The sequence below is a fragment of the Rattus norvegicus genome, chromosome 11, assembly GCF_021556685.1.
Source record: "Rattus norvegicus strain SHRSP/BbbUtx chromosome 11, alternate assembly SHRSP_T2T, whole genome shotgun sequence".
NCBI lineage: Eukaryota > Metazoa > Chordata > Mammalia > Rodentia > Muridae > Rattus > Rattus norvegicus.
Genome location: NC_141544.1, coordinates 1,113,348 through 1,185,436, shown reverse-complemented (window position 1 = coordinate 1,185,436; position 72,089 = coordinate 1,113,348). Strand labels below are relative to the sequence as shown.

The 72,089-nt window shown below is 41.1% G+C and overlaps 1 long non-coding RNA gene and 2 pseudogenes across 1 annotated transcript; 1 reads left to right on the top strand and 2 right to left on the bottom strand.

Annotated features, from left to right (window-relative positions):
- Nucleotides 1-12,307: 12,307 nt before the first annotated feature.
- Nucleotides 12,308-13,099, bottom strand: LOC148002401 (Y-linked testis-specific protein 1-like; annotated as a pseudogene).
- Nucleotides 25,905-26,342, top strand: Olr1821-ps (olfactory receptor pseudogene 1821; annotated as a pseudogene).
- On the bottom strand, nt 41,979-48,041 carry LOC148002400 (uncharacterized). Its single transcript, XR_015633707.1, has 2 exons — nt 47,875-48,041; nt 41,979-42,268 (listed from the first exon to the last, which is right to left on the bottom strand). It is a non-coding gene; the product is annotated as an uncharacterized LOC148002400 (long non-coding RNA).
- Nucleotides 48,042-72,089: the final 24,048 nt, after the last annotated feature.

The following is a 72,089-nucleotide window of genomic DNA, read 5'->3' as shown; positions in this document are numbered from 1 at the left end:
GTGAGAGTTGCTGCCACAGTGAACAAGACAGACAAGACATTAAGGATATTTCCTGAGTGTACCTTGGTCTTCCACATGTGTGTGCATGCACATGTGTTAACTGGGTGACTAATTATTTCTCTCTCTCTCTCTCTCTCTCTCTCTCTCTCTCTCTCTCTCTCTGTCACACACTCACAGAGTCTCTCTTACACACACACACACACACACACACACACACACACACACACACACACACACACACACACTGAACAAAAAAGTTAAGATCTGGATGCCCAGACTGGATGGATAAAATCAGAAATAACAAATTGTGTTGGAACTCGCTGTGAAGGAAGAGGGGGACCAGAGGGAGAGTTGTGAGTGTGGCTGTCTGCTTGTGTCAAAGTGTAAGGCCATATAAACCCAGTGCCACCTCCTCCAGGATCTCAAAGCCACAGCTCTAGCTGAGTAATAGTTAGTCAGTGATGCCCGCTGTGTGTGTGTGTGTGTGTGTGTGTGTGTGTGTGTGTGTGTATGTGGCCACTTTTGGGGTGAATGCGACCACAAGCCCATGCTCATCAGATCTCGATCCTGAAAGTGCTTTGGCCCATCTTAAGTCATCACAGCTCTCAGTGCCTGAGGTTAACTGACTTCCAGAAAGCATCTTAGTGGGGCTGACTAATGTTTCATTACATCACAAGGACATTTTCTACTGTAGATAAAAGAAACACATATACTTTAGAATAGACAGAGACTTGAAAAATGGAAGTGGAAAAAATATCACTACCGACTTTGCATTAAAAAACACATTTATTTAGAAATCTCTAGGATAGTTGAAGTTTTCCATATATCCTACACATGATTTCCATATATTAGCATCTTACATAATCATATGAAAATAATTAGGAGAAAATAGCCTTTGGAAAAAAAAGTACTTTTTTCCTTCCCAGCTCCCGCTCCCACAATGACAACTATGAAACTGATTATTTATTAACAAATTCCTGAGCCACAAACATTGGCTCATTCCCGGACTAACTTATTTAACCCATTCAAACTATTCTGTGTCTTCTACATGGTTATTTTCAGCTCTTTCATCCCCTTTCTTAGCATCTTTCTCAACATCTCCTTTAGCATCTGCCGCAGCGTCCCTCCCTGGGTCTCCTTTTATACACTATGTCCCAGAATCCTCTCTTCCTGCCAGTGTCCCCCCTTCTATTTCCTGCCTCAGCTCACAGGTCACAGACTTTTTTTTATTGACAGGTGACGCTTAGAAGAGATTCTCTCTACAAACCTTGGTGCATTAACATCAACTAAATGACTTATTTTAAGTTCACGTTTTTACTTTTGTTCGTGGGTCTTTTTTGTGTTCTGTCATGTGACTGCAGTACCTGCAAAGGCCAGAAGAGGGAGGCAGATCTCCAGAGCCAGAGTCAGCTGTGAGGATGCTAAGGGTTCTGAGTAGCTGAGCCATCTCTCCAGCCCCTAAATGACACAATTTTGTCACAGCAAGGGGAAAACTGGACACTACTACTCCTATGCCTTTTCAAACTGTAGATTCCAATCCACACTGTATTTAGAAGCTAAGTGTCCTGTTAATGTATTAAAGTTTTTTTTATTCCCACTTCGGTGGGTACCTATCCCTGCGTTTCCCCTAGTCTTTGAAGGTTGTAAAGGTATGAATGACCCGTTTTCAAGGCTCTTTCTTATGATCCACCTGTCTGGTCTACTGAGCCTCCGTAACGTATCCTGTAGGTCCTCGATCTCTGATGATCCCCTCACCCTTGTGGATTCACACTTTTGAACACTGATTTACAATTTTTCTTGTGCAGCCGTAGGGAGGTTTGGCACCAACTGATTTCGTTCAGCCTCTGCTATTTAACAGATAAAGATCCGCTGAACTTTAAAATATTCATTTGAATAATTTAATTTTATATAGATAGTATTACGATCTGGTGTGGAATTCAAATATTTCGCCACCAAGGAACTGAATTTAGGACGTTTTGTAACCTTTTAAAAACCATTCTCTGGTTTTTAATTTTGGTGTGTGTGTGTGTGTGTGTGTGTGTGTGTGTGTGTGTGTGTGTTCATGTGTTTCACAGTGTCCAGCATCCCATCTACAAAATCTGCACAGATACATCCCAGAATAGACGGGTGGAGACTCTGAAGCTCCTCTACCCCAACTGAGGAACTACTGGGAACTGATGACTGCAGGGCAGAGGGCCCGTTTTCTTCATGAATTTGGCACCTGACGGCTGTCCATGCTCCCCTGGATGTTTGTACCGACCCCACACATCTAGTCAGAACTAAATGGACTCAGCAGTTTCTATTAAAATGCAGATGGAATTAGGAGGGAGGAAAGGGGAGGGACTACTTGCGGGCAGGGGATGGGGATGGATTTGCTCAAACACATTATGTGTATGTACCAAGTTCTTGAGGAAAAAAAATAAAAACAAAGTAAATAAATAAATAAATAAATAAAATAATAAATAAATAATAAATAAATAATAAATAATAAATAAATAAATAAAATAATAAATAAAAAATAAAACTAAGTAAATAAATCTGCACATGTGTGCACATGTGCACGGGATTATGTGTGTGTTTGTGGGAGGGTTACAGCACCCTGCTACAAGAGGATACCATGGAGTATCTTTCTCTATGTCTCTCTGCCATTTTCTTTTGATGCACTGTGGTGGTTTGAACACGGTTGGCCCATGGGAAGTGCCACTAGTAGGAGGTGTGGCCTTGTTGGAGAAAGTGTGTCACTGTGTAGGCCCGCTCTGAGGGCTCCTAGAGTTCAAGCTCTGCCCAATGAGGAAGATGGATGCTCTTCCTGGCTGCTTGTGGCTGCAAGTCTCTCTCTGGGCTGCCTTCGGATTTAGATATAGTACACTCTCCAGCACCATGTCTACCTGGACTCTGCCATGTTTCCAACCATGATAATAATGGACTGAACCTCTGAAACTGTAAGCCAGCCCCAATTAATTAAATGTTTCCTTTATTAAGAGTTGCCTTGGTCATGGTGTCTCCTCACAGCAATGGAGCCCTAACTAAGACAGGTGGTGTCTTTGCCTGATCCCAAACTCTCATATTTTCATCAGGGCTGGAAGCCAGCAGACCTTAGTGATTCTGTTCCCCCTTCCTGTGACCAGGGTTACAGGTTTCCCCTGCTTGTTTCATGGTGACTGGGATCTGATTTCGGGTCTGCTTAGGCAGCAAGCAGTTTCACCCTCCAATCCTCCTAAGACCCATCATGTGGTTTTTAAGGCTTACCAGACGATTACGTTCAACATGCAAAAACAAATTAGAGATGGCAAGTGCATCTTGACTTCACCTTGTTTCGGTATATTTGAGTTGTGTCAGTGTCTTGATTTCACCTTGTTTCGGTATATTTGAGTTGTTTCAGTGTCTTGATTTCACCTTGTTTTGGTATATTTGAGTTTTTTCAGTGTATTTGAATGATAGCTGAGGATTGGGGGACTTAGCCCGAGATGGGAAGGAGAAAGTGAGGATGCAAAGATCTATCGGATCCCTGCCACTTGCCCTTGCATTCAACATTTCATATTTACAAACAACAACAACCACCACCAACGACAATAGTCAACAACATGGCATGAATGCAACAGACTGGCAGAGAAGACACTAAAGAGCATTGCATACTTGTAACCTCACTTTCTCCCCTAAAGCCTCATGTATTGAGCCGATGGATTTTGTTGTCAAACCCTGATGATTAATCCCTAGATGGGAGCCCCCTAACACCGAGATGCATGACACCGTGGTCAATGGGATAGTCAGAGCTTGCGATTTTCTTTCCTTGTAAAACCAACCCAGTAGGGAACTAATAACGACAGCTCACATATGTAAATAAAAGAGCCTTTCACACTGACGATTGGAATTGTCACTATATATCCCATTTCTTTGCATTTTACTTTCATTAGTGTGTTGTTTTCAGCGCCATGCTTGCTACATAGAAAACTGTGCATTTTCTACACTATGTATCTTTTGGGGGTGCACTCTGTAAGCTAAAGACTAAATCAATCCATGTCAAAGGGTTCCTCCCTGTCCTGTTTACAGAACTGAAATTAAACGGTTTTCACAAAACATTTCGCACTTGCCTGGCTCAGTGTCGTTGGGGCTTCAGTGTGAAATTTCCCCAGGGTCCCAGCTGTGGGAACACTTTGTCTCAAGCTGATGGCACTGTCTAGGAATGTGGTGGAATCTTTCAGGCTGTGCCCTAGCAGAAGTATGTCACTGGGGCAGGAAGGAGGGAGCTGGCTGGTTCAGACTGAACTCTTGGCCGCCTGATCCACCCAAATATAAGCAGGACTCATGCAGGCTCTCAGTGACACAGATCAATACACTGTGGCCATGTAGTCATTGCCCCGACAGTCTGAACCCAATGACTGTGACTGTGTGCCCTAAACAAACCTCTATTCCTTCATATTGATTGTATCATGAATTTTAATACATTGACATAAAAATAATGTAAGTGTGCACCTGCATGTGTGAGTGTGTATGTGTGTGTGTTTGAGAGAGAGACAAAGAGAGACAAGAGATAGAAAGAGACCGAAAGAGGGAGAAAGAACATTATATTAAGTACATATAATTTGCTCCTTGAGTCATAAGGCAGTCAATTGATTTGATTTATGTTCAATATTTGAATTCTTTAGAGTCACACAGCCTTGTATTACGTAGCTAAAGCTAATAGTCTAAATTTTCTATTAAATAATAAATTGTCTTTATCCTTGAGAATTTCATACACGTATAGAATGAAACATGGCCATAACCACTTCCATTTCACCCTCTGCTCTGCCCAAATTCCCTGCCAATAACCATCCCTCAAAATTCATATCCTCTTTCCCAACCTATAAGCACTAACCCCCAATTAGCATTGGTTATGTACTTATGGGTGTGTGACAATCTACAAGCATGTGGGAATTCTACCAATGACCAAACCCTCAGAGAAGAATGATTCTTTTACCCCAGCAGCCCTCAGCACCCGAAAACCTCCTCATTAAGGGACTCTGTCTAGCTGGTGGTCCTTTATAGACCTATGCAGGTGACCACAGCTGCTGTGAGCTCATGATTGCAGCAGCCACGTCCTGTCCTGAACACAGCAAACCACAGCCCTTCTTCCCACCCTCTGGGTCTTACACTCTTCCCACCTCCTTGTCCAAGATGCTTCCCGAGTCCCAGGAGTTTAAAGAGACTGAGTGCTCATCCATAAATGGGGCATCTTTATTGCTTCCCACTCTAAACTGCCCTCTTAAGAAACTTTATTTTAGGGCTGCAGAGATGGCTCAGGGGTTAAGAGCACTGACTGCTCTTCCAAAGGGCCTGAGTTCAATTGCCAGCAACCACATGGTGGCTCACAACTATCTGTAATGGGATCTGATGCCCTCTTTTGGTGTGTCTGAAGACAGTGACAGTGTTCTCACATACATGGAATAAATAAATAAAGCTTTAAAAAAAGAGTCTTTATTTTAAATGTTTACTGGAACCAGCAACTTTTTCTTCTTATTAAACTTTATAACATTTAAACACACACACACAAAACACACAAACACACACAAACACACACACACACACACACAGAGAGAGAGAGAGAGAGAGAGAGAGAGAGAGAAAGAGAGAGAGAGAGAAATAAAATATACTCCTAAGTCAAAGATAAAGGCCAGACACTTGTCAACAGGATGATGGAGAGTTAAGGGTGGAATGACCGTGGAGCCTCCAGAAGGCAGGAACCAGAGACTGTGGCTCTACCAGGTAAGGCCTCTACTGTTTTTCAGTGACTTCATGACAAGGATTGGTGACTTGCAGACTAGCCATGTGGGTGTCAGCCTGCAAAGTGCACTTTGTATGGAGACTGAAGTGGGCTGCCCAGGCTGCCTTGGTTCCCTCTCACTTCTAGGATTCCTAGGACAGTGGGAAATGTTTCACCAGGTCCAGCGGTATTATACAAACTGCAGTCATGGGTCACTTTCTATGCTGATAACTGTCTGTGGAGTTTGGCTACAAAATTCTTCAATAACCTTGAAAGGGTTTCTGTTTAACTCTTTCTAGGCTGATCTGTCTTTGTTTTCCATAAAGGTTCTGTGAGATAGATAGTGATCTGCTCCTAGGAGTCAACCAATGTCTTGAGCTTCTGAATCTTCTGAATGGAGTCCTTGGCTGAGGTTTGTTAGAACGTCAACCTCCTCCCAACATATCTGTGCCTGGAAATGTATCCTTTATGTAGGTCTATTCTTCTGGTGTGTGTGTGTGTGTGTGTGTGTGTGTGTGTGTGTGTGTGTGTGCATGATGGAATTGCAGAGAAGGCCTTCGAATCTGCCATTTATTTTTTTACTGTGTGTGGGCTTTCCTATTGAAAATTGTTCTTCAGTTTCATAAGAGTTTCCATACAAGCTTCATTTTTAGGGAGAGGATCTTCCAAATGCTTCTTCCTCTGGTCTCAAGAGATGAGAGTGAGTCATTAGCATGGAGGGCTGAATGAGAGCTGCTGGTTGGTTCCCAGAGATGCTGTGGGTCCTAACTTTGTAAGCTTTGCTCTGTGTTCCTGCAATAACCTCTGTATTCTTTGAGCCCCTCCTTTGGAGGTGAAGTATGCATTGTTTGTACTGTTTGCCTAGCACTGAGCCTCTTTTGAAATGGTTTTCCCTGCCCTAGACACAGTGCATTGTGAAGCCTTCCACATGAAAAATGGCTGGCGACATTGATCAGGGGAGAAGGGAGATCCACAGTAAAATACAAATGAAGAAAGCAGGAGTGACAGCCATGTATGTAATACCCCGACAGCTAAGGGGGTGCGGAAACATGCAGGTGGCTGCAGAACTTGCAAAATTTGGTTGGCACTCATTCCTCCACAAAGCTCACCTAATTTAGCACCAAATATTCGGGTCCTTTGATGGGTATCTTTCTGTAAGTCCTCAATTGGGCTGTGTGTGTCTTCGTGTATATCTCTGCATGTGTGTGTCTGTGTGTATGTCTCTATGTCTGTCTCTCTTTCTGTGTCTGTCTCTGTCTCCCTCTCTCCCAGTTCCCCTCCCCTTGCCCCTCGCCCTTCCCTACTCCTCCCCTTCTCTCTCTTTCTCTCTCTCTGTCTCTCTCTCTCTCTCTCTCTCTCTCTCTCTCTCTCTCTCTCTCTCTCTCTTTCTCTCTCTCTCTTTGTGTGTGTGTGAGTGTGTGTGTGTGTGTGGAGGTTCAGAGATTTTCCACAGGGACAAGTAGCAATTTTGCTACCAGTCTTTGGCAATTTTGTTGTGATAAACTCTGAAAACGAGGACGGTCCTCCGAGCCATTCCCTGCTGCTGGCCTTTCCTGTACAAGTCTTCTGAATTCTCCATCTTGGTTTTACAGATTTCCTCTAGTTATTTTTACCATACCGCACCTCTGTGCTTTCCTTAGTTTGCTGTCGTATAGTGGTAACCTCCGAAGTTTCAAACTCACTTCTTTTGCGGCGTTCTTCCGCCTGAGAAACCACATAATCTGAAAGCTTGTGGTAAAACTGGACACTTAAAAGTTACTAGTTATTAGAAATCGTGTTTAAATTTAAAAATCATTTCCTCATTTCTGTGGGCTCACCCGAAACGTGTAGGCAGTGCTTACTGATTGATCATGGCGCCCTACACTTCCGACCTCACACAGACCCTGACGAGGATTACTTCCGGTGCTGTGTGACTTATTTCTTCTCCTTCCAATGAAGGTGCAGACTTGAGACATTTCTGGTGTCAGCACTTAAATGACGTAGTTCCGGTTTCTCACAGGCTTCCAGCATCTAGGTTGAGTCCTTGACATGGGACATCCGCCGCACGGCACAGTGTTACGTCAGGCTGAGCAAGAGGGATCTCTGGTTTGGATTGTTTTCTCTGCCCAGAGCACATGGATTAAATTCGCAGACGCCATGAGTCTATAGTGGCTTCTGTGAACTCTGTGTGTTATTGTCTTTTCAAATCCTCTTAGTTCTTGGCCGAGTGGCTGTCAGCTGCCTCGCTCTGTGAACTGGCTGCCGTCGTTCTATTACAGCGATTTGATCGATGTGTCGCCTTCATTTGTCAGCTCTCGTAGCTCCATTTTCTGAGAAAGGCCGCTTCCCTCTGTGCGCATGGCCTCAGGTGTTGGACGCTACCTCTTAGGAGGTCTCGGGCCCTTACTTTTGAAGAGTTAAAATAAAAACTTCATAAAAATTGCAAAAGAACAGGAGATAAGGGGACAGGACAGAGCAGGCCAGAGACGTGCCCGGCCAAGTCTAAAAACAAAGTTAAGGGATTGTTCAAGGAACTGACAGCCAACATCTAGACTGAGTCGGGGGCCATCCAGACAGATGACTCCCTGTTCTACAGATAAATATAAGACGCTCTCCTATATTGAGAACACTCCAGCCCGCACATACTGCTTGCAAATGAGTCCTTGTACCCATTTCCCTTGCTGATAACCACACTGAATCCCCTTGCCTTCCCCTATAAAAAGCCTTAAATTTCGAGTCTTGGCATCGATTCCTCTGCCTCCTGTGTGCGACATATTTTGACCCGATTTCTGCTTAATAAACTCTACATCTGGGGCTGGGGATTTAGCTCAGTGGTAGAGCGTTTACCTAGAAAGCGCAAGGCCCTGGGTTCGGTCCCCAGCTCCGAAAAAAAAAGAAATAAATAAATAAACGCTACATATTCCTGTTACATCAAGACCGGCTACTCAAGTTTCCTGGGGAACTCCATCCTGCGACTGGAGTGAGAGGTTCCCCAAATTTGGGGCGGCTCTTTCACTTTGAGGCCCTGCATCCCTGCAGAGAAGGAGCTAAAGTCTTTGAAACAAAATCCAGTAACTCCACGGTGGCTTTTTCATGCCTTTTGAGAAATCCGAGGACAAGTCTTTCCACTGACAGCTGTTCACATACGTTACACTCTTTTTTTTTTTTTTTTGATTCTTTTTTTCAGAGCTGGGGACCGAACCCAGGGCCTTGCGCTTCCTAGACAAGCGCTCTAACCACTGAGCTAAATCCCCAGCCCACACGTTACACTCTTAAATCGAGATATCCAACCTGCGTTTTCATCCTAATATCAACAAACACACGAGTTACCGGTAGATTTATTGAAAGAATCAAGTATGAGTTTGGACACTCATTTGTCTCTCTCTCTCTCTCTGGAACACAATTTTTCCCCTTTGAAAGCTAAAATTTCTAATTTTATTCAAGTCCATTAAAAATCCACATTGTTCTTAATTTTTTGATGGGAATGACTTTAGTTATCTACAGACTGACCTGCTCCACCCTCCTCTTTCCATGACTAAAAGGAATGCATTTTTAAAAACAGTCTGCCTAATGGAAACCTAGTTTTTTCTGTTGTCAAATATTATTTCTTGACATCTGGATTTTTTTTTAATACCAATAAGGCACCAACTGTTCTCTAGATGTCTCCCCCGCCCCCATATTACTTTATTCTTTGGTAAACATGGGGTGAGCCCCCTCTATGCTCATTATCAAATGCTTCTGATTCGATTTTTGGACAAAAGCAACCTACCGTCTGTCTTTTTCTAGTAGTGATCCTTTTCAGGGAAAGAGAAATACCAAAGCCTGCCTGAGAATTAGGATTTTTTAAAAGTCTCATCTCATTGTGGATTCCAATTTCCAAAGTCGACATTCATTAAGAGGAACGGATATGAACTTCCCATCACGGTTTGGATGTGTATTACTATTTCTTATTATAGTTATTTCCCTTTTGTGACTTGAGATGTAAGCTACCCACAGACAAAAAGAGCTATCGAACCAAGTTCCCGTCTTCCCCTCTCTGTAAGCTGAGATTTCTAAGGCTGAAGAAGAGAATAAAGCAAAATGAAGCGAGGCTGCAGATGTTGTCCACGTTCTTCCAAGAACAAGAAACAGAGAGAGAGACATGTTCCATGAACACGTGTATCAGATGGACCAACGAAACTGCAGGGGCCCTGGCTAGATCTAAAATCCCTATAAATGGTGTGTGTGTGTGTGTGTGTGTGTGTGTGTGTGTGTGTGTAAACCTAGTTGTATATGTATATGTATATATGTATGTATGTATTTATGTATGTATGTCTTAGAGTTTTACTGCTATGAAAAGAAACCATGACCAATGCAAGTCTGAAAAGGAAATTTAGTTGGGGCTGGCTTATAGGTTCATATGTTCAGTCTATTATCATCAAGGCAGGATCATGGCAGCATCTAGGCAGGCATGTGCAGGAGGAGCTGAGAGTTCTACATCTTCCTCTGAAGGCTTCTAGAAGACTGGCTTCCAGGCAGCTAGGGTTAGGGTCTTAAAGCCCATGTCACAGTGACACACCTACTCCAACAAGGCCACACCCACTCCAACAAGGCCACACCCCCTAGCAGTGCACTCCTATTTGTCACTATTTGTCTTTAAACTTGAAACTCGTTCATAAAACTGTTCAATGGACAACAGGTAACTTTTTTTATTTTTAAAGATTTATTTTATTATATATAAGTACACTGTAGCTGTCTTTAGATACACCATAAGAGGGCATCGGATCTCTTTACATATGGTTGTGAGCCACCATGTGGTTGCTGGGAATTGAACTCATGACCTCTGGAAGAGCAGTCGGGTGTTCTTAACCACTGAGCCATCTCTCCAGCCCGACAGCAGGTAACGTTAATGAAATAAATACAGAAGTATTAGAAAAATAGACAGGAAGATGTGTGCCTTAGTTACTGTTCTATTGCTGTGAAGAGACACCGTGACCAAATCAATTTATGAAAGGAAACATTTAATTGTCGTCTTACAGTTTCAGAGGGTGAGTCCGTGGACCATCGTGGTATACACCATGACAGCAGGCTGGCAGGCAGGCAGGCCTGGCTGGAGTAGATCCTGAGAGCTCATATCCTGCTCCCCAGATGAGAGAGAGAGAGAGAGTTAGAGGGAGAGGGAGAGAGAGAGAGAGAGAGAGAGAGAGAGAGAGAGAGAGAGAGAGGGAGAGGGAGAGAGAGAGAGAGAGAGAGAGAGAGAGAGGGAGAGGGAAGGAGAGGGAGAGGGAGGGAGGGAGAGGGAGAGGGAGAGAAGCCTGGTGGGCTTTTGAAATCTCAAGGCCCCACCTCCCATTGACACATCTCTTTTAACAAAAACACAACTCCCAATCCTTTCTAAACAATCCACAAACTGGAAACCAAACACATTCAAGTATTTGAACCTCTGAGGGTCACACTTATTTAAAATCCTAAAGTATGATTTTATTTTCTTTTAGAAGAGTAATGAGTGCCCATCCCATTTGTCAGTATATTTTATCGTTACATTTCATTTCTCAGAGATTAGGGTTATTTGCATAACAAGTTTACAATCAAGCCATCACTCTCCCATAAGCCAAAGGCATCATACCTTCCCCCTTTCTACTTGATTATCCACATAGGGGTTACGGAAACATATCCCTTCATCCTGATTTAGATCAAAGCATGGGGAGCTATTGATGTGCAATTAATTGATATTCATAATGGGATAAAACAGAAGCCAACGTGATTGAATCTATTGTTGCTGGGAGCTGAAGATTTCCCTTACATTTAATAAAACGTGATAAATATATTTTAAACACAAGGCTAGAAACCCCAACAAAGCCTATAGTTTATATTTTCTTTCAGTATTTCCAGATCATTCTCTGTGACACACAGGAACCTAGAGGAGGAGAACTGTGTGGAGTAACTGACAAACACTCAACCAAGGATTTGTTTGCACAATAAGGAGATATATCCTGTCCTCTGAGAGTTGACTGCAGGACACCCAATGATCTAAAAGTCCTCTGGTTCCTTGGATAAAACGACACTGCACTGGCATATAAACTCTGCAAGCCTCTTGTATACTCTAGTCATATTTATGTGTGTGTGTGTGTGTGTGTGTGTGTGTGTGTGTGTGTGTGTGTGTGTGTGCATAGAGACATGTAAGTACAGAGGCTGGGGGAGGGTAGAGCGTGTTCTGCTCCTTCACTACCTACTGTATTCCCTTGTGACATGGTCCCCTGCTGAACCTGAGGTGAGGCTCACTGTCAGGAAGCCCCGGTCATTCTCCTGTTCCCATACCAAGCCCTGGTGTTTGCATGTGTGACCACACACTTGGCATTACCCCTATCCCGTCTCCCCAGATCATCCTCTCCATGTTCCATCCACCACAGCCCATCTCCTCCACCAAAGTGTTTACACACAACACATCACATCGCACATTTTAATTTTTAGAGGAAAAACAAATTCCACTGGAAAAGATACTGGAGTTGTCAAAGGCCCTTGGGTATCTGAAACACAGAAAAACAACCATCCCCCCCCCCAATCCTATAAATTCCCCATCTATGTCCCCCTCACTTTGTGAATTTCACCTTAACGTATCTTTTCCACCAGATCATAGAAGTAGACGTGGATGTCACCATCAAACTGGATGAAGTACACGGAAGGCTTGGCTGGAACTTGGTAAATGAATTTGCCGATCTTTTTGGACCGGTCGCTTCTGGTGAACTGCACACATTGACCTGTTAAAATGTCGCTGTCAACGTCTGACTTCACCTCTGCTGAAGGAGTCTCTGGAATGATATGGAGGTTACCTTCTGTGTAATCATCCAGGATCTGGTAGATGTATAGGATGGATCTTTCTCGTAGGTGATGTAAAACCAGTCCTTCATGATCGGCACCTGGGCTAGGACCACCCCCCTCCAGTTGTCCTTAGAGCCATGTTTGCCCTCAAATTTATGCTCCACAGCTCGGCCAACCATGGAACTTTCGAGATGGGCGTCTTTCACTTGAGGAAATACTACTTTATGAGGCAAGATCTTAAGCTTTAAAATCCTCTCATTGCTGTGATGTGCCAGGCTGTAGAAACAGTCAATTCTGTCATACTTGACCAGATAGAGAGAGGGATTTGTTGGCAGTTGATCTACAGCGATGGCCTTCCATTGGGTGACGGCTCATCACCTTCCTTCCATCCGTGAGAAATTCTGCAGCCCACAATGTCCCCAGGGCATGGGGAGAAGGCCTCCTCCTCCTCTGCTTCTGGAAGGATGGTGTGCTCATCCTCCTCAGAGACATCCTCTTCTTCTTGGCTGTAGACCTAGTGTGGTAGGCCACGGCACTCCTGGTCCACTGTCTTGTGACTATCGTTCTGTTTTCAGGCTTCATACTTGCCCATGGCCTGGGTTTGAAGAGCTCGCCTGCTTAAACCTGACACAATGCTGTTCCCTCTGTCATATGAGTCCCTGCAAGAACAATGGGGGTGGGGTGGGGAGGGCGCTGGATCAAGGCTCTTGTCTAAGAGAACTTTGGAGCAGGTGAGGAAGGCGATGGTATACAGGGTTGAGCATCTGAATCTTATTCTGTTGTAATCAGAAGTTCGTAGGAGGGCTGGGCAATGGTGGAGCACACCTTTAATTCCAGCACTCAAGAGGCAGAGGGAGGCAGACCTCTGTGAGATCAAGGCCAGGCTGGTCTACAGAGTTAGTTCAAGGGTAGCCAAATCTACGCACAGAAAAAGCCTCTCTCAAAAATCAAAATCTAATGTTCAAAGGAAAATTTAAAAAAATGGTTCTCTACAGCTCAGAATAACATATTCGGACACATTTCTTCAGCCCGAGGCACTTTGGCTCTGCTGAGGAACCTCTCCTTGAATGGCTAGGTCAGTGTGGTATTAAGTATCCCTGTCCCCACTTTAAGCAAGCAGAACAGATAAAGGATAGCAAAGGAGCCAGGAGGGTGGCCACACCCCTCTTCTACCCACTAACTATGAGCTATGTGGCAACATCCACAAGTGTCTGCCCAGAGACACAGCACACCAGTCCACTGGCTTTCTGTACTGTGCAATCTGACCCAGCCCCAGGTTTATTCCGCGAAGCTGTTGCATCTTCGACCGCAACAAGAGTCTTTTGTGTAGGCAACAACAGCCATTTAGAAATAATATCCGGGGGTTGGGATTTAACTCAGTGGTAGAGCAGTTGCCTAGCAAGCACAAGGCCCTGGGTTTGGTCCTCAGCTCCGAAAAACAACAACAACAACAACAACAACATCAAAAAGAAATATTATCTCCTAAAATGCACAGGCACAGAGAGGATCTTTGGCATTTTAGTAGGATTATGAATTAGATATTGTTAGCAAAGGATAATATACTCTTAGACTGACTAGCCTAGACCATCCCCCAAGCTCTCAAACGTGGAAGACATCAGAACATACGGTTACTCGCTGTACGAGGGAATACTTTTAGCTTTCTGGGCTACAAGGGTCCCCGTTATCTTCATAAACGTATTTACCGAGAGAAAATGTCCTTGTCGTCCAGATTCTGTCTTCGGAAACTGGTCAGGCATGAAAAGCCTGTTGAACAATTGTGGGGTCCAGGAGCTGAACTGGCTTTAACACCCCGCTGCGAAGATAGTGAACCCACCTTCAAGGGAGTCTAGCGCCTCCAAGTGAAAGAGATGCGCAACCTCCGCCCAGTGCTCTGTGACATCATCCAGGCTCTGCTTACGTCATGAAGCGCTCTCAGCCCAGTTCCTTCCCTAGTAACGCTTAGAAAATTCCAGCATATAGGTTTTAGCTTCTCATGTAGCCTCCTGGAGACCCAAAATGAAGTCCCCACCCAAATATTCTGATGACTCGAGTCACACTCTGCCCAAGTAGCTCTTTTCATGCATTTTTTTTTCTGAAAAAGTCTTTGGTTTCTGAGTCACCAACATCCTTGGTGGTTATTTTCCCAGCTCCTATCTTTCCTTTGGTTATCTTTAAGCCATTCTCCGTATCAGAAATATTGCTAGGCTCTCTCTCCGAGGCAGCCCACTGGATAGCACCCCAAAATTAGCTTTATCAAAACCCACAATTAGAGGAGGGCACTTTTATTCAATCAAAGCTGTTATTTGTAAGGATTAAATACCTTGTATTGAAGTCAATGGCAATCATGAATTATGGATTCTTTGCAAAGAGCGAGGAAAAATTAGCTCCTGGACCTGCTTCCAAAGTCGGGTAAACTGATGACAAACCCGATATGGACCAGTCATATTTTAAATGTCTTTAAAGTTTACCAGCACTTCTGGTTATAAGGAATTTATTAGATCAAACGCAGCAAAAAAGGATGAAATAGATGAGGTAATTTTGTTTTTGAAATATGGGTAGACAGAATACTGGATGCAGGTAAGTGTGGAATATACCTGTAAATTACAGGACACTTTAATTGTTTGTGTCACATAGTTCTTCAGATCCTCAAAAGGATTCTTTTCAGAACCCTCCCCTGTCCACACCACACTCTGACCCTCCCTTCCCTCTTCCCAGTATTAAGAACCCAGAGGTTCCCTTCCACATTAACATTATAATTTTTATATGTACTTAGAGCTTAACAACTTATGGCAGCTTTTTAAAATCTGACCACTTTTCTAAGTGCACCATCTTCTTTTTCTCCCTTCTATCTTAGTTTTAACCACATTTTCCTTCACACTTTGAGTTTTACTCTTTCTCTTCTCTTATGACTCCTCTGCCATTATGTGACTTTGGTCCACTATGTGGCTGACCTCAATGTGGGGTTAACTCAAAGGACATGATTTTTCCCCCTTTTCTCACCTTCATCTTCCTTCTCTAGGCACATGCTGAGATATACAGCGTTGGGGATTTTTTTAAACCTGGAAAGCAAACACACACACACACACACACACACACACACACACACACACACACACACAGAAACACTCATACAACCCAAACACACAAACACACACATACATACACACACACACACACAAACACACATACGCACATACACACAGAAACACTCATACATACCAAAGCATACAAACACACACATACATACACACACAAACACACACACACATGCACACACAAACAGACACACAAACATACACATATATACACACAAACACACAAATACAGAGAGAGAGACAGAAGCAGAGACAGAGAGAGACACAGAGAGAGACAGAGAGCCCCTAAGAAAACACGTAATATCATCTTTCTAAGAACAATAAACAGAGACAACTTTAAAAAAAGGGAAGAACAGGTAGGCAACAAGAAGAACAATCACGTCATAGCCGTCAACTTGAGGAGGAAAGAGTTTGTCTCACTCTATCTTCTAGGTTCCCGTCTGTTACTGAGCAACATTGGGGCAGGAACTCAGGCAGGACTCTAGAGGCAGGAAAGGAAGCAGAGACAACTTAGAATGCTGGGTACTGGATTGCTATCCATGACCTACTCAGCTTTCTCTCCTTCTCCTACAACCCAGGGCCACCTTCATAGGGGATGACACTCCCCATAGTGGGCTAGACCCTTCCACATCAACCATCAAGAAATAATAATTCCTTACAGATGTGGCCAAAGGCCAATCTGATGGAGGCAATTCTTCAGCTGAGGCTCCTTCTTCCCGGGTTTAGTCAAACTGATAATAAAAACTAACCAGGACCCTGCACATCCATTCTGATTGCCACACTGTGTGCAATAGGCAAGTCATTGGAATAACCTTAGCTGTTGATCACTGGATGAATGGCTTAAAAAATGTGATATACATTGATGTGATTTTCATCTATGTGTAAGAGGAAAGGGTTTTGTTCTCAGAAAAATGGATGGGAGTGTAAATTACAATATGTTAACTGAAACAAGCCAGACTCAAACAGACGATTGTGATATTTAGATTTTAATAAGGGATATTAAGTGAAAGGGGGCAGATAGGGAGAGGAAGGGGAGCAGCAGTGTGTGTGTGTGTGTGTGTGTGTGTGTGTGTGTGTGTGTGTGTGTGTGCAGGTGGAAATGGAGGTGAGTTGTGAGGATGAAGATGGCTAATGTACAGTATAAACCTGTACAAGGACTCACAAGCAAGCCCACTGACTTGTACATTTGAAGCACATCGATATAAAAGAACTGAGTCTAAAACAATGTTTTGATTAAATTGTGGGTTTATAGTTTAGAGATACTTTAAAGTTTATTCATATTTTCCTTCCCACATGTGGCTCTTGCTGTTTTGAGCTTGATACTGGTGACAGGATATGGCAGTGAGCTTTGGTGTCTCTACCTCATCAATCACCCAGAATCCACGTCATTCATTGAGGCTACTGTGGGGAAGGAGGTAGTTAGAGTTCTTAAGGGTACACGACGTGGGAAGAATAATGCCCACCCCCACTATAGATATCCAAATATTCACCCTCTTCTCTTGTTTGAATGTGTTTTCCCAAAAGTAATTTTCTGAAGATTAATCCCCAGTGGTAATGTAGTTGTGAAGAATTGATTAGGTCAAGAGGGATGCGACCTACAAATAAAGATCCATTAATGATGCTATTGTGGAAAAAGGTTAAATTATGAAAGGGAGTTTGGCTCCCTATCTTGTCTTCCTAGCCCATTGGATCCTTTCTGTGGTGACAACATCCCACAAGAACTCCTTCCTCTGTCGATGGTCTCTTCATCTTGGATTTACAGGCTTCTGAAGCAGAATCATACAGAATCTGCGTCATTATAGACTAGCCAAATGGTGACATTCTGTTTGTCCATACGAGCGTGAACATGCCTCAGAATTATGAGCAACCAGGTCATATGGGAAAGCGAAGCTGGCAGAGAGTAATAGGTTGTTTGTGCTGACTGAAGACAAGATGGGTTAAGGGTTAGCGTGTGTGCTCTTCATGAAAGAAACAGGACAGAGGAAGAGTGTAGATTGGGAAGATGCAGCTTGAGAGGCACTCAGACATCTACTGTTGGCCTTGTGGGGGCAAGAAGCCATTAGGTAAGGAAAGATTGCCAGGGATAGCTTCAGCCCCTGCTTTTGACTAGCAGAACTCTTTTTATAATCCTCATCTTCGAGGATGTAAAAGAAAACTGCCTGGATTCATTGATACATCAGTAACCATCAAGAGTGTGACCACTATTACAGAGGGACCCAGGAAAAAGCATCCAGGATTCTGTCTACCCACTTGAATTGAGACCCCTTTATTTTGATTTGAATTTCCCTGATGACTAAGGATGTTGAACATTTATTTAGGTGTTTTTTGGCCACTTGATAACCTTCAGCTGAGAATGTTTTGTAACTCACTGTACCCAATTTTTAATATTGTATTTTTGCTTTCTAGAGCCTAACTTCCTAAGTTCTTTGTATATCCTGGATATTACCCACTATCAGATATAGGATTGGTAAAAATGTTTTCCCAATCTGTTGGTTGTAGTTTTGCCCTAATGACAGTGTCTTTTGCCTTACAGAACGTTGCTGATTTATGAGGTCCTATTTGTCAATTCTTGATCTTAGAGTATAAGTCATGTGTGTTTTTTTCAGGAAATTTTCTCCAGTGCCCATGTGTTCAAGACTCTTCCCCACCTTTTCTTCTATTAGTTTGAGTGCATCAGGTTTGATGTGTAGGTCTTTGATTCACTTGTACTTAAGCTTTGTACATGGTCATAAAAATGGGATAATTTGGATTCAACTACATGCTGACTTCCTGTTGAACCAGCACTATTTTTGGAAAATGCTATGTTTCTTCATTTGGATGGTTTTATGTCTTTTGCCAAATATCAAATGATAGGTGTGTGGGTTCATTTTGGGGTCTTCAATTCTATTCCACTGGTCTATCCATCTGTCTCTGTATGAATACCATGCAGTTTTTATCACTATTGCTCTGTAATTCTGCTTGAGTTCATGGGTGATGATTCCCCCTGAAGTTCTTTTATTGTTGAGGATACTTTTATCTATCCTGGTTTTTTCTTATTCCAAATGAATTTGCAAATTGCTCTTTCTATCTCTATTAAAGAAGTGAGTAGAAATTTTGATGGAGATTGCATTGAATGTGTAGATTGCTTTTGGCAAAATGGTCATCTTTAGTATATTAATCCTGTCAATCCATGAGCATGGAAGCTCTTTCTATCTTCTGAGATCTTCCTCAATTTCTTTCTTCAGAGACTTGATCTTCTTGTCATACAAACCATTCACCTGCTTGGTTAATCTCACACCAAGATATTTTATATTATTTGGGACTATTGTGAAGTGTGTGATTTCATTATTTTCTTTCTTAGCCTGTTTATCCATTGAGGAGAGGGAAGCTCCTGGTATGTTTGAGTTAATTTTATACCCTGACACTTTGCTGAAGTTGTTTATCAGGTTAAGAAGTTCTCTGGTGGAACATTTGGGATCACATATATACTATCATATCATCTGCAAATAGTGATATTTTGATATCTTCCCTTCCAATTTGTATCCCTTTAACCCCCTTTTGCTCTCTGGTTTCTCTGGCTATCACATGGAGTCCTGTTTTGAATAAGTAGGGAGAGAGTTGGGCAGCCTTGTCTAGTGCCTGATTTTAGTGGGATTGCTTCAAGTTTCTCTCCATTTAGTTTGATGTTAGCTAGAGGTTTGCTCCATGTTTCTTACACTATGTTTTGATATGAGCCTTCAATTCCTGATCTTTCCACAACTTTTATTCTGAAGTTTCACGCCCACCTCGTCCGGCAAGGAAGACACCACACGGTCGGATTCTTTTCCACAGCCTTTCTGGCAGGACCACCTCTTTGCTGATACAGGGACCTCGAGTGGCAAAAGCGCTCGCCTTATATATACAACATATACAACAGGCTGTGGCTATGCTAATTGTCCTTCAGGGATTGGCGGAGCACGAATCACCCCACTATCACCCCTGCTACTTTTCCTTCAGGGATAGGCGGAGCATGAATTCCTCATTAGCATATTACCATCCCATCGAACTGACGCCAGGTGCAAAACACGCTCATGTGCAATACTGTTGATCACCACAGGAGGGCGCCGGATCACCTCATTATCCTACAGCCGCCCTGGCAAGGGGACAAGCCTGCGCATGCGCAATAAATTGTTTACTACCAGACGAGACTGGATGTCGGCACCATTTATGTTTTACCGAGACGCTCCCTACACTGAAGGGTTGTTGAATTTTGTCAAATGATTTCTCAGCATCTAATGAAATGATCATATGTCCTTTTCTTTGAGTTTGTTTACATGTTGGATAACATTGATGGTTTTCTGTATATGAAAACATCTCTGCATTCCTGATCATGATGGATGATTGTTTTTTAGATTCAGTTCACAAGAATTTTATTGAGTATTTTTGCGTCAATATTCATAAAGGAAATTGGTCTGAAGTTTTCTTTCTTTGTTGGGTCTTTGTGCGGTTTAGGTATAAGAGTAATTGTGGCATCATAGCAGCATTTGGTAGTGCTCCATTTCTATTTTGTACACTAGTTTGCACAATATTTGTATGAAGTCTTCTATGAATGTTTAATAAAATTCTGCCCTGAACCCATCTGGAACTGGGTTCTTTTTGGTTGGGAGAGCTTTAGTAACTGCTTCTATTTCTTTAGGATTTATGGGGTGTTGAGATAGTTTATTTGATCCTGATTTAACGTTGCTACCTGGCATCTAGAAAATTGTCCATTTGCTCCAGATTTTCCAGTTTTCTGTATATAGACTTTTGTAGTGGAATCTCCTGATTTTTGGAATTTCTTCAGATTCTGTTGTTGTGGATCCCTTTTCATTTCTGATTTTGTTAATTTGGATACATTCTCTGTGACCACGGGTTAGTCTTGCTAAGGGTTTATATATCTTGTTTTTCTCAAAGATACAGCTTCTGGTGTTTTTGATTCTTTCTATGGTCCTTTTTGTTTCTACTTGGTTCATTTCAGCTCTGAGTTTGATTATTTCCTGCCTTCTACACCTCTTGGGTTCACTTATTTCTTTTTGTTCTAGAGCTTTTACGTGTGCTGACAAGCTCCTGACATATGCTCTCTCCTGTTTCTTCTCCCAAGCACTCAGAGCTATAAGTTTTGCTCTTAGCACTGCTTTCGTTGTGTCACATATGTTTGGGAATGTTGTGTCTTCATTTTCATTAAGTCCTAAGAAGTCTTTAATTTCTTTCTTTACTTCTTCCTTGACCAAGTTGTCATAGAGTAGAGCATTGTTCAACTTCTACGTATACGTGAGTTTTCTGTCATTATTGTTATTGTTGAAGACCAGTCTTAGTGTGTGGTCATCTGATAGAATGCACGGGATTATTTCTATCTTCCTGCATATGCTGAGGCCTGTTTAGTGACCGATTATATAGTTAATTTTGGAGAAGGTTCCATGAGGTTCTGAGAAAAGTGTATATCCTTTATTTGTAGGATGGAATGTTCTATAAATATCTGTTAAATCCATTTGGTTCATAATTTCTGTTAGTTTGTCTACATCTCTGTTGAATTTCTGTTTCCATGATCTCTCCAGGGATGAGAGTGAGGTGTTGAAATCTCCTACTTTTATCATCTGCAGTGCATTGCATGCTTTGAGCTTTAGTAAGGTTTCTTTTGTGAATGCAGGTACCCTTTCATTTGGAGCATAGATACATATGATTGAGAGTTCATCTTGGTGGGTTTCTCCTTGGATGAATGTGAAGTCATCATCCTCTTTACCCTCCATGTCGTTCCTTATCTTTTTTAAAGACTTTTGGTAGAAAGTCAATTTTATTTGACATTAGAATCCCACTTCAGCTTGCTTCTTCAGGCAATTCCCTTGGATATTTGTTTTCCAGCCATGTACTCTGAGGTAGTATCCGTCTTTGTCCGTGCGGTGTATTTCCTGCCTACAGAGAAATGCTCGATATTGTTTATGTATCCATTCTGTGAGTCTATGTCTTTTCGTTGGGGAATTGAGCCCATTGATGTTGAGGGACATTAAGGAATAATGATGGTCACTTCCTTTTATTTTTCTTGTTAAAGGTTGAATTATGTTTGTTCGTCTCTGTTTTGAATTTATTACAAGGAAAGTATATTCTTGCTTTCAGTATGATATATTTTCTCTCCTTGTGTTGGAGTTTTCCATCTATTATCATTTGTAGGCCTGGATTGGCTGAAAGATATTTCATAAATTTGTTTTTTTTTCATGGAATATCTTGATTTCTCTGTCTATATTAATTGAATATTTTACTGGATACAGTACCTGGTCTGGCATTAGTGCCCTCTTAGGGTCTATTTGACATCTGTCCGGGATATTCTCAATTTCATAGTCTCTAGTGAGTAGTCTGTTGTAATTCCTATAGGTCTGACTATATATGTCACTTCACCATTTTCCCTTACTGCTTTTAATATCCTCTCTTTGTTTTGTGCAGTTGGGGTTCTGACTATTATGTGATGGGAGGTATTTTGTCCTGGTTTTCCTGTATGTTTTGGGCCAGGAACTTTTTGTTTTCCATTATCTTCATCAGTTGTGTTGGTGATTTCTATGGAACCTTCTGCCCCTTAGATTCTCTCTTCTGTCTCGTGCATTCTGTTGGTGATTCTTGAATCTATCCCTCCTTGTATCTTCCTTTGTTTTTCTATCTCCATATTTGTCAATTTTGTGCTTCCTTTATTCTTTCTATGTCTATTTTCAAGTCGTCCAAGTGTTTGGACATGTTTCCTGTAATTCTTTCATGGATTATTGTGTTTCTTCTCTAAGGGATTCTACTTGTTCACTTGAGTTTTGCTGCATTCTTTTAAGGGGATTCTTTAGGTTTCTCTTAAATTCCTCCATCATTATCAACAATTGTGATTTTCAATCTAAATCTTGCTTTTCTGGGGAGTTTAAATATCCAGTATTTTCTTTGGTTGGATAACTGGACTCTGCTGATGCCAAGTAGTATTGGTTTCTGTTGCTTACGTTTCTACGCTTGCCCCTAGTCATTGGGTTGTCTCTGGTGTTTGCTTGTCTTGCTGCTTCTGAGAGTGACTTGACAATGCTGTAGTCCTCTGTGTCATCACTGTTGTAGAACTGTTTTCCTGATTGCTTTCAGCCTTTCCTGGGAACAGGTGATCTGATTTCCTGTGTGTAGGCTCTCCTATAGACCTTTCTCCAGCTCTAAGCACAGGCAGGAATCAAAGGTTACTGCCCCTGATTGCTCCTGCATGTCCTGGCCCTCTTAAGGGCAAAGTTCGCTCTGTGCGATACCCTCTTGGGTCTGTACTGTGGGGAGGTGGGTATTCTACCCTGATTTCTCAGGATTATCCACACCCCTGAGGGTCCAGCATTCTCCCCCATGGGATTCGGGTACAGGGAACTGTTTGGCCATTCAGTGCTGTCCTGGGTGCAGAGCAGAACCATGGGTACAGGTGGCTGACTGTTCCTATATCCCAGTGTCCAGAGGCACTGTTCAATTTCTCCTTGCACCCGGGATGTGAGCTGAGGTGCACAGATATATCGATCTGTCCTGCGGCCTCAGGATTAATCGCGAATCATTTTTATTGTACAAATTTAAATGTAAATATAACATTTTTGTTCTTGAGTTGATTTTCTGGAAATTTAACTGAGAGAGGCAAGGCCTTACTCTCTAAGTAGAGAGCTACATATAAATTTATTGAAACTACTAATGAAAAGGAAGTTGCTTTTAAAATATTTCAAATTTAGAAAAGTATTCATTTCCTGTTTTGTCTGTGGGAAGGTTGTTTACTTGTTTTTTGTTTGTTTGTTTTAATATGAAGAAATATTTACAGTACATCAAAATAAGTGTGAAATGAATCACAATAGAATCCTCTTCATTCCAGCAATTTTTCTACAAGAGCAGAGTCCACTGAGTGGTCAAGTATGTAAAACAGACCTCCTGCTTCCTAATTGTCAGAGCTTTAACACTGTTCTATGTTCTCTACACTTAGATTTTTATAAATTTTTCATGAATGGGTGCAGATCTAATCTAATAGATCTAATAAGCTAGTATACCTGACTATGTCGTCTGCTCCCATGAGAAAACTTTGTATTGTTTTGCTTTTCTGTTGTTGTTGTTGTTTGGGGAGCTGTGTTTTCCATTATCCCCAATAGAAAATTAATCTAGTGATCAATTAGTGAACAGAAACAAAAATTATGTATTATGGTGAGAAATCCCCCAAAACTGAGTGTACACAAAGGTAAATCTGAAATGTTTGTGTGCAGACATGCACTCATGCTCTTGTCCCATGTAGCTGACAAGCATTCAACACCAGATCAACTTAAGTGATTTGGGAAATTAACTTAATTCACACAGAAGCAAACTCATAGGGAATACATTTTTTTCTTCGCTGTATTTAAAAGTGACCAAATGGTGAAAAAGTATGTAAAGAAATACTGTTACCCTGCATTGTTGTTTATACTAAAATTTTAATTCAAGTACAATCTCCATGTCCTCTTTCTCTATTGTGTTTCTCTGTGTCTGTGTTTCTGCATGAATATATAAGCAGACATGTGTATGTGGCATATGTGTGAGTGTGTGTGCATATGTGTGTGTGCATGTGGGTGTGTGTCTTATATGGTATTTATGAACATAGGTAACATGTTTATTTATAATTTGGAAATACTGAAAATCACATTTGATTTGTGGATCAACCATGTGCTGATCTACTCACATACCTCTGACATTTCATTATATCAGGTGAATAGAGAAAGAGCCTAACAGGCTAGTGATATCTCCTTCTCTACTCTTGTCAGGAATAAGTGGTGTATTTTTGGAAAGTAAAACCAAACTTTAGCAAAGACATATACACCCCACAAAACAGGAAAGGTTATGTCATTTGAAGGGAAAAGATATCAGACTGGGAGAAAAATGAGTTTGCCACATTCCAATATTTGATGGACATGAGATTGAACTTCAGAAGATATAATGGGAAGGGACAGGCAGAATCCCCAAGGAGCCACAGTAAGCTAAACCCTGGAGCTTCTCATTACACGAGAGCTCAGAGATTGGTGAGGATGGTGAACATAATGATAAGAACTTTGCAGTCCATACTCAGTCTCCATATAAGGCTACAATGTGAACAAGATGAAAAGGAGTCACCACCACAGAGCTAACAGCTACTTTAGCAGTCACATTGTGAAAAACAGAGTGTAACTATAGACAGAAGAGAAGGATGATATTTGAAATAGACAAGGCTGAGCTGGAACTGAACAGTTTTCCATGTAAGTAACCAAGCAAGCACACAGCAGGTGCCATATGCAAAAGTGAGCAAAGAGGGATGAACTGTGTAGATACTATGTGTACAGAAATACAGGTTGGTTGGTGGAATTCTAAGATGTTGATATGAGAGGATAGGAAGGAATTTCTATCAAGCCAGGCACCATGTCTTTCTCTTAGAATACTCACATTCAAGAGACTGAGGGAGAGAAATTAGGAATTTCATGTTAGCCTGGACTACATATCCAGACAATACATCTTTTATTCTTTTTTCTTTATTTAAATCTATAGTCTGATTGATAGAATATCATGAACAATATTAAGAAAACAGACATTTAAAGCCTACACAGTAGTACTCCTGCTAAGAAAACATGCTCTATAAAGAGACAGGAATTATTAAGTTACAGATACCAGCTGTCATATTGAAGGTTGTGGCATGAAGGGGTCTGGTGTTGTTTGGTTGATCCTTCTTCACTTTCATGGCTCACTTTACAAATCTTAAAAAGCTTCTCTGACGACCTCGTTACTGTGCAGACATTGAGATGTGCCTTGCATTTAATTCTATGTATTAAAACCAGTAATCATTTATTTATCAAATGATTATTTGATTTTACTTTATCTTCAAAAATGATGAGTCCTGAGGAAATGATACCTTTATAGTGTGGGTTTGAATATTCATAATAGCAATCAGAGGATAGTCGGGGCCCAACACACACACAGGGTGGTTGGAGAGACTATACCTGTGTCATCAGGAAAGCATAGAGATGAGTGAATTGATGAGGTTTTCTGCATAACATTGATAACTAGTTAATGATAAGAATGGGTAAAAATCGAGATACACTCAAGGTTTTCTTTTCCTTCGTTTGAATGATTGCTTATGCAGCATGTGAAACTGAACTTAAACCCACGGTTAACCTTCTGCCTGAGCTTCATTAGTGCCAGGACTACATGTTTCCACCTTCTATTGTAAGTATTTGGACACTTGGCTCAATGCTTAGCACACTTTGAAAAATCCCCTGGTGTTAAGAGAGAAAGTATTAGCTATGAAATTATGTGAGAAAAAATCTTTTCTAAGCTTTGATTTTTGTGACTGCAGACAAAGACTTTGACTGATGTAACTGAGCCTCTAAAATACTAAAAAATCAATATCTCTCATCTGCAAGAATCCTACTAATGGCTTACTGCTCTGTGTTTCTGGAGATTAGTGTCAAGTGTGTCAATTGCTCTTTGTGGCAGGAAAAGGGCTTGTCTGTCACATGCTTTGCAATTGCCAAGAACTGTGAGGTCCCTGGAGAATGCTCCCTCTGTTCACCCTCATTCTGCTCTCATGGCCTTTGCTATCTGCACCCGTCCATCTCTACACACCCCCATGCACTTCTTTCTGGGGAACTTATGTATCCTGGAAATTGGTCACACTGGCTCTGTCACACCCAAGACATGGAGAGCCGTGTAAGTGAGATCTGAGGAGTCTCTCAGGAGGGATGTGCCCACAGATGTTGTTCTTCACACTTTTTGATATAACTGAGTGTTTCCTATTGGCAGTCATGGCCTTTGGCCACCATATGGCCCTGCTTCACTATGCAACCCAAATGAGTTGTGAGGTATGCGCCCATTTGGCAATTGTTTCATGGGGAATAGGTTGCCTTGTAGGGTTGGGACAAAACTACTTGAGGCCCAAATCTAACCACCCACAAGGAGTTGATAAATTCTTGGTCATCTTCCATACCACAGTGACATCCATGCTGAACCCCATCATCTATAGCTTAAGGAACCACGAAGTCAAGGCAGCACTGAGAAGGACTCTGGGTCAGAAGAAAGTTCTGATAATAAATAGGTAATTAAGGATCCCAAAGTGCTCTTTCAAAAAGGTACAAAGTCTGTGAAAGAACGAAAACAAAACCACTTTGCTCTTTCTTGCTGTCTTGAAACAAACTTAAGAAACATAACTTTGTTTTAGAGTGTTCTCTTTATTCCCCACCATGTTTAATTGCAAACAATTGTAAAGTTTGCTTGCTACTAAATTACTTTAGTAGATCAGTCCAGTACTTAAACGTTTTCATCTGGACAGAGTTTAAACAACATGCTAATGTCTCAGGGGCCTTGAAAATTCTCTGTGTCCATTCTTACCCAATCCAGAAATTCTTTGTAAATGATCTCAGCTCATTATGCTACAATTCCATATCCCTCAGTACATGTACATTCATTGCATGGACTGGAACTGCTAAGTAGTTCTCAGGTTAGTGAATTTTTAGTCTCTGCTTTGTGTACCATTTGGTCAGTCCATACGTGACAAACACACATGCACACACGCACGCACACACACGCATGCACACACACACACACACACACACACACACACACACACACACACACACACATGCCTGAATGCACACATTATACAGGAATTGAAGTGGGTTTACAAGTGACAGAATACACATAAAGTCAGCTAGTGTCAGATAATTAGATTCAGGTTGCTATTCAACAAGAAAATAAAATAACATAAAATTATAATATTGACTCTTTATGAGTATAATTAAACAAAAATAAAATTCCATTTAAGTATGCTGAAAATATGGAAGACATTAAAAAAATTACCATGACACTAAAACTACAGTAATGTTTTAGGCATGAGTCACCCAAACAGAAAGACAATAATTATATTCTCCTCGGACTCATGGTTCTGAGTCTACTTACATGCAGTAAGGACCATTCAGGTCAAAATGTTGTAAAAAAATGACCGAGATGCTGAAAACAAATACTAAAGTTTTGAAGAGACACACAGTCTTTATATAGGCTTTAAGTAATTTTCCTATTACTTCTATTACTTTAAAAGAAAATACAAAAGAAAAATACATTAAAATACTTTAACTATGAAAGGAAAATAATTTAAAATAACTTCATTGCTCCGTAATTGGGTGTTGTTAAGATGACAGGCGTCCTCCTAACTACGATAAGCAAAGCAAGAAACACGTTTTGGTATCTGTGTCAAGTACGTATAATCTCAACCTAAAAGAGAAAAACCACTGTGTATATCCAAATTCAGAGACATTACAGCAAAGTAATTATTAATCTTCAAAGGTGTTGTCACAGAATATAAAAATAGTAATGAGTTATCACAGAATAGAATGACGTAAGACATGCAATAACTAAATGTCAACTGGATTTCTGTATTGGACACGGGCTAGAAAGTGTACAGTTCTAGAAACATTGTTGTTATGATTCGGTCAACCTACTGTGTTACTTGTAACATATTTTTTTTTAATTTTCTGATTTTTTGAGAATTAGTCATTAGATTGATTAAAGTATATAAAATTCAGGAATTATGTTACGATATAACCATACTGTTTCCTATCAATTAAATCTGACTTTCCTGTATAGATTGAATTCTGCTTTATTTTTTTGTATTTATTTATTTTACTAATTCATTTATGTCTCAAATGCTGTCATCCTTCCTGTTTTCCCCACAGAGTCCCTTACCCCAAACACCATCCCTTTCTGACTTCTTCTTTCAAAACGTCAAAACATCAGTATTTATAAGGCATGTTTAGTCCCTGAATAGCTGTTCATTTGGCCGTGCATTTGAAAATCTACAACCTTGAGAGTGCAGACATCAGGGAATAGCTTCAAAAATGACATTCAAAAATTAAATATCCTCCAGTTTTCAGCAATCAGCTATCAGCTTGACAAAACTGGAGGAATCCAAGAACAAAATTATCCTTGAAATGTACGTAGAGAAAATTGATCAGACAAGAAGGAAAACAGATGGCAACCTTCCTGAATTCAACACAGGAGAGCCTACGTTCCTGTAGTGTATTCTGCATGAGTTTATAGAGTCTATGGGCTAATAACTGGAAATGAACTCCTACAAAAATCAACAACAAACTAACCACAAATTGCAATATTTATGGAAGCCAAACAAATATGTGGAAAGTATTATTTTCAGCTCTCTATGAGAATAACAAAGTTTATTAATTTGTATATTAATAAAATTTTAATTTAATGACTGCATATTTTTATTGCAAATTTTTAAATAAATAAATTTTAAGTGACTCATGTGATCATTAACGTTTAGTGGCTTTGATTGCACTATAGATCAATAAAGTGTTTATTTGACTGTGATCATCACTATGAATATTCACGAAAATCAAATTAGGTCAACCAGGAACTGCTCTTCTGTTTTTATATTTTTTGTTGTACATATGTAAGAGTTTTACCTCCTTGTTCACGTGTGCAGCACATTCATGCCTAGTGTCCAGGAGGTTGAAGAGGGTGTGAGATTCCGTGATGCTGAAATGACAGCCACTTGTGAGCTGTCACTCGGGAGCTGTGGATCGGCCCCGGGTCCTCTAGAAGAACAGATAATGCTATTAATCAATGAATCATTTCTTCATCTTCCGCAAACGCCATTTTTTGTAAGTATAGTGCCTAAGCTGTCCCGTCTTCTGCATAGACCACTGTTTTCTCAAATGTGATAATTTAATATTAAACACACACCCACCAGCTTCTTACCTTCATATATATATATAATATATATATATTATATATATATATTCACACAAACTCACATACACACAGAAAAACACACAAACTCACACACAGACACACGCACAACTGTTCTTATCTTCAAGTTTACTTACTTACAAACACACACACACCTATTCTTACCTTCAAGTTTAGTTAGTTACATAAACCAACACACACACACACACACACACACACATACACACACCTGCTTCTTACCTTCAAGTAGACTTAGTTATTTTCATAGTTATTTGTTTATTTATGCACTTTACATGCTGCACATTGCCCCCCTCCAGTCCACCCCTCTCACAATCCTTCCCTCAGCCCTTTCTCCTCTGAGCAGGAGGGGACCCCACGGGTATCTCCTCACCTTGCATATCCAGTCTCTGTGATCACACCCTCTGCTACTGAGGCCAGACACAGCAGCCTAGATGGACGGGGTGGGGAGGTAGAGGTCACATCCAGAAAGAGGCAGAGAGTTGGGGTAAGAGATGCCCATGTATCATGGGTGTTTCCTTAGCCTAGACTCACAGCCTCAGTGATATGGACCTGAAGAAGCCATCTCCTGGAACCAGAGAGCAACCAAAATGGAGTGATAGAGACACCAACTTTAGACCCAAAATTTATTCTGACCACAGGACATACAGGGGCCGTGCATAGAGCAGAGAGTGAGGAATGATCCACCAATGGTTAGTGCAGATTGAGACCCACCCCATGGATGAGAACCGATCCCTGACACTATTAATGACGCTCTGTTATGCTTGCAGACAGGAGTCTATCATGGTTTCCCTCTGAGAGACCCCACTAAGGTGCTGACTCAGACAGAAGCAGAAACCCACTATCCAAACCACGGGTGGAGCTTGGGTACTCTGATGGAAGAACAGAATGAAAGGGATTATGGCCTCTAAGGGCATAGGCCCTCCACAGGCTTTGTCTTCATGTGGGTACCGAACAACTAGAAATGGGCTTTCCCAAAACATGTTGTCTGTAGATGGGACATCTGTGTCTTTAAAATTCATTTATTTATTTACTCACTTTTCATCCCAATATCGGTCTCCATCTTCAGGGTACGCCAACACCCGTTGTCGGGGGAACCCGTAAAAAAAAAAGACAAAGCTACACATTTCCTTCCTATGTCCTGGGGGCTCAGGTTCCATCCACGTTCACTCTCTGGTTGGTTGTTCAGTCTTTGGCAAACCCCAAGAGTCCCCGTGAGTTGACTCTATAGTCTTCCTGTGGAATCCGTCAAACCATCTGGGCCTCGATTCTTCACCTGTTTTTTTTTTTTTTTGAAAGACTCCCCAAGCTCCAGCTAATGTTTGGTGGTGAATCTTTACACTTGTTTCTCTCAGCAGTTGGGTGGAGTCACTTAGAGGACAGTTATGCTACGATTCTGTCTGCAAGCACGATAGAGAATCTTTAATAGTGTCAGGGATCAGTGATTGCCCTCAGGGTAGTTCTCAATCTGCGCTAACCATTGGTTGGACGTTCCTTCCATGTCTGCTCTATCTATCTCTGTCTCTGAAGATTTTGTAGGCTGTGTTCACTTTGGATTGAAGGTTTTGTGGGTGGGATTTGTCCTTGTCACATCACTGGGAATCATGCCTGGCTACAGAAGTGGACAGTTAAGGATCTGTATCCCCACTGCTAGAGTCACCCCAATAGACACCCTGGGGATTCACCTTTCCCTGTTCTCTTGCACGTTCTAGAGATGCGCACCCAACACTTGTGATTTCCATTCCCTTTTCCCTGCTTTCCCTACAGCTGATTCCTCCAAAGTCCACTCCCTTCCCTACCTTCCCTCCCATTCAGTTTCCTCCCTCCCTCCATCCTCCTCAATATCTATTCTGCTAAATGCATTTTAAAGTCAATATTTAGGAAAAATCACTGAGTAAGTATAAGGAGTATCCCATAAGTAATTGTGGTGGAGGTTTAGGCAAGATATGCACATATTCAATTTTATAGAGGCCAGAATTACAACATATATTGTTAGAAGAGACACTGTCTTCATTACATTCAACATGAAGGAAAACCATTTATATATTCTATTAGTTATACAAGAGAATCTATTAAATGAGTTACACACATCACACAACTTTATCACTTTGAAAGCTCTCTTTATTGCAAATATTTACACAATGAAAAGTACAAAGGTTTAAACTCATGTGAGTGTACTTTGTTGTAAAGTTAAAGTTTATATATACAGGTTGATGACAACAGTCATCTCAGATTCACAGGTATAAATACATCAGGGATTCATCTATTACCTTATCTGTCTTCTCTCCTTTATTCCTGAAGAAGACTCATCTCACTTGCAGCCCTTACTGTGAGGGATGGATCAGAAAACGCCTGAGAGTCTACAACCCAGAATCCATCTATAGAAAAGATAAAAGACAACATCTCCAAATAGTACAAGCAGTCAAAACTTTCTTGTAGATCTTGAAACAAAATGCAAAGAACAAACCCACATCCTAGGATATTACCACATATAGGAAACGGTAGCTGTAGGAAGCTTTCTCAGGGGATTTTAAACTTCTGCACCTAAGAATGAAACTCCCTCCATGAAGTTGAAGATTTATTTCTTTTGCAAGAATGTCAGTTTGCCTCTTGACAGTCGTGTCGTCTGTCCATCACTAGAGCGACGGCCATGCTTTATGAATGTGAACACATAAACACATACCGGTTTTCACGTCTTCAAAGAATTTCAAGAAGAACCTGAAAGAGAATATATAATGTTCTAGAGATGAAATATGGGAATTTAAATTAGCCAGCACACACATGTTGTTAAAATTTTCTGCCTACTATTATTTAATAATTTTGACTATTCCTGCTATGAATGAAAAGATGGTTATGGAATGTCTACCAATCCCCAAAGCCCGAAACATTGTGAAAAACTGTCTTATGTCTCCCTAACTTGGGTCTTTGGTCACCAACCTTTTCATTGCTTGTCTAAATTCTGTTTCTCAAATAGATCAGAGGACTACGTGAGGGTGTCACTCTCATGTAGAAGACCAAGGAACTTTCTGTCCTTGCATGTATTTGCTCTTGGGAACATGAAAATAAAACTTTCAGTTTCAAGAACCAAAACATGGCCGTCCAATGGGACCCACATGAAACAAAATCTTTCTTCCTGCCTTCAGTGAACTTCAACACTGTTAACAATGGAGATAACAATATAATGGAATAATCCTGTAATAATAATAATAATAATAATAATAATAATAATAATAATAATAATAATAATGGAGTAATCCCCCCAAGGGATCACAGACTATGGTAAGTAAATGTTGAAATGTGTTTTTCAAGGTTTATTGTATCCATGAAAGCAATTTTCACAAAGACAGACTCCTCATACATGAAAATCACTCAACCTGTCATGACTTCACAGAGAGAGTTGAGAACCAAGGTGGTCTTTTCTTAGGACAAGAGAAAGATTCGCCAACCTTCCAGAAGAAAAGCAATCCAGACAGTCTGTGTGTGAGGATGCTTAGCTTATGCATGATTAACACACATACACACACACATGCACACACATATACACACACACACACACACAGATACACAGGAACACACACAAAGAGACCTAGACAGTTAGAGAAACAGACATACACACAGAGAGACACAGACAGACAGGCACAGACAAACACGCAGACACAGACACACATACACAAACACACAGACACACACGTATACACACACAGAGAGACACATAAACACAGAGACACATACAGACCCACACAAAGACACACTCACAAACACATACACACACATATACACAAACACAGACACACAGACGATAACCAATATACAGATACACGCAGACACAGACGAGACACACACACACAAACACACATATGCACACACACAAACACACATACACACACACACACACACACACACACACACACACATACACTCATCTCTTGTCTCCTTCCTAGAGTGTCCAGGCGCACAACAGGTGTGAATGGATGAAGAGGGACCAGGAACCAGTCGGTCAACAGAATCTTGTTCTGCCTGCAAGTGAGTTGGGGGTTGCTCCAAGGATTTCCGTGTCACAGCACTGTTAGAAGGTGTTCAGGGACATGCTATGGTTGTGTGCATATATTTTACTGAGGGTGAACGAGGGCTACACAAACCTTGGAGAGGGGGAAGGGGTTTTCTTGTGCATTTACATCGATGGAGGCTTAAGGTACCAGGAAGGCCTCATTTGCTATATCTTTATAAACTCTGTCCCAGCCTCGGGCTGCTGTTCAGGGATCTCCATGTGACCTCCTCAGAAACCGACTCCACTGAGTGTGCCCCATCCCCACCCTGAGGTCCCACTTGCTCGATTTCAAAGGATTGCATGTTCCGACTCTGCGATCTCTGTCAGATTAAATCCTCCGGAGTTTGCCCTCTAGACACCATGAACTAACCAGCGCATCCATCGTGTTTCTGCATTAACCCGTGTGTCCCCTAATTCTGGCCGGTTCTCTCTGCACCGCGCTCTCCCTCCATCGTCCCCACCGACCTTCCGCTCATGTCCTCAGTCGTCCTCACTCACCCACAGAATCTGTTCCAGTTTTCCTTTCAGAGAGGTCGATGCTTTCCCCCTCACGGGCCTTCTCCTTTCCTGTGTCCTCTCTGCATGTGTGGATCGTAGATAGAATAAGATTCATGGCCGATACCATCCATAGGTAAACGCCGCCATGTTTGCGTCTCTAGGTCTCAGCTCCCTGTCGGGCTGCTTTCTTTCTTTTAGTTTCATCTATTTTCTCTTAAGATTCATGATGTCATGCCCCCATCCCTATGATATCATTCCCCCACCGATATGATGTCATGCCCCATAACCATGATGTCCTGCCCCATCCCCATGATGTCATGCCCTTGCTAGAATGGTTGTATCTATTCACCAGGTAACACTCTGAATGCGGCCCTGTCACCACACCCCTCCAGGGTCCCACCATTTACAGTCCCTTCTCCTACCCTCCCCCCTTCTTCTCTGAGAGAGTGGAGGACCCCTCTGGGTGCACCCTCTCCCCTGGCACATCAAGTCTCTGCAGGACGAGATTCATCGTCTCCCACCAGGTCCTGAAAACGCAGCCGGGTAGGAGAACAGGATCCACAGACAGGCGATGGGTTAGTGACCCCACGTGAGGACCATTGTTCTCTTCTGGTGCTCTCAGTCCTTCCCTCAGCTCTTCAGTGAGACTCACTGAGCTCCAAACGATATTTGTCCGTGTGTCTGTGCTTCTGTGTCAGTCGGCTCTCGGTGGAGCCTGCAGAGGACAATAACGCTACCCTCCCGTCTGCAAACATGAGAAAGGACCATTAATAATGTCAGGGTTTGCCGTCTGCCCATAGGATAAGTCTCACATCCGGTCACGTATCCTTTGGCCATTCCCTCTTTTCCTCTTCCATCTCTGTCCTTGTGTCTATTATAGAAAAGGCAATATCTGGGTCAAAATTTTGGGCGTGTGTTTGTGTCCTTAACCTTCCACCTGGGGTCCTCCGTGGATACAGAAAGTGACCATTTCAGTCTCCGTATCCCCACTGCACCGAGTCTCAGCTAAAGTAACCCTCATGGATGCCAGGGCAGCCTCACCCATCGCAGACTGCAGGATAATCATAGAGATAGCGCCCACCCTGGACAGTCACTGATTTAGTCTATTCTCCTGCCCTCTGTCCCTCTTGCCTGCCTGTCCCCAGAAATGATTCTCAAACCCCATATCCCTTCCCATCCCCTCAGCCACCCAATCCTTTCCTTCCATCTGCCTCCCCTCATTATTTTATTCCTCCTTCTGGGTGAAATTCAAGCATTTTTCTTGGGTCTTTCTTCATGTTTAGCCTCTTTGGTTCTGTAGATCGTAGTGTGTGAATTCTGTACTTTACGGCTAATACCCTCTTTTAAGTGAATGTGTACATGTTATTTTGGGTCTCAGTTACCTCATTCAGGACAAGACTTTCTCATTCCATATACTTGACAGCAGCTTCTCAATGTCCTTATTTTTCATAGCTGCGTAGTATTCCATTGTGTAAATGAACCACATTGTCTGTAGCCATTGTTTGGTTGAGGGGAATCTGGGTTATTTCTATTTCCTGTTCATTATGAAGAAATCCACTAGGAACATGATGGAGTACATGTCCTTGCGGTATGGCAGGTCTTTTCAGATATAAGATCAGGTGTAGTATAGCTGGGTCTTTAGGAAGAATATTTCCCATTTTCTCAGAATCCACTGGATAGATATGGAAAGCATTATACAGATTTCCTCTTCCCCCAGGAAATGCAATTTGTAACCTGATATTTATCTGCTTCGTCAAAGGAGGTTTCCCCGGACTAGCCCTCTGTCATGGACTCTGGTGATCACATATGAACCTTCTTCCCTTTTTAACTGGTCAGTAAATGCTAGAGCCTATTACTGAGAGCCGGAGGGGAAAGTCGGTACTAGAGGTTTGACGGTGGGGTTAGGTAGAGAGTCAGAATAGGGTAAGAGGGGAAGGGAGAGGATTGAAGAAAAAGAGGAGGAAGGAATGATGGAAACAATCCATATGGCCTGGAGAAAGCACATGTAGCAAGGGGGTTTATGGTTGGGGAATAAGTTATGATAACGTTAGATCTACCCAATACACGTTTATAGATTATAATTATAATAACCAGATTGTGTATTTTCTTTATGGGCTCATTGGGTTTGGAAATTACAACAAGCTTTCCTCAACAGTATGTATGAAAAGATGTTTTCCATCACTATTCTCCTAATCTATAAGCTGAATTTGTATTAAATAAACCTATGTAAATACACTTTGAAGGCTTTTCTGTAATTAGCTAAAGGGTTTTTATATTGTGAATGAAGAATGGTGGATTTCAGGCCAATACCACCTGCTCTCAGAAGATAAGAAACAGAGAAAGATAAGCAATAACGTATGCTAAGGAACTGGGAGAGAGTATTCTATGGAATATATAGAACAATAAATTTGACCCGTCTGTTACTGGTTAGCTGGGGACTTCATTACGCACATCTATGTACTTAAAATGTTTTCTTTTCCTTCTTAAGTTTGAATGGTTGCTCTGAAAACTCTGGGTTTTGTTTTAAGATCTTTGCATATTTAATGGTAGTTTTGAAATATTAGTGTTATAATCAAAATCCGTGCTTTGTACATACTTTTTAAGCAACAAAAAAGAGAAGTGTCTGCTTGGGTTTTAGTATGTTAAACATGAATATATTTTTCTGATATATACCTTCTCTTTATATACCATGTTGATGAAACCTTAGCACATAGGAATGCATAGTAACCATCTTAGTAGAGTTTCGGGATTTTATTGTATCTTGTTTGACATGTGCACTTCTATTAAAATGCTATCTTTTTTCTAAGTCTCTTAATTTAACTGGAGAGGTTTTCAATAACTTCTAGTCTGTTGTTAATTCATATAACCGGTCTTTGGTGTTGTTATTGAATTTTATGACAGTAACTTCTTAATGTTCTTTATTTTGAATATATATATATATATAACCAAAATATTTTATAAAAAGATTAAATTTTTAGTGGAAATATTACTTAGTGATGGACAATTTTATAAGCATTTCTAAAGTATTGAATATTCTACAATTTTAATTAGTATTAAAACGTTATAAATACCACATCCTTTATTAATGTTAAAATACACTGATCTAGTTAACATAGCCACAAATTTTTATCTTTGGAAATTTTTTCTTAGTTTGTCAGTAATTAATCTTGACTTCTCTATCAGAGCTTTCTCATCATTTTTCACAAAGAAACCTATTGCTGTTTTATTGAGAATAGTAAGGAATGCTCATTGATACGTAGATACATAAGAATGTGACAATATACACAATGGTATTTCATTCAGCCCAGGAAAACTAAACTATGATGGTTTCAGGAAAATGGATGTAACTAGAAAATATACCGAGTAAGGAAACAAAGACTCAGAAAGGCAAATACCATGTGTTCTTTCTCATGTGGATAATAGAATCTCCTTTTTCATATACTTGTATTTATGAGAAGCTGTGGGTGGTTTGAGTTTATTTAGCGGGTATAGGTCGCAGAGATTAGAAAGTAGGGTTTTATAGAGTATGGTATGGAAGATATTGAACATGTGGGATATGAATGTAGAAGTAAGAATAATGAAGAGACACTAGTATAAGTGGTGAGGTTCATAAAGCAGGAGGGAACAAAGAACTGAGGAAGCGAGGATGAGGTTGAATGTCTACAAAAATAACATAAGGCAGCCTGTTACTTTATAGGTTAGGTTAAAATAAATATTAAAATTTAAAACTAATACCATAATGTTTAATGCTATATTATATATCATGTTTGAGGAAAAATGCCTGCAAGTGATATCAAAATGAAAACAATATATTTATCTTATTTGATCTTAGTCATATTATCCATAAGTATTTGGTAAAAGCATCACTTGCCTGCCAAATTTTGGTATCATTTAAAAAATCACCTGTGAGACAATAATAACTCCTGGTAGTAGAGTATTATTATTATAAGAATGTCAACTGGTAAAATCTGTGTTTTGATTTATGTTTTAAGTTGCTTTTTACTTAAATTTGCTCCTCCTGACATTCACACATACTAAATTATAAATTTCAATGTTAACATACTACTATAAAAATATGATCCAGCAGGGTTGTTGAAATTGCTCAATAATAAGTTCATATTATCCATAAACTACAGGACGTCCTCCACAAAGCTCATAGATACAAAGAAGATAAACAAGAAGAAAGGCCCAAGTGCAGATGATTGACTCTCAGGTGAATGGGGAATAAAATAGTCTTGGAGGGAGATTGAGGGAAGGAACTAGGTGGGAGAAGGAAGGTAGAGGAGAATGGATCCTGCGTGGGAAGGGACAGGAGATATGACCCGATAGTCAGGAGATGGAAAGGAAATCTTGAACTTTTAGAGATGAGGAGGTGGGAGAAACCTCCAGGAAGAGAAAGAGACCTGGATAAGGGAGGTACCCACGAATCAATGGGTGACCTAAGATGTGACTTACGTTGGTGATATGGAACATGAAGAGGCCAACTCCTGTAGCCCGGAAGGACCACCAGTGGACAGATAAAGACACAAATACACCCACAAAACATTCTACGCAAAATTTTTCAAGACTAAAAGAAATTCAGAACCACATTCTAGGGTCCATGTTGTCCTTTGCTTTACTGATGGCTGGTGATTTTTGTATAAAATAAGGATTTGGGAGATTATCATTAGAAGTAGGTATAAAATATTTATATTGTTATATTCACGCTTTAGCTGGGCCACTTTGTTGCCAATATCATTGCAAAAAATAAAATTGGAAAACAGAATTTTTGAGTTCACATTCAGGAATATATATAAAGTCCTCTTTCAAAGAATGTACAATAAGAAAATGTAATACAATATTCATTCAACTAAACGTCTGGAGGGAAAATATTGGACTTTGGGAAACAGAGAAAACCTAGAAACTTGAACTGTCTGTCACAGGAATGGTCCTGGGAGTGGAATTATTACCCAGAAGAATCTCCTCCACCCCCTGTTTTTAGATACTTTTTACCCATGCCAAGCCCCTGACCAACACTCTCTATTCCAAACATGTAAGTACTAATGAAGCAAAGAGAGGTCTCTAGCTTTAGAGAGATGTAGTATGTAAAGGTTTCCACTGTGTCACAGGAGACACTCCTGGAAAAGGCACCCTCAAATCTGGTCGATGTAAGGAAAGCTGTTCAGCAGCTTTCTCAGTGACATCATCATTAGGCCCTCCATGAAAAATCTCTTGTATCCTGGAGACCCCGAGCTTCTTCTGTGATGTCACAAGTGTCATGGTGACAGCAACCCCCTCTTGGATATTTATTGAGGATCTCTAGGGTTAACTCTTTTCCTCTTATTCCCGCTAAACAGCCATTTGGGAGGGAGATAAAAGAGAAGGAAGCTGGACTTCTGACTTTCTATAAAAAAAGGAAGAAATAAGTGGTCCACGGGAAAGCTTGGTGTGTCTTGGGTACGGATTGAGTGGGTTCGCTGAAGAAACAGCCTTGATCTGAGCCTTCCACACATGGTAATCAGGAGCTGCCATCCTCTCAGAATCATCTGGACTTCCCTGCTTGATGTGGTTCCTGGAAGTCAGAGAGTTCATATAATCAGTTTCTTCATTCCAAAAGCCAGTTGTTGGGAAGGGCACAGCTGTTCCCCTCAGAGCTCATGGCTTTACTCTTTTTGCCCTGAAGAAAAAGGTCCAAAGAAACAAAGCAAAGACAAGTATTGTCTCCTCAGCTCAGTGTAAATGCATCATGCTTTGGATACCTATAGTGCAGTTTGTGTCTGACACTGATATCTGGGAGAGAGAAGTGCTTCTAGTTGAGACTTCATCATCTCAGTCTTTCCACTAGTATTACTCTGAACACCACTTCAGATTCACCAGTCAATATGTGTGATTACTTGGTAGCTTTTTCTTTTTTTTTATAACTTTCATTTTTGTTTTATTTTTTAGCAAATTTTACTGCTTTTTTTTTAACTGGATGTTTCAATATTTACATTTCAAATATAATTTCCTTTCCCAGTTTCCTGTCCATAAGATCCTTACCCATTCCCATTTCCTTCTTCTCACACCAGCCTTTCTCCCGCATGACATTCCCTTGAACTGAAAGATGTACAAGGGAGGACAAGGGCTTCTCTTTCCAATGTTGCCCAAAAAGGCCATAGTCGGCCACATGTGCATTTGGAGCCATAGCTCAGTCCATGTCCTTTCTCTGTATATTGGTATAGTATGAGAAGCTCTGGTTCACTGGCATTGTTGTTCTTAAGGTGTTGAAAGTACCTTCAGCTCTTCTAATCCTTTTTCAAAATCTACCAACAAGAGTTCCGTTTTCAGTTCACTGGTTTGCTACTAGCATTCACTTCTGTATTTGACATACTGTATCTGTGTCTCTCAGGAAATAACTTCTTCAGGTTCCTGGCAGAATGCACTTCTTACCTTCATAAATCTTATCTAGTTTGGTTGGCTGATGTACACTGTCCCACGTGCGACCTCGCCAGCAAGAAAACACGTGTGGACATAGGAATCCTAGCTGCGACCAAACTTTACTGATATCTTAAGGAGGAAGCCCCGCGTGCCAGCATGGCACGCTTATATACACCCTAGCGAGGCACATCCACACCTGATTGGTCGCTTACCCATGATCTCATCAGGCACGCCCCGGAGTGGGCAAAGACCTGGCACGAAGGCACTCTTGCACATGCGCACACAGTTAACTACCTGAAAGGAAATCAGCTGCCTCGGTGAAGGCCAGCGCCATCTTGTCTAGCTCGGCCTTCCTCGTGGGGCGCAGAGGAAGCCAGTGCCATCTAGTGGTGGTGAATGTTATTGCGGCCCTCTACAGTAAACATATGATTTTGGTGGCTCCTACACCTATGTGGTTAAGTGGAATGTTAACATGGATTCTGCCCAACTATGTCAAGAATGTAGAATTCACAAATGACAATTTCAAATAGACTCCCTCTTGTTTTTGTGAACCTATTGAAGTAGATATTTAACTTCTCCTCAAGCCACGTTTCTCCCTGCACATCATCCAGCATCTTAGGATTGGCCTGAACAAAGAATCATGGTAAAACATCCTAAACCCCCAACTCTGGCCGTGGGAATACTGGAAGCTACATAGTGTAGTACTAATATCAAATGGGATAAGAAACCTAACTCAATAGTCCATGTTATCCTTTGCTTTCCTGATGTCTGGTAATTTTTCGATAAAATAAGGATTTGGGAGTTTATCATTTGAAGTAGCTACACAGTATTTACACTGTTATACTCACTCTATAGCTGGACCCACTTGTGACCAAAATCATTGCAGAAAATGGAATTGGAAAAAAAATTTTTTTGAGTACACATTGAGGAATATTTACAAAGTCCCTTATCAAGGAACTTACAATAAGAAATTGAAATACAATATTCATCCTATTCAAGGTCAGTAGGGAAAATACTGACTTTAAGAAACAGGGAAACCCTAGAAAATTGAACTGTATGTCACAAGAATGAACCTGTGACATATAGAATAAAAATATTATCTAGAAGAATATCGTACACTCCATGTTCCTAAATCTTTTCTACCCATGCCAAGACCCTAACTCGTCCAGCAAGGAAGACAGGACCAACAAAAATCTTCTTCAAGCAGTTTTATTCAGGAACCTTGATACAATCTTCTGCCCCCTTAGAAACCCCGGAGCACACTTAAATAGCTACTGCTGGCCAATCCCAGCAAGCTATGTGCGTCATGAAGATCGTCTCTCACTATGCGGAAGCTGGGAGGCCAGGCAGGCATAGCCAATTAAGGACTTCCTTACTACAAGGAGCACGCACCATTGGGAGGGTGGAAGATGGAAACCAGCACCATCTTTGAGGCGTACCATATCGCAACTGCCTATAGTTCCCCCTTATTGTTTAATTAATCAAGCAGGCAAAAGCACCCCTGAGCGTGGCAACCCATCCAACCGTCTTAGGATCATCTGTTCATTAAAGCAGTCTTAGGACACCTCGTCTCCCACAAGGTCCCATGCCTTAGGTAGAAGGGAGGTTGCCCATCACTGGGCAGGGTCACTCATACATACTCAGGCGTGAGGTACAACAAGGTCTTCTGAATGACCGTAAGCCAGGCTTGAGGGGACTGTCCTGATTTAATGGCTGCAAGTACCTGTACCACCATAAACTCGTGCCGCCTCTGAACAAACCTCATTCAACAGAGACACCACAGGCGCACTAGGGAGACCAGCAGCAAGAGTCAAGCTAGGGTTCCCATACCTGCCCACTCCCTCAGATGATTCATAGCAGCCTCAATCCAAGATGACAATCCCATAGCCAGTCTAGCATCTGCACGTGTGGAGTTCACGGTCATGATGGCTACAGGTAGCTGATCCATTAAGAAATCGAATTCTCCTGTCCAATTACCTAGAAGATAAATTGACAACTGTTTAGACAAAGTAGAGGAGTGGACGTAAAAGTCATGATGTATCGGCATGAGTCTCGGGAACACCGATAATATCCCCCACAGGGGTTCCATTTGGACCAGCATTTGGGTCACACCGAGAAGTGTGAGCAGCAGCAGGATCTTCATTCTTGTTGTACTTCCTGGTCAATATTTCAGGGACCCACAACGGATCTTGCTGGTCCTGAGGAAACACACAAACAGACACTCTTGCCCATGCCAACACGGGATCTGGCCCATGCCACAAGCCAGTGATCATGTCTTTTCATTTCACATAACCTTTCAATGTGCCCGCCCGACACTGATGTCGGTCAGCGGCAGAAAGGCCATCATCATCCAAAATTAAAAAAAAATAAGAGTAAAAAGGGCTAAGGATATTTGTTCCCTTGGGGTTCTACCATGGCCTATTCCCCCTTTTTGTTTAATTACGCATTCCTTCAGGTACGATGTGCTTGCTCAACAAAACCTTGACGTTGGGGATTATAAGGCAGGCCATGGCTCAAATGCACATCCACCTGTTTATAAAAGGATTTGAAAGATTTGGCAGTTTATGCTGGGCCATTATCAGTTTTTAAGTGTTGAGGCTTTCCCCAAGCAGCCCAGGCTTATAGGCAGTGTCCAATAACATTGCGTGCATTTTCTCCACTCATAGGGGTAGCATGAATGACTCCTCAACAACTATCCACAGAAACATGAATGTATTTTAGAGTCCCAAATCCAGATACGTGAGTTACATCCATTTGCCAAATCTTTAGGGGCAAGAGGCCTCTAGGATTAACCCCGACACTAGGTCCATGGTGAAAAGTGATACACTGTTGACATCCTAAATCTATCGGTCGAGCATCTGCTCAAGACAGATGAAACTTCTGCTCTAAGGTCTTAGTAGGCACATGATATTGTTGATGAGATTGTCGTGCTTGATCCAATGATGAGCTTAAGAAGATGAACTCCATTCGGGTACATCTATCCACAAGATCATTTCACTCACTGAGAGGAGCAGGCAAACCTTTATGAGCTCTAATATGTTGGACAAAAAACTTGTGACCTCTTTTCCAGATCAATTCCTGAAGTTCCCTCAGCAGCTGGCATACCGTGCTGCTAATTTTAATAGGGCCAGCCACTTCTAATATCTTAACTGCATTAACAAATATGATGAATCAGAGAGCAAATTAAAGGCAAAGGAACAATTTTGAGTTCAATTATTTGTGGAGAGCCGGGTTGATATTGACACAAAATTGGCTCTTGATTGTTAATCACATAAGCTCCACAGCCATTTTTGGATCCATCTGTAAAAAATGTTTGGCGCCCCCTGTATAGGAACACTGGAGGTAACCATAGAAAGATCACAGAATGTTCTTTGAAGAAGGACAGCAAAGAGTGTTCTGGATAATGATTATCTATCTCTCCATGGAATCCACAGCATAATATAGCCCAAGAATCCACAGTCCTACACAAGATCTTCATCTGCTGACCTGTATAGGGCACTATGATCGAGGTTGGGGAAACACCAAAAAATTGTATGCACTGCTGGATCCCATTCAGGGCTAAACATGCAACTGCTGTAGGATAATACTCTACTGATCTAGCTGGAGAAGCCTTGGGATAAACACAAAGCAGAGGGCCATCTTGCCACAACAATCCTGTGGGCTGCATGTAGGTGTCTGGAATGCATAGCACAATGTCTGCACCCTCCTTCCATCGATGTAAAATTGTGCCTTGTAATACTTTTTCAACCTTCTTTAAAGCTTCCCTTGATTCATCAGTCAATTGTCTAGGAGATCCCAAGGCCGAATCCCCAACTAAAGTATTATACAATGGTTTTAATTAATAATTTGGTAATTTTAAATAATATATGACCCAAATAATATCGCCTAGTGGTTTTTGAAAATCATTAAGAGTCTTAGGATTATCTTTCCTCAATTCAACCTTCTGGGGGATAATGGTATAAGGACTTACTTTTGCTCTTAAATAATTTACAAGACTGCCATTTTGTACCTTTTCCGGGGCAATAATCAATCCCCTACCTTCTAGCAAATTAACTAAATTTCCATATGCTAAATCTAAAATCTCTTCATTCTTTGAAGTTAAAAGGATATCATCCATAAAATGGATGCATCTCAGCACAGGAAACCTCTGTCTTATTAGGGCAATGGCGTTGCCCCCAAAAATTTGACACATAGGAGGGCTATTGGCCATACCCTGTGGTAAAACTACCCATTCATATCGTTGCTCAGGTTCTTCATGATGGCATGATGGAACAGTAAAAGCAAACCTTTCACTATCCCTTGGACAAAGAGGTATGGAGCAATCTTTTATATCAATCACTACAACAGGTCAACAGTCTGGCAGAGAGGATAAAAGAGGAAGCCTGCATTGCACTGAGCCCATGATTTGCATCTGTTGATTAATAACTCGTAAATCATGCAACAGTCTCCATTTCCCTGACTTTTTTTTAATCACACATATTGGGATATTCCAAGGTAATACTGGTGGTTTTTTATGGTTTTTAGCCAGCTTTAGCTGTGGCAAGCTTCTCAGAATAAAGCAGCCACTGAGGAACCCAAACCGGCTCCTCTGTTTTCCATGTAATGGGAACCCTTCCTCAGCGGCCCCAAGGAAAACCCAGGTCCTGATTCCTTTCTCTCTGTTGGGCAGCTATAGGGCTAGTCCTTCCCTGCAGGTGTTTCCCTATTCCTTTACTGGGAAAATAGCCCGCATGTTTCATAATCTTTAGTGAAGTTTCAGAATACTCAGTGGTCAATTTGAAACCCATATCTTTTAGCAAATCACTCCCCGAAAGGGAAATGGGCAAATCCAACACATAGGGTTGCATAACTCCTGAATGCACTTCGTGATCTCTCCAACTCAGTTGTCTTGCACTCATATGAGGAGCTCTTGCATAACCGAGACCTTGTAATGTTTGAGATGAGGCCTGTACTGGCCATCCAGAGGGTCAATCTTTCTTAGCTATTATACTTCTATCGGCCCCTGTATCCAACAGTCCTGGGATCCTTTTACCATCTACCCTTAGCTTCATTACTGGGCGTTGGTTTAAACCCAAGTCTAAAAATTTATGGTCGGAGCCTGTGGAACTGAAACCATTCTCTCCCCTCTCTCTAGACTGGGCTACAAATCTTCCATGAAGGCTAGGCAAAGTAATATTTGGGCTATTCTGTCCCCAGGGGAAATGGCAGTAATCCCTTTCGGTGACTCTCCCATGATCTTGACTACCCCTGTGTAATCTGGGTCAATAACTCCTGGATGGAGATGTAGTCCTTTTAAATCTGTAGATGATCTCCCTATAAGTAGCCCTAATGTGCCAGGTTCAAGGGGTCCTTTAAAATCAGTTTCTGTCAACTGGATGCCCATCCAAGGAGTTAGTTCAAGTCTGGCGGTGGAGCAGAGGTCCAGTCCTGCAGAGCCTTTAGTGACTCTCCTTTCCCCTCAGATGGCGAAGGTACGGCCATCTCTTGTGACTCTGTTCTACATCCTGATTCTCGACTGCCCCATATATTTGTGGGCCCTGGGGTCGTGGACCCGGCTGACCATTTTTTGACCTTTTCCACCAAAACCCGAGCTAAGAGGCTGCCCATTGATGTCTTTTACCAAGTAGTACTCATGAGCCTAATGGTTCCCCTTTTTGCACTTGGGGCACAGCCCTTGTTGCCTCGGACGTTGGCAACTTCCTATACTGCATAGACTTCTCCTTTCTGGACATTGCCTTTTTAGGCACTGCTGTTGACGGCACTTAACACACACTCCTGAGTTTCCTCCTTTTCTCTGCATCATCGCCATAAGTGCAGCCGCACGTCCAGCTTTAGTCACAGGTCCCCCTATTTCTCTACAGACCTTCATCCAAGCCTCCAGTCCCTTGTTCTTGTAAGGAGTGATAGCGGCTCGACATTCCTTTGTGACTGTTCATTGTTCAACTGTTTAATCAAGGGCCTAGCAGGATCGGGGTCGCCTAAGACTCTTCCCGCTGCTTCCACTAATCGGGATACAAAGTCAGAGAATGGCTCCATAGGTCCTTGAAGGATCTTGATGAGGTTTCCCCTCACTTCTCCATTATTAAGTAAGGATTTTCATGCCTTTGTTTCAACTTCATTAATCTGCTGGGAAACCTGTCCTGGATACCCTGTCTGAGCATTGCCAAAGCGTCCCTGACCCAGCAGCATATCTCTATCCCAGGCATCTGGCCGCACCCCCCCCCCCTCACTACCAAGTTAGCTGCAGCCTGTTCATTGGCAAACTCAATAAGAAAAGCTCACCAGTCCAAATACTGTCCCAGACTAAGACAGGCCCAAGCAAGTTTAATCCAATCACTAGGAGTCATGCAAAATCTGTGTAAGACCTCAACCTGAGGTATGGTAAGTGAGGCCATAATTCCATACGTCCTACTGATTCCATCAGGGACTTGATCACCTTAAAGTCTAAAGGCTCATGATACCTTTGTTGATCAGCATCCACATAAACAGGATAGGCCAGATGCAGTTCTGTGTGGACTGGCTTCCACACTTCTTGGCAGAATGTACTACCCGTTTGTCGCACGCCCAATGTCTTGCCAGCAAAAACTACGCACGGCAACAGGATTCTTCTGCAAACAAGCCTTTACTGTACAGCTCCCTTGAACAGGGACAGGGAGACCTCAAGCATCAAGAATGCTCGCCTTATATAGACAGCAGCTGAGGCTATGCTGATTGTCCTTCAGGGATTGGTGGAGCATGAATTACCTCATTAGCATGGTGCTGCTCCCTCATTAGCATATTATCAGCCAACTGATGCCAGGTGCAAAGCCTGCGCATGCTCAGTACCGTTATTCACCACAGGAGGGCGCCCTGCACCCGAAACTCTATTTCCTCCCTCTACAACATTGCAGGGAGGAGGAGCTGAGAGGAACCACCCAGGAAGTTCCTCCAACATTTTAGGCTTTTTCTTTTTCTTCTTCTGTCTATTCCTTAGAGAATGTTTCCTCATTTGATCTATCAACACTTGTAGCTCTTCTTCTGACTCTGTTTCGTCTGTTTCTTCCTCTGCATCTGTCTTTTCTGAGTCTGTCTCCTTTGTGCTTCCCTGCTTTTCTGACCTCTCCTCTTGAAGCATTTCTAGGGCAGCTTGCCCCTTCTCTATATTTGCCTGAAAACATTTTTGATCCTCAAGGCAACTACGCACTAAGCACCACACTGGATGGACCCCGGGTCTTAGAGTCCCCTGTTCCCAGGCAAAATCAAGGTCTTTCCCTAGTTTTTCCCAACTTGCCACTTACTGTGGCAAGATAATCTTACTGATTATCTGAGATGTGAACCAGGGGGCAATGACTTGGCATTCGCTCAAAAAACTCTCTAAGGTGCTCCTTTTTATTTTTAGTTTCTTATGCTCAAACAGCTCTGGAAGAGCCAGAAAAATTGGATGAGACTGTGAGGTCCCCATTACAAAAATTTTCTACACTTCTCCGGATAAATTCACCAGGCGTCTTCCTACTTTCTGTTCGCTGCTATCGCGAACATTCTTGTTAACTACCTTGAGAATTTATAGCTGCTTTTTTCCCATGGTCCTTATGGCCCCACCTTACCTTGGGAACTTTCCAGTGCCATCCTCACTGCAAGAAGTTCTGATCTCAGGAGGTCCCTGTACAAGCCACAACTTGCCGTGCCCAACTTCGACCAGCGAGGAAGACATGAATAGTGAAGATCTTCTTCAGGCAGTTTTACTCATGACCCTTGATACAATCTTCTGACCCCATGGGACCCCCCACCACACTTAAAAAGCTAGTGCTGGCCAATCCTAGCAAGCCAGGTGGGTCATGCAGATAGGCTGTCACTATGTGGAAGCCAGCAGGCCAGGCAGGCATAGCCATATAAGGACTAGTTTACTACAAGGAGAGCTCACCATTGGGAGGGTGGAAGGCAGAAACCAGCGCCAACTTTGAGGCCTGGCACGTCGCAGCTGCCTACAGTCTCTTTTCAAGGAATTTACAATAAGAAATGGAAATACAATATTCATTAAATTAAAGGTCTGTAGTGAAAATACTAGACTTTGGGAAACAGAGAAAACCTAGAAAATTGAACGGTATGTCACACCTGTGACATACAGAATAAAAATATTCTCTAGAAAAATCTACTACACTCCATGTTCCTAAATCTTTACTACCCATGCCAAGCCCCTGTCTAAATTTCTCCACTCAGAACATGTAACCACTAGTGAAGCAGAGAGAAGTCTCCAGCTTTAGAGAGATGGAGTACATAAAGGTTTCCACTGTGTGACAGGAGACAAACCTGGAAAAGGCACTGTCGAATCTGGTCAATGTAAGGAAAGCTGTTTAGCAGGTAGGACATGGCAGCTCTCAGTGACATCACCATTAGGCATCCCTGAAAAATCTCTTGTAACCTGGAGAGCCCTAGTTTCTTCTGTGATGTCACAGTATTGTCCTGACTGCAACTGCCTCTCAGATATTCCTTCAGTACCTCTAGGGTTTACTAATTGGCTCTAAATCAGAGTAAACAGCCATTTGGGAGTGAGAAGAAAGAGACTAAAGAAAACAGTGATGGTGAGAAGGAAGCTGGCCTTCTGTATTTGTATAAAAAAGGAAGAAATACTTGGTCCATTGGAAAGCTCAGTGAGTCCTGGTTAGGGGTTGAGTGGGTTTGCTGAAGAGATAGCCTTTATCTGAGCCTTCAACATATGGGAATCAGGAACTGATAGTTTCCCAGAAACATCTGAACATCCCTGCTTGTTATGGTTCCTTGAAGTCAGAGAGTTTATATCATTAATTTCTTTATTCCAAAAGCCAGGTGTTGGAAAGGGCCCAGTTGATTCCTGAGAGCTCATGGCTTATATAATTTTTCCCAGAAAGAAAGGTCCTAAGGAAGAAGGAAAAGACAAGTATTGTGTCCTCAGCTCAGTGTAAACTCCTCCTTGCTTTGGATTCCTATAGTGCAGTTTGTGTCTGACACTGACATCTGGGAGAGAGAAGTGCTTCTAGTTGAAACTTCAGCATCTCAGTCTTTCCACTAGTACTACTATGACTACCATTCCCTGACAGTTACCTTTTGGTTTCTGAGACAATAGGTGTGATTAGCTGGCAGTTAACTTTTCTTTTTTTCTCTCATTTTTTTTTATTTTTTAGCAATTTTTATTGCTTTTTCTAATTGGATATTTTTATATTTACATTTCAAATGTTATTTCCTTTCCCAGGTTCCTGTCCCTGAGATCCTTAAACAGTCCCACTAACCTTCTTCTATAACCCCCGTTACTGCACCTTGACATTCCCTTGAACTGGGAGGCAAACCTAGGGAGGAGCAAGGGCTTCTCAATCCATTGGGGCCCAACAAGGCCATCCTCTTCTACCAATGGAGTTGGAGCCATAGGCCTGTCCATACACAGTCTTTGAATATTGGTTTAGTACCAGAAAGCTCTGCTTAGATGAATTGCTGTTCTTATGGGGTTGAAAGTCCATTCAGCTCTTGTAATCTTTTCTAAACATCTACAAACATGAGGTCCATTTTCAGTTCCCTGGTTTGCCACTAGCATTCACTTCTGTATTTGACATGCTCTAGCTGTGTCTCTCATGAAAGATCTATGTCCAGTTCCTGGCAGCATGCTCTTCTTAGCTTCAACAACCCTATCTAGTTTTGGTGATATATATATATGCTTTTGGTGGCTCCTACTACTAAGAATTTTGATGGAATATTTACTTGGATTCTGTGTAACTAGGTCAAGAATCTAGGATCCACAAATGACAATGCCAAATAGACGCCCTCCTTTTCTTATAACCTATGGATGTTGAGGTTTCACTGGACCTCAAGCCATTCTTCTTGCTGACCATCAACCAGAAACTGATGTTTGTCCTGAAGAAAGAATCATGGTAAAGCATCCAAAAACCTCAAGTCTTTCCCTGGGAACACAGGAAGGTCGATATTAGAGAACTGATATCTAATAGAACTACAGAAACACATTCTATACTCCATGTTGTCCTTTGCTTAACTGATGTCTGCTACTTTATGGATAAAATGAGGGTTTGGGAGTTTATCATTTGAAGGAGGTATACAGTATTTGCACTGTTATAATCGCTCTATAGCTGGGCCCCGTTTGTAGCCATATTCATTGCAAAAAATGGAATTGGAAAAATGAAATTTTTTAGTACGCATGCAGGAACATATAAAATGTCCCCTGTGAATGAATGTACAATCAGAAAATGTAGCACAATATTCACTCCATTAAAGGTCTGTAGAGAAAATACTGGCACCTGGGAAAATGAGAACACTAGGCAATTGAACTTTATGTCATAGGATTGGACCTGGGAATAACATGAATCTTCAGAAGAATCTCCTTCTCTCCATGTTCCTAAATCTTTTCTACCCATGCCAAGCCCCTGACTAACTTTCTCCATTCAGAGCATGTGACCACTAATGAAGCAGAGAGAAGTCTCTAGGTTTAGAGAGATGTAGTACGTAAAGGTTTCCACTGTGTGACAGGAGACACTCCTGGAAAGGGAACCCTTGAATCTGGTCAATGTAAGGAAATCAGTTCAGCAGGTAGGACATGGCAGTTCTCAGTGACATCATCATTATGCCCTCCCTGAAAAATCTCTTGTATCCTGGAGAGCCCTAGCTTCTTCTGTGATGTCACAAGTGTTGTCGTGACTGCAACTGCCTCTCAGATCTTCCTTCCGTATAACTATGGTTTACTAATTGGCCTCTAATTCAGAGAAAAGAGCCATTTGGGAGGGAGAACAAATAGGATGAAGAGATCAGAGATGGGGAGAAGGAAGCTGGACATCTGTCTTGGCATAAAAGAAAAGAAGAAATATGTGGTTCTTGTGAAAACACCCTGGGCAGATGGCTTTAGTTATTTTGTTCTCTAGATTCACCGAGCTCTTGGAGAAGTTGCTGAACATCCTAAAGACCTTTGGGCAAATGGTAAAGTTTCTAGATACACCTTTTTAGATTTCGATTGTCCTGTGGTTTGTATGGCTGATGGTAAATGTTTCCCAGGAAGACTGCTAGAGCCAGATTGATTTTTAGATGCTTTAGAAGACATGGAATTTTTCTAATATACTTGGTCTAAATGATTTTTTTTCGATGTGGACTATCCCTCAGACCTTTGGAAATATAAAAAAAGGTTTTGTATTTTTGAAGTCTAATTTTCACAATAACAAATCACTTTGAGCATGGAGAACACTTTCTGGAGCCCTAGAGAGGGGTGAAGAAATTCCCTGAAACCCTAGGGCAGATGGTGAACATGCCTTTTTGATAGAAGGAGGAGTTACTTGAGCATCTTGTGACAATATGGAATGTCCAGCATGCCCTTGTAAGGATTGGCAACTTTCCACAATTCCTTCATCATTTTCGGAAAATTCCAAGGCCCTTTGGACAGATGGAGAAGGTGTGGGACTCACCTGAGGAGTAATTGTAGATTTTGGAGTCTCTTTGGCAGCAGAAGATGGCACAAGATCCATTTTAGCAGAAGGGGGAAGGTTGAAACTGTCTTCCTTAGAGGGGAAAATTCTCAAGACTCCATCAGAAGGATCAAACCTTAACCCTGAGTTTCTAGAAACTGGATGACTGTGGTCCACTTTGGTAGAGGGAGAATGTCGACAATTTCTCCCCAGAGTGGACATGTGAAATAAATCTACTTGGGTAGATGGGGATAGTTGTAAAGCATGCAGTTCAGATGCAGTAGATCCTAAGACATCCTTCTCAGATGAGGAAGGTCTTAATGTACCGTGTATATGTGTAGAAATCCTGACTGTGATGTCAGAAACGGGAGTAGGTATTAGAGCTACCTCTGAAGATGTGACCTCTCCTAGTGCATCATGAACATATGTGAAAGGTCTGGGAGCCTCATGAGCAGATAAGGATGTTTCTAGATATCGTTGTGTAATTGTGGATGTTCCACGAAAAATTTATTCTGCTGGAGAAGTGGAAACAGACTTTCATATAGAAGTGTCAGGTTCCCTAGCCTGCTTGATAGGCAAAACGGCTTCCAAGGCCCCTTCAGGAGATAAGGTAAAATACAGAGCCTTTGAGGTATTTGGCAGATGTTCTGGGTCTGCTTGTGGGTACACAGAACGACTGGAAACCCTATGTGCATATTTGGAAGAGTGTGTAGCATCTTCTGTAGTTGGGGAAGATGGCTGATATTGAGGAGATAAGGAAGTTCCTATAGCCTCCTGTGAAATCTGCGGAGGTCATATGCATTCTTTTGCACAAAAGGAATACAAGGAATCCCTTTCTTCCGATGTCGAGGATGTTACAGACACTGGTGTTTGCATATCATGTTCTACCACTCCTTTTTCAAATATGGACCCATAATTTTCTCTACAGATGGAATATGTCCAAGAATATCTTTTGTATATGTGTAACATCACAAGCTGTTTCTAAAGATGTGGCTGTTGGTAGAACGTCTTTAGTAGATGTTTCTCATCCCACAGTCTCTTTATGAGATAGAGTACTACTCAGGGAATCCTGCTTAGTTTTTGGAAATTCTAGCATCTCTGATGTACATGTGGAAAATTTTGGAGCCTCTCCTTTTGGACAGAATGACCTAGAGTCCCCTGGGTAGGTAGGGAATGTTTTACTTTCTCTGCACATTGTATATATATGGAGTTTGCATGGCTCATTGATTGTGTGTTGTGATAAACTTGGCTCTTTTGGGCCTGAGTACAAGTCAGGAGGGTCCTTTCGGGTGGTAGAGCATATTTGAATAATTCTCTGTTGTATAGGGGCATAGGAAGCACTGGGGGAGATGGTGAGGGTAGTAGATCACTTTTTTTATGTCCAGAAGGCAAAGAGTCCCTTGGGTGGACTCAGAAATTTCTACCACATCTTGCATGGGTGGGGTACTCTCAGGAACCCTTTCTGAACCTGGCAATGGTCCTTGATCTAGTGGTGTACATGCAGAAAGTTTTGTCTCTGTTTGGGCTGTTTCGTGTGTTATGAGGTTCACTTGGGGATTGGTGACTGTATTTTGTCCCCCTTGGACCATAAGTCATTATTTAAGTCCATTTTTAATAGTATAGGACTTTGAAGGTCCTCTTGGTTTAAAGGGAAGTTCTGAAATCCCCTTTGTCAGCAGAATCAGTTTTCAAACTCATTTTACCCGAAGCAGATTTCATAAGGGACTTTGGTGGAGATGGGGGACATCTTTGACTGACTTTATGTGTGGACATAGCTCTCTGTCAAGCATTGGCAGCTGGCCAAGGTATTAAAGTCTCATGTGGAGAGAGGGCAGGACTTCATTCATTTGTGGAATATGAGAAATCACTGAGATTACCTTTGAGAGAAGAAGTTTTGCAGCCCTATTTGTCTGATGCGGACTGTTGAACTTCCCCTTGGCCAAAGGGGTCTTCTCCAACACACGATGGAGGAGAATTGGAAAGATTAGAGACATGCAGGGAAGGGAATGAACATTTGAAACTCCTTTGGAAACTCTGTGGGAGAGAAAGCTGATCACCCAGAAGAGTGGGCAATATTGAGACCTCAGGGAAGGGGAGACTGCCACTTCTGCCCACCTGTGCACACAACCGTAGCCCAAAAGGAAACTGCATAGTGCCTCTGGACACATGGATATAGGAGCAGTCAAGCATCAGGAGCCCTGCAGTCCAAACTGCACCTGGATCTGAATTGTTCCAAAATGCATCCTACACCCAAATCTCGTGTGGGGTGGGGAAGACTTAAACCATCAGAGGGATGGAAACCCCTGAGAACTCTGCTCACATTCCTCACTCAAGAAAAAAATACCTAGGTCCATCTGGGACTAATGTGCATAAGGACCTAGGAGCAGTAGGGGCAGGACCTTTCTGCTTGCAGCTCTTTTGGAAAGTGGAAAGTCAGCCCGAGGTGTGACTTCAGGCCTGAGACCAGAGGTGAAACCAACTTTTCTGCTCCAAGTGTCCTGCCTGATGGACTCAGGAAAGGCAAAGGCAGAATTTCCCTTGAAACCGGGCGCTTCCAGTTTCTAGTTTGCAACTGAATCTCGCTGATCCTGGCCCAGAACTCCCTGCTCCTAGATGCTGTGGGAGAGAGAGCTGATCATCCAGGAGTGTAGGGTAAACTGAGACTACAGGGCAGGAGAGACGGACACTTTTACCTACCATTGCCCACATATCTGGCCCAAGACAAAACTGCTTAGTGCCTCTGGACACAGGAATATAGGAGGAGTAAAGCTGCAGGACCATCATGTTCCAGACTGTGCCTGGTTCTGAATTGAACTGATCAAATAGCTCCTTGCACCCAAATGCTGAGGGTGGGGGAACTATAACTTCAGAGTAACAGGAAATCCTGGGAAACCAAAGGAGACTATTCTCTGCCCAAATTCCTGACTCAACAGGAAAACACCTTGTGCCGTCTGTACCGCCCTCCCCCACAGGGGAACCTAGGAGAAGTAGGTGCACGTCCTGCTGGTTCCTACCCACAAGGACAGCTGAAACCCAGTGAACAGGAGCAACTACATGCCTGAGAGCAGAATACTCTGTTCCCATAACTGGCATCTACATACATAAAAGAAACCTTACTAAATCTCAAAGCACACATTGCACCTCACACAATAATAGTAGGAGATTGCAACACCCCACTCTCATCAATGGACAGGTCATGGAAACAGAAATTAAACAGAGACATAGACAGACTGAGAGAAGTCAAGAACCAAATGGACTTAACAGATATTTATAGAACATTCTACCCTAAAGCAAAAGGATATACATTCTTCTCACCACCTCATGGCACTTTCTCCAAAATTGACCAAATAATTGGTCATAAAACAGGCCTCAACAGATACAGAAAGATAGAAATAATCCCATGTGTCCTATCAGTCCATCACGGGCTAAAGCTGGTCTTCAATGATAATAAGGAAAGAACACAAACATATACGTGGAAGTTAAACAATGCTCTACTCAATGATAACCTGTTCAAGGAAAAAATAAAGAAAGAAATTATAGACATCTTAGAATTTAATGAAAATGAAGGTACAACATACCCAAACTTATGGGACACAATGAAAGCTGTGCTAAGAGGAAAACTCATAGCGCTGAGTGCCTGCAGAAAGAAACAGGAAAGAGCATATGTCAGCATCTTGACAGCACAACTAAAAGCTCTACAACAAAAAGGAAGGAAATACACCCAGGAAGAGTAGAAGGCAAGAAATAATCAAACTCAGAGCTGAAATCAACCAAGTAGAATCAAAGACGACCATAGAAAAAATCAACAGAACCAAAAGTTGGTTCTTTGAAAAATCAACAAAATAGATAAACACTTGGCCAGATTAACGAGAGGACACAGAGAGTGTGTCCAAATTAACAAAATCAGAAATGAAAAGAGAGACATAACCACAAAATCAGAGGAAATTAAAAAAAACCATCAGATGCTACTACAAGAGCCTATATTCAACAAACCTTAAAAATCTGCAGGAAATGGACAATTTCCTAGACAGTTACCGGGTGCCAAAGTTAAATCAGGAACAGATAAACCATTTAAACAACCCCATAACTCCAAAGGAAATAGACCCAGTCATTAAAGGTCTCCCAACCGAAAAGAGTCCGGATAGAGATGTGTTTCGTGCAGAATTCCTTATTTATAATAGCCAGAAGCTGGAAAGAACCCAATTGTCTTCAACAGAGGAATGGATGCAGAAAATGTGGTACATCTACACAATGGAATCTTACTCAGCCATCAAAAAACAATGACTTTATGAAATTCTTAGGCAAATGGATGGAACTGGAAAATATCATCCTGAGTGAGGTAACCCAATCACAGAAAGACACACATGGTATGCACTCATTGATAAGTGGCTATGAGCCCAAATGCTTGAATTACCCTAGATGCCTAGAACACATGAAACTCAAGACGGATGATCAAAATGTGAATGCTTCACTTCTTCTTTAAAAGGGGAACAAGAATACCCTTGGCAGGGAAGAGAGAGACAAAGATTAAAACAGAGACTGAAGGAACACCCATTCAGAGCCTGACCCACATGTGGCCCATACACATACAGCCACCCAATTAGACAAGATGGATGAAGCAAAGAAGTGCAGACCGAAAGGAGCCGGATGTAGATCACTCCTGAGAGACACAGCCAGAATACAGCAAATACAGAGGCGAATGCCAGCAGCAAACCACTGAACTGAGAATAGGACCCCCGTTGAAGGAATCAGAGAAAGAACTGGAAGAGCTTGAAGGGGCTCGAGACCCCATATGTAAAACAATGCCAAGCAACCAGAGCTTCCAGGGACTAAGCCACTACCTAAAGACTATACATGGACTGACCCTGGACTCTGACCTCATAGGTAGCAATGAATATCCTAGTAAGATCACCAGTGGAAGGGGAAGCCCTTGGTCCTGCCAAGACTGAATCCCCAGTGAACGTGATTGTTGGGGGGAGGGTGGTAATGGGGGGAGGATGGGGAGGGGAACACCCCCCCAAAAAAAGAAAAAAAAGAAAAAGAAAAACAATAAATGAAAATTCTACACTTACCACTAAAAAGAAAATCTGCTAGATTTTTATAAAAAAACTAATGAATAATAAATATACTTACAAAAAAATAAAGAAAAGAAAAAGTAAAAGAATTATGGGCAATTGCATCTTAAACACGAGTATGCAATTGTATCTAAAACAAATGTACTTTTTGGATGTAGGAGAAATAAACCTGTTTTCCTATACTAACTGATAGCCTGTATATTATTGGTGTGGGACAGTTAATGCTTAGCATTTTTTTTTCGGAGCTGAGGACCGAACCCAGGGCCTTGCGCTTGCGAGGCAAGCGCTCTAACCACTGAGTAAATCCCCAAACCCTATGCTTAGCGTTATTAATGAGGAGTATTTATGAGTCTTTTTTATTTTGTTGATGCCCCATACTTTTTCCCACTTCTGATGAATTACTACAGGGTTATTTACCATTTCTGTCCTCCTGAGAATATCCCTTATTTTCAGAATGCGGTTTCCCATTTTTAGACTAAGGTTGCTGAAGAGACATGGCTTCCTGGTGATTATGCTGTGTAAAGTTTCTCCTCTCGGGTTGATGTGAACGATACTTTTGCTCAGTAATAAATTTGAGACTGGTATCTGTATTCTCTGACAATGTGTTGAAAGGTGATCCAAGCCCATATATATATATATATATATATATATATATATATATATATATATATATATATATATATATACATATATATATATATGTATATATATATATTTATATTCAATGGATATTATAGATTATCCAGTGAAAATTCAGGTGTTAGTCTAATGTGATCAGCTTTAAGTGTGACTTGGTCTTTTTCCTTCACAGTTTTTGTATATTTATTTCTCTGTTCACTTAGGTTTTGATGATGATTATGATGATGATTATTTTATTTTTATTATTATTTATTATTATAATTATTATATTCATTATTCTTTTTATTATCATTTTACTATATTATATTATTATATTTATTATTCTTTTTATTATCATTTTATTATATTATATTATTATGTTTATTATTCTTTTTATTATCATTTTATTATATTAATTATATTATTATTATATTTATTATTATTTTTATTATCACTTTTATTACATTATATTATATTATATTATTATTGTTATTATTGTTATTATGTGTCTACTTGGTATTTTCTATGATTCTAGTACTTTAACAGAATATTAAAATTTGGGGAATATTGTTCCCAGAAAATCACATACAAATAGTTATTGTAGCTGATTTTATTCTCATGCTTATCACAGTGTCCTGAACTTAGGAATCAGGGACCCTGCCTCAGTTGGTCTGATTGGAAAATAGAGATATTGATAGCCAGTGTCTAGGCAGAGCAGGCAGTGCAGGAGTCTCTGGACGCTTGGACAAAGGACCAGAGAGGAAGAAGACATGGAGATTCTCCAGGACAGAAGCAGAGGGGAGTCGTTCAGGAAAGAGAAGCAGCTGACATAGAAGAGCATGAGAATAAGCAGACCCAGGATAGCTGCCCAATGGTGTCCAGGGCAAGAAAGATGGGATATAGATTTTAGCAAATAATAACGTGGGAATATCAGTGGGCTATAGTTTAGCCAATCGGAGGTTAGGAAGTGGCCTTGCCATTGAGCTGTTAAATGCATAGAAAATATAAAGACTCCATGTGTGAGGCCTCCATCCATAAACCCCCATCCCTATCCTTTTCTGCTGCACTGTCTTCTTCAAAGGTGCTTCCCCTCCGCAAAAACATCCCCATGCTGCCTTCCCAGCATGACATTCTATTTCCTGGAAGGTTCAGCCTTGGCATGAACAAGGGCTCCTCCCATTGGTGCAGAGCACGGTCATGCTTTGATACATATGCAGCTAGAGACACCAGTCTATCCATGTGCAGTCTTCAGGAAGTGCTTTAGTCCCGCGGAGCTCTGGTTCGTGACCCCTGTTGTCCTTCCTGGGTTGCAAGGCACTTCCGCTCCTTCAATACTTTCTCTCTCTTCTCCAAAGGGTACCCTGTTCTCAGTGCAATGGTTGGCTGCAAGCATCAGCCTCGGTGTTTGTCATGATCTCGGAGAGCCTCTCAGGGGACAGCTCTATCAGGCTCCTGTGAGCATGCACTTGTTGGCATCAGCAATGTTGTTTAGGTTTGGGGGCTGTATGTATGTGGGCTGCATCCCCAGGTGGTTTAGGCTCAGAAGGGCTATTCCGTCAGTCTCTGCTCTAAACTTAATCTCCATATCATGTCCTATGAATATTTTTGTTTCCCCTTTTAAGACAGACCATCCTCACTTGGATCATCCTTCTATTTGAACTTAAAGCGGTATGTGAATTGTATGTTGTGTAATTCAAGTTTTTGGGATAGTGTGTGTGTGTGAGTGTGTGTGTGTGTGTGTGTTTGTGCGTGTATGTGTGTTTTATATTTGTTTCTTTGTGTGTGTGTGTGTGTGTGTGTGTGTGTGTGTGTGTGTGTGTGTGTGTGATTTGGTTGCTTCATTCAAGATGGTATTTTATACTTTCATTCATTTACTTATGAATTTCGTGATGTCATTGTATTTGATTACTGAGTTGCACTCAATTATGTAGATGAACCACATTTTCTGTATCCATTCATGTGGTCAAATCATTTGGGTTCTTCCTAGCTTCTGGCTATCATGAATACAGCTGCTATAAACATAGAACAACATGTTTCCTGGTTATATGTTGGGGCATCATTTGGGAATATGCCCAGGAGTGGGATAGCTAAGTCCTCAGCATATACTTGTCAAATTTTCTGATGAAAGCCCAGAGTAATTTACGGAATATTGTACCTCATTTCAATCCCACCAATAATGGAGGAGTCTTCCTCTTTCTCCACATTGTGACCAGAATCTGCTGTTAACTGAATGTTTGATCTTAGCCGTTCTGCCTGGTGTATCCTTTGATTTGCATTACCCTGATGAACAATGATGTGGAACATTTCTTTATGTATTTCTCATCCAATCAAAAATTCTTCTGCTGAAAATTATTTGATTAGATCTGTACCCCATTTGTAATGGGGCTATTTGACTTTCTGGAGTATAACTTCTTGAGTTCTTTGTACATATTGAATATTAGTTCTCTTTCAGGTATAGAAGGGCAAAGATTGTTTTTCAAGGTATTAGTTGCCGTTTTGTCATAATGACAGTGTTCCTTGCCTTACAGACACTTTGCATTTTGACAAGGTCCAATCTGTTAACTCTTCATCGTAAAGCATAAGCCACTGGTTTGGTGTTCTGTTCAAGAAATTTTCCATAGTCATCACGTGTTCAAGCTTTTCCCCACTTTTTCTTCTATTGGTTTGTGTTTATCTCTTTTTTCTGGATGCCCTTAATCCACTTGGACTTCAGCTTTGTACAGCGTGATAAGAATGGATGGATTTACAATAATTTACACGCTGACATCTAGATGAACCAACACAGGTGTTTACTTGCCTGTCTCTGTACCCATACCATATAATTTTTATCACTATTGCTGGATATTCAACTTGAGGTTAGGGATGTTTATTTCCACAGAATTTCTTTATATTGAGAATAGTTTCAACTTCCTCGTTTTTTTTTTCTTATTCTAAATGAACTTGCATATTTCTTTCTAACTGTATGAAGAATTTTGTTGAAAATTTCTTGGGGATTGCATTGAATCTGTAGATTGCTTTTGGCAAAGGGCCATTTTTACTATATCAATACTGCCAATCCATGGACATGAAAGGTCTTTCCATCTTCTGAGATTTTCTTCTTTTAGAGAAAGTAAGTTCTTTTCATACGGCACTTTCACTTGGCTGGTTTGAGTTACACGGAGTTATTTTTTGTTATTTGTGATTATTGTGAAGAGTGTCATTTTCCCAATTTCTTTCTTGGTCTGTTTATTCATGGAATGTTACTGATATGTTTGAGTTAATTCTATATCCAGGATTTTCCTGAAGCTGTTTATCACGTGCAGTATTTCTCTGGTGGAAATTATGGAGTCACTTAAGTATACTATCATATCACCTGCAAATAGTGATATATTAACCTCTTCCTTTCATATTTGTATCCCTTTGTCCTCCTTTTGTTGTCTAATTGATCAGACTAGCACATGGAGTACCATATTGAATAAGTAGGGAGAGAATGAATAGCCTTGTCTAGTTCCTGATTTTAGAGGAAGAGCTTCAAGTTTCTCTTCATTTAGTTTGATATTTGGCTACTGGTTTGCTGTCCATTACGTTACTGTTGTTGAGTATGGGCCTTGAATTCTATCATTGTAAGACTTTGGCTATGAAGGGGTGTTTTATTTTGTCAAATGCTTTCGCACCATCTAATGAGATGAAAATATCATTTTTTCTTTCAGTTTGATTATCTGGTGGATTATGTTGATGGAATTCCATATTAAACTATCCTTGAATTCCTGTTTTGAAGTCTCCTTGATCGTGATGGATGACCATTTTGATGTGTTCATGGGTTTGGTTTGCAATGATTTGATTGAATATTTTTTGTCAATATTCAAAGGGAAATTGGTCTGAAGTTCACTTTATTTATTGGGTCTTTGTGTGCTTTAGGTATAAGCATAACTGTGGCTTCATCGATGGAATTGGGTAGTTTCCTCTGTTTGTATTTTGTGGAATATTTTGGACAATAGTGGTATTTGGTTCTAGGAAGTGTTGATAGAATTTTCAACTAAAATCATCTGGTCCTGGGATCTTTTCCCAAGTGGTAGCTTTTAATAATTGTTTCTAATTTTTTAGGATTCATGGTACAGTTTAGATATTTTATCTGACCCTGACTTAAATTTGGTAACTGCTCCCTGTATAGAAAATTGATCATTTTGTCCAGATTTTCTACTTTCCTTGAATATAAATTTCAGTAATACGGTATGATGATGTTTTGAATTTCTGCAGATTCTGTTATTTTATTTCCCTCTCCTTTCTGATTTTCTTATTTGGATACTGTGCCCTTTTGTCATTCTAGCTCAGGTTTATGCACCATGTTGATTTACCCTTGGATCCAGCTCCTGGTTCTATTGATTCTTTGTCGAGTTCTTTGTGTTTCTCCTTAGTTGATTTCAGACCTGGGTTTGATTATTTCCTGCCTTCTGCTCCTCTCGGGTGAATCTGCTTCTTTTTGTTTTTGAGCTTTTATATTTTTTGTCAAGCTGCTAATGTATGCTCTCTCCAGTTTCTCTTTGGATGCTCTCAGAGCTATGAGTTTTCCTCTTAGCTATACTATCATTGTGTCCCATAAGTTTGTTTGTTGTACCTTACAGTTCCTAAAATTTTAAAACATTTTTAATTTTTTTCTTTAGTTCTTCCTCTACCAAGTTATCACTGAGTAAAATATTGGTCAACCTCTATGTGTATTTGGGCTTCCTGACATTTTTGTTGTTATTGAAGTCCAGCCTTAGGTCATGGTCGTGTGAGAAAATGCATGGGATTATTTCACTCTTTTGTAGCTGTTGATGCCTCTTTTATGACCAACTGTATGATCAGTTTTGGAGAATGTGCCATGAGTTCCTGAGAATAAGTTGTATTCTTTTGTTCAAGGGTGAAATATTCTATAGATATTCCTTAAATCCATTTGGTTCAAAAGCTGTTAATTTCTCTGTGTCTCCGGTTTCCCATTCCATGATCTGGCCATTGCTGAGTGTGGGTTGTTGAAGTCTCCCACGACTATTTCGTTAGCCTGAGTTTTAGTTCGGTTTCCTTTATAAATTTAGGTGCCGTTGGATGTAGATTATAGATTTTCAGGATAGAGAATTGACCTTGGTGGAATTTTTTTCTCTGATGAAAATGAAGTGTCTTTCCTTATCATTTTTTTTGATAACTTTTGGTTGAGTTAGATACTGGAATGTATGCTCCATGATGTTTCTACAGACCATTTTCTTGGAAAATTGTTTTCCAGCCTTTTATTCTGAGATACTATATGTCTTTGTCACTGAGCTGTGTTTCCTTAATGCAACAAAATTCTAGTTCTTCTTTATGTATGCAGTCTGTATGTCTATTTTTTTATTGGAGAATTTGAATTGATGCTAAGAGATATTAATGAATAGTTATTGTGGTTTTCTCTTATTATATTTTGGTAGAGGTGGAATTATGTTTGTGAGACTCTCTTCTTTGGGTTTGTTGAAAGAGGATTCATTTCTTGCTTTTTATAGTGTGTAATTTTCCTCCTTGTGTTGGAGTTTCCCATCTACTATCTTTCATAGGGCAGGATTTGTGAAAATATACTTTGTAAATTTAGCATATCACAAAATATCTTGGTTTCTCCAGCTGCGCTGATTGAAAGTTTTGCAGGGATAGTAGCCTGGGCTGGCATTTCTTTTCTCTTAGTGTTTTATAAAATCCACTCTGGATCTGACTTTCATAGTCTCTGGTAAGAAGTCTGGTGTAATACTTATAGGTATGCCTATATATGTTACCTGACTTTTTTGCTTACTGCCTTTAATATTCTTTCTTTGTTTTTTGGATTTGGTGTTTAGACTATTATGTGAAGGGAGAACTTTCTTTTTCGTCCAATCTATTTGGAGTAATATATGATTCTTTTATTATTATATTCATTTCTCCCTTTAGGTAGGGAAGTTTTCTCCTATAATTTTTGATGATATTTACTGGCCCTTTTATAAGGGAATCTTCGTTCTCTTTTATACCCATTATCCTTTGGTTTGATCTTCTCATTGTGTCCTGGATTTCCTGGTTGTTTTCCATTAGGAGCTCTTTGAGCTTTACATTTTCTTTGATGGTTGTGTAAATGTTTTCTACGGTATCTTCTGCCCCTGAGATTTTTATCTTTTATCTCTTGTATTCTCTTTCTGATGCTTCTGTCTATAACTTCTGATTTCTTCCCTATGTTTTCCACCTCCAGGGTTGTCTCTCTTTGTGCTTTCTTTATTGCTGCTATTTCCACTTATTGATCCTAGAATTTTTAAATTCCTTCATCTGCTTGACTGTGTTTTCCTGTGATTCTTGAAGGAATTTTGTGTTTCCCCTTTAAGGGCTTCTACTTTTTACCTGTGTTGTCTTGTATTTCTTGAAGAGTTTTATATGTTCCCTACTCAATGTCCTCTATCATCATCATGAAAAATGATTTTGAATCCACATCTTGCTTTTTCTGTTGGGATATCCAATATTTGCTTTCTTGGGATAAGGGAGCTCTGATGATGCCAAGTAGTTTTGGTTTCTGTTGTTTAGGTTTTTGTGCTTGACTCTTGTCATCAGGTTTTCTCTGGTGTTTCATGGTCTTGCTGTCTCTGATGGTGGCTTCACCATCCTGTAAAACTCTTTGTCACTGTTCCTATAGACTTCTTTTCTCCCACCAAGATGTGGGTACAGAGATATGTGGGACCAGATCAGCAATGGGTGCAGGTGGAAACAGGAAGTGTCCTGTCCCAGACTGCTCTTGTTTTCTGTATCCTGATGCCGCCAGCCTGGTTGCTTGGAGCAGAAGTGTTGGTCTCGCCTGTGTTCTCAGTTGTGTTACTTTACTGGCCACTGGCTTCCATCTCTGGACACAGGTAGATACTGGAAGGATCCCCTCCCTTTTCTCCCAAGGTTCCTGTATCCATAGGGCTCTAAGCAGCTTCCTCTCAGCACAGGAATGTGAGCAGAGGTAATGGTTTCCCCTAAGATCTCAGAATTGTCCATGATTCTGGGAGTCCAGGTTTCTAACCCACCGAATTTGGGTACAGAGAGCTATTGTACTATGTCATCTCTGGGCGCAGCAAGAAACAGGAAGCTTTTATCTTCTTTATCATCCTAATAAATGGAAATATCAGCATAGGCATTTCCTGTATATGAAATTTATATGGAGGGGTTGTCATGGGTAGATGGATACAAATAGATACAAAATACACTTGAATAAGCATGGCATATTAAGATATATCCTGACTGGAATCTGTGAAGAATGACATAGTCTGTATTATATAAAATGGATTATGAAATTGAGTGGAAAAATTCTTCTAATAAACATAATATAATTTTAAATTGAATCTTCTTCATTATTAATTTATATAATACATCTTCACTAGGCATCTAGAATTTCATCGATTATGATACATTAAGGATGCAAATAAGAAAAAAATAACCTCATCTTCCATAAACAGGCATTCTAGATTTTCCGTTGCATCTTAACCATAACCATGGATATTTCTGAGAACATAGGGGTAGCCATGACCTCTGCTTCCTTAATGTAAAGGGAGAGAAACAACTTAGAGTGTTGTCAAGCATGTGCTCACAGATACTTACTTATATAATAGGTCTATGGTCTTTATTTTCAGTGAGCTGGGTGTTTGGTGGTGGTAATCTGAGTTTGAATTTTGTGATTAATTTCTGTGTTTTATAACTTATTTTACTATATCATTTATCTTTTATAAAGATTTATATTTTATTCAGTTTGTTTATTTTATTTATATTTCATTTCAGCCTTTCTGCTGAGATTAGATCTCTCCAAAGTAAATGAACTAAAGAAACCGATTTTGATATTTTACTAACATACCGGATTACCGCAGATGATGTGGCTATTTGATTATAAGAGAGCAATAACTATGCTTCCTTTGGAATATAATAGGAAGATGAAACCAAAACACAAGTTAAATAGTTCAAATAAGGTATTAGCTATAAAGGTGAATTTTGTAATTGGATGGATTCACTATCATTATAATTAGACCTGATGTGATGTAGAGAATTACAAAGAGCTAATATGTGACTATTTCAATACAAACACCTAATATACAGTGACTAATTTCAGTTTCATTGACATTTTGGTTGGGTCACAAGCCTTTAACAGCTGAGGTATTTTTGTAGCCTCTTATGTGGAGTTCTCATGCACACTAAATGTATTTACTCTATAGTATGCAGCAGAGTTCGGAAAGCATATATAATATAATAAACACAAGAAAAATAAAATTTTATAGCCATAATCATAGAAAGATTATTGTCCTCAACATTTATGCTTGCATGTCAGAACAGGATTCAATGTATTATTGACTTAACACTCTTCCAGGCAAGCCACACATCCAGGGAGGGGCTGATGTGAGCGGATCCACACTGAGTTGTAGTGACCTAAATCTGAGCTGTTCTCGCCATACTGAACGTGTTACCTTTCATCCTCTGTGGCTGAGACCTTGTATGAACAACCCTAAGAAATCTAGGCTCTCCCGTTCTGTCTTCAACTCATTAAGTCTCACACATACACACACAAACATACACACACACACACACAGAGATAATTAAAAATTAAAAAGTAGACTTTGAAAAAGAATGTTACAGAAGAATCACTTAAGGAGACAAAATAATGAGTCAGAAATTCATATCCATACACAGAACTCAGTGCATGAGGAACAGAATAATTAAAACAGCAATAAAATTAACATTTTCAGTTATGATTGCTCTGTAACAGGAAATAATAGAAATATATTTTCACATCTGACGTAAATATAAAATAGACAGCAAGTTAGAGCAGATGGGAAGGAGTAATTGGAAATATAAGATTCCACAGGCTGCGTATTAATACAACTAAAGAAGTATTTAACTAGGGGTGAGTCTGGATTCTTTGACACATATTGTAAATACCAGGTGTGGTGGGAACATATAAATCAAGTGTTTTAATTTTTTTAATACATCTCGATGCTGAGTACTGGAGATACCAGAACATCTGCTTACATCCTGCTACTAGAAAAAAGTGGCCTCATCTTTAGTGCCAATTCTTGGGAAGGTGAAAAAAAAAAGCCGGGTTATGTCTACTGGGTTTGAAGACCATGTGGACTTTGATGAGTTGGTAGCCAGAGTGCCTGCAACATCTACAAAACACAGTACTGGAGAGAACAGTGAAAGATTCAAAGAAGATCACACTGTGCCTGAGCCTCCTTCTGCAAGGCTATTACAGGCTCTGTGACCTTTCAAGTTCCTGCTTATCATCAGAAGTGATAGCCAGACATTGCTGTCACCTGGTCAATTGGAAGTGCCAATATGACATTGGGGTGGGACAGGGATGAGAGACAATCTGGTACTGGTCTACACACAAACCCACAGCTATAGGGAGCCGTTCCCCACTTCATTTTGCATAGTAGGGACAGCATCAGAGGGAAAAGGGCTTATGCCTCTTAAATAAGAAATAAACTTATGCAATTACATAGGAAATAAGCTGTCACAAGCTTGGGTTTCTATTGATTCTTCTCTTGAGTGAATGAAGACACAGTTTTCAGCTTTCCCTTATAGGCTGTGGTTTTTCCTGAAGGTTTTAAAAACTGTCACATGTTTCCTTTGAACATTCTCATCTCAATGCTCCGAATTCCCACTCTTTGTGTTTAATGCCCTTATGGTGCTTGAATCACTCTGGTCAGTCCATTAGTCCTAATTGTTACTTAATGTTTCCTTTTCAAACACACTGCTTGGGATGAGGGAGACAGCTTGGAGTGGAGCCTGAGGAACTGGACACAAAGTAAAAAACTAAGCATGGGTATAAGTTCTTGAACCAACAGTTGGAGAATTGCTGGGTTTACTGTCAGCCATTCTGACCTATACTGGTGAGATTCAGGCCACAGAGAGACACTGGGTCAAAAACAAGGTAAATTGGTCCTCTGGCCTGCATGTCACCCACATGAACACATACACGCATAGCACATATGCATATATGCATACACACAAATGGGAAAACATGTTATTAAATCCATGCATGTAACGAATTTTCCTCATAAAATTCCCCGAGCACTTTCTTTAAAGAGGAGATAGTTGCAAAAACAGATGCAAGGGAAAAGAAGTTGTAATGGAAACGAGTCTGACACCCCTTCATTATATGGGGATTCATGTAGACTTAGATTTTTTCAACCTACTTTAATAAGGGTTCTCAAGTGCTTAGAGCCCCCTTCTAGCCCACTGTCCAAAGGTAGGGGAGAAAAGATGATAAATAGGGCAAGTGGATGTGGACCTGTTTAGAAGTAGTTCTTTGGGGCAAATCCAATCTGAGCTGTCAGGACACCGGCAGTCCAGTCCGGTAGTGTCAGGATACCAATAGTCCAGTTGAAAAAAAATGTCACCACACACAAATCATCACTGGTAGCACAATCTAGCAGAAACACTCAGGCCTCCACCAAACTGGCAGTAGTCAGCAGGAGTGACCAGAACCAGCTGGAATACCAGGAGCTCTTTGCCACACCTCAATAAAGTGAAGGTCATTAAGAATCAAGAGCAAGGAGGGATTGCAGGGCAAACAATGCAAGCACCTCATCAGTGTCTACTGAGTCATACTCGTAATCTCTCCAAATATCAAATGACTTGCCTTAGCCATACCCCACATGAGTCTGCATCACAGGACAAGCAGAAATTTCCACTTCAGACACCAGAGTGTGAGGAACAAGAGAGACACTGAGACATATGGAAGAAACAAGGATATTCCCTTGAATTGTAAAATGTCGCCAAATGATAGTGAAGGGAAGTTACCTCTCTGCCAAGCTGCTAAATTCCATTTAAATCACAGTGGCCTACAACTGGCCTGTTTCCTAAAATTGTCTCTGTTGTTACCTGATACACATGCCTCATACTTTGTTGCTGATGATGGACCTTCATTCAATAGCTGTAGCTGTCCTTTGGCTACTTTGTAGGTTCTCCTTTCTTTCACCTTCAACCCCCTAACACTAGACAGGAGAGAAAAGAGGAGAGAGGGAAAGGGGTTCTATCACCATTAGAGGACCTCCTGTTGATTAGGGGCATCGAGTTCCTTAGGGGGCAAGTTTCATCTTCATTGTCAGGATGTTTAGTTTCTTCTTTGGGCGTGATTATTTAACAAACTGCAACCAACAGCAGCCCACCTCTGGGGCTCTAGCATTTATATGTTCTCTGAAAAGTCTCTCTCAGCATCCCAAATCTTACTCACTTGCAGAATCTATCTGCTGCTGGCAAAATCACGCCCCTGCCAGAGCACGAGGCAAATCATAGTCAGCCACTGTTGACAATCAGAAGCAACCCCATACCCATCAGCCTGGGTTAAAACAAAACATACTCTTATAATATTTCTATGTTTTTAAATACACCAAAATTCTCACTGCAAATAGCCAGATTCATTTGGATATTAGTATAACTGACTTTATATCCTTTAATCCACGGAGGGCATCCTGATTAGCTTGAATCAGTCATGCTAGCTTTGTTCTGTGCATGTCACTGGTGTTGAGGTGCATCAGAAGACTCACTGAGACACACCAAAAATCTTCTGAGCAAAGATTTTTTTCTGCCCGTCACAAATAGGGAGCTATCCAAGACAGTTTCATCTCTCTTCCTCTTCCTCCCATCCAGGGTTGGAGTTCTGCTGTGGAGGAGTGTGATGTGTTCTCTGCGGATGCAGCCGCCATCTTGTGACTACATTACAGCCAATCACTGAGGGCAGTAGGATGAGAAAGATGGATGAGCCAAGAGTCCTGTGGGATGGCTGGGCTGGTGAACTGATGCTGTGTGTGCTTTGGTGTTTCTTCCCAAGTAAATCACACCCTTGTGATTAAGGGATACTGATTGGTTTTATGTTATTGTGACCAGACTATTCCCAGCAGATATATTTATTGTGTTTGCCCTTCTAAGGCCAGAATTATTGCCATCCTCATTTGAACTCATCTTCTGTCCAATTGGAACCCCACTTTGCCAGCCTCTCTCCAGGCCTTCCTTAGCAATTAGCAACCACACACTAAAATAAGGGCCAATGTCCCAGGAGGTGGATGTGATACAACAATTAAAACACACTCACCAGGAAGAACAATGGAATATTATTTAAAATGTTTCTGCCCAAAGAATAGTGAAGTCAATATAATTTTAAAGTTACATTCTTTTATCTCCCCCTCTCCCCGTTAAATGTTTGATAACTATCTGCTAAATAACTGACCTTTCTCAGGACCACACAACACAGATGATATCCACCCCTGCCTTTTTCATGATTACTGTGGGTGTTAAGTTATACTTCATGGACTAAAGGTATTTCCTTTTTTGTGGAGTATAAGGCAGATGAGGTTTCTTCCAGAAACTTCACATTTTACAAATGCAAAATGCCGCCCTATTGAGAAACAATACAAAATCCTTCATAGCTCACGTGGCTTCCTGTCTTCTGATTAGAAATTTAACCCACATCGAATTTTCCTGGAAGGAACGTGTGCCTTACAGAGAGACTGTGGTCTGACAGAGGAATGGCTTTCCAAGGTGCTGAGGTGGGGTTCTCGGGCTAAGGAGCTGGCTGAGCCAGTAAAGTGTTTGCCACGAAAGTATGAGGATCTGAGTTCAGTCCCTAGAACCCACGTTAAAAAATAAAAGTCAGACATAGTGGCCTGTAATCCTGGTACCAGAGAGGTGGATAGATGCATCCCCGGTGCTCTCTAGTCCACCAGCTCGACTGGTATGTTTGGGGTGTAAGTGTGAGACTTTGTTGCAAGAAAACAAAGCAAGGCAGGGTGGAACTGTCTCAGTTCCTTCTCTTTGCTCTGAGGAAATACTGTGTGAACTATCTCAGGGAGGAAAGGGTTGACTTCAGCTTGATCAGTGCCCATCAGGAAGAAAGTCAGGGCAGAAACCGAAGGCAGAGACTTGAAGGCAGCAGCTGAAGCAGAGGCCGTGGAGGAACAACCGCGTACTGGCTTGTTCCTCATTGCTTGGTCACCGTGCTTTCTTCTGTAACCAGGACCGCCCACCCAGAGGTGGCGCCATCCACAGGGGCCTCCACACACCAATCATTATTCGAAAAGGTGCCTCACAGATCTGTCCACAGGCAAATGCAATGGAGGCAAATCCTCAGCTGAGGTCCCCTGTAGCAAAATAATAATAATAATAATAATAATAATAATAATAATAATAATAATAATAAAAAATCCCGACACGGGGTTACTCACCTCAATGGTTTCTGTTCCCAAATGAAAGAAACGCACCCAGCATCTGTATCTAAAGCAGCACATAGCTGGGCAGCTGCCTACCCTCCATGCTGTTAGAATCCGCCTCCCAGCAATAACTCCTAGTTACTATTTACTAATTTCTATGCTTCATCTTGGCTCTTCTTGAATCCAAGGTGCAGCCCTCTGGGCCATGATCTATTAGCCCTTTTATACGGCAGCTCTGCCCTTCTGCATGTTATTTCCCTTCCATGGCAGCCTCTGTCTCCCCTCCTTCACACTCCCCTAAGGCACAGGGACTTCTCTGTCCTGCTTGCTCCCGTACCCATGCCCGGGAACCCTAAATCCCGTTTCTCTCTCTCTCTCTCTCTCTCTCTCTCTCTCTCTCTCTCTCTGTCTCTGTCTCTGTCTCTGTCTCTGTCTCTCTCTCTCTCTCTCTCTATATATATATATATATATCTTCCTCTCTCTCTATCTCTCTCTCTGTCTCTCTCTCTCCCTCTCTCTCTCTCTCTATATATATATATACATATATATATCTCCCTCTCTCTCTATCTCTCTCTGTCTCTGTCTCTCTCTCTCTCTTTCTCTCTCTATCTCTCTCTCCCTCTCTCCCTCCTTCCCAGCTATTGGCGGCTAGCATCTTTATTCACCAATCAGAATTAACTGTGGGCAGGTTCCCAGAAGCTACATGCAGACATTCTCCTGCAAACTAATTTGGGGAACCCAATTAGTATTAGAAAACAAGCAGCTACAGTCTCCTCTTCCCAGGTGTGTCAACTCGACCACTGAAGAAATTGAGCCAGTGACTGAGGAAGACAGCTAAGGTTGACCTCTGACCTCCCATGCTTATGCAACCACACACAGGTATGTATTCATTTATTTAATTCCAGAGCAGGATATTGGCATTGAAGGCAGGGAGAGTGGATCTGGGGACAAGTAGATAAAAGAGAAACAGGTATTTGTAATCACCACAGAGAGCTCCCTTCTTTCCTCTCAGAACAAAGGAGAGGACAGCCAGAGTGTCCTCTGCCTAACTCTGTAGGGGTTCTCAAGGGCAAACTCCAAACCTGCAGCATTTCCCCCCAAATCTTTGTTCCATGATGCAGCAGTGTGCATTAAGTTGAAAAGAAAAACAAGAACAAAACAACAAAACTCCCCCAAATAGGGCTAAAAGTAACAAGAAAGATTAAAACCATCTTGTTTAACAAGAGACACTTGTTTATTCCTGTTTGATAAACGGTGTTTCACCAATAGTTAGGATGTTTTAAAATTATTATTAAACAAAATAGAAATAGAGTAGAAAGGACGAGAACAAGACAAGAAGCTGTTGCTGGTCCTCTGGGGAAACGCTAGGTAGAATCAGGCAAATTTTAATTCTGAGAAAGCTCAGGTTTGACCATGCGGGCTGTGTGGTATTTCATGGTTTCTCGTGAACTCATCTGAACTTTGGTTTTGCATATGTGCACTGAGGCACCCTTCTGTCTTGGACCTGTGTGGTGTTTTGCATGCC